The sequence below is a fragment of the Chaetodon auriga genome, chromosome 16 (assembly GCF_051107435.1).
Source record: "Chaetodon auriga isolate fChaAug3 chromosome 16, fChaAug3.hap1, whole genome shotgun sequence".
Taxonomy (NCBI): domain Eukaryota; kingdom Metazoa; phylum Chordata; class Actinopteri; order Chaetodontiformes; family Chaetodontidae; genus Chaetodon; species Chaetodon auriga.
The window spans coordinates 21304918-21377006 of record NC_135089.1 but is presented as its reverse complement, the minus strand read 5'-3'; the positions used below and the strand labels follow the sequence as shown (position 1 = coordinate 21377006).

Here is a 72089-nt window from a genome sequence, read left to right as displayed (position 1 = left end):
TCTCCCAGCTCAGCAGAATGGGACAGTAAAAAACAATCTAAAAATTTAGATAATTGTCAGAGGATGTAATCCTTCAAATGTAAAGCAGAGGAGTCGTTTCTCTTTGCTGAGCCAATACAACACTCCCATTCAAGTGAATGTTCCTCCTCCTTCTTCTCGTCCTTATTAATATATTAGTTATCTGACTGTCAGCGTGTTTTGAAAAGAGGCAGAACAGGAAGTGATCGGGCTTCCACAGACCATATTTTGAGTGAGATCTGTGTGAGAGCCACAATTATGTAACTGTGGACGTACTGCAAGATATGAGCACAGGCTGAGTTTACTTACCAAACGACTCATTCTGACTTTCTGTTTTGTAATAGAAATTCAGCACATTGACAGGACAAACGCTGCGAGCAGGGTTCGAACCTGCGCGGGGAAACCCCATTGGATTTCAAATCCAACGCCTTAACCACTCGGCCATCACAGCTGTTTGATGTTTCCTCTTACTGTTGTTTCAGCATCAGCCCTTGTTGTATTTGTTACTTGTTGTAATACCAATGCTTTATGTTATTTTCTGTATTTCATCACCTTTATCATTTGGGCAACCCAGTTTTAAAAGATGGGTCATCACTTCAATGCTTTTCTACATACTGGGTTTTAAAAAGGACCAAAGGAAGACAAAAAAGAAGTTGACTTTGGAATAATTATTTTTACATATACACCAGTGAGGACTCTGAGACCCCAAATAATGTGAAAAGAAAGCCAGTGTTAACAAGACACAAGGGTTAATTAATGACTTGATATAAAGCCTCTTCTACAGTTTTTATTAAATTATCGGTGGGCGTTTGGTTCCCACTGGGATAGCCACTAGAAAGAATGACTCACTTCAAAAGTCCTGTCATATTTGCTTGGGTTGAAATATCCAAATGAAACATTTAAGGGATTCATCGTCTGCCCACGGAGTTCTGCTTAAAGAGTGTGTGACTGTTGCTGTTCCGTGCAGACGTGGGCAGGAGCAGAGACATCCAGGGTATCCTAACAGGACCCACGCGCACACACACGCCGGGTTGTTGCTCGCTCTGTGTATCATGATACTGAACTTAATGCTCTCTCTTTACAGCCTGACTCATGGGTTTGACTATGGAAGTCACCATCTCTCTCTCTCTCTCTCTCTCTCTCTGTCTCTCTCACTTTTTCTGATCCAAATCTGTCTCTCTGTCTGTGTTAGTGTCCGTCTCTCTCCCAGTGAGTCATTCTGGCTGGCTGTCACATGCACAAACTCATGTGATAAAAATACGAGATCAGATGAGAATTTCTAAGCAGGAGTGAGATTCCAAAAATAATTAACAAAAACATCCCTTGTCAGTCTTTCTTTATTCTTTCATCGTATTTTGGAAACAGTAATAACGCTGTAGATTGTGACAATTCTGCAGAATCTGGGCCTCTCTGGCTCACATGCAATCTGTTGTCCTGAAGATCTTATTTCAGTCACCTAAACAACACTGCTGCCACTGAAGGAAATGAGACATTTGACGGAAGAAAACTGGTAATGCATCAGTTTTGTTGATCGGTGGCTTATCTTATGGGCCACATGCTAATAATGTGAGGCCATGTTCAAGATATTTGCAGCAGCTGCAACTAAATCTAAGAATGAAAAAAAATGTGTTGATTTGCCAGGCTTCAAATACATAGAAATAATGTGACTGTGACAGAGGCTGCTGAACATGGAGCATGCAGAAGAAAGTGAGGATAGATTTTGAGATTGTTTGGATGTCTGGTCATTTTCACAGCTGCATGCTAGTGGAAGCATATCCAAAGATGATGAAATGGACATAACATTAGCTCACAGTGTTACACCTGAAGGGTAGTTTGGCCGGATCAAGCAGCTGACTATCTGCTCTTTGCTTGGGTGAAAGTAGGAGTTCAAGTTAAATTGCCTGTCTGTGGGCTTTCACAGGAATGTTCAGCCAAGTTTTAGCACATTCACAGGGTTTGTATGTAACAAGGCATCTGCTGAGCTGTCAAGCTGAACCTGGTTCAACTTTAGCTAGACGGCAGCACTGCAGTGGCTCATCACAAGTGCACAAGCACACATTCTTGGTACGTAAGTTGAAATATGAACAGTTTTCATATTGCAACTAATTGCTTCACCTCACCTCACCTCTGCTGCCCCTGATAGAGAACTGTCATGGCAGCATGTCCTTGTCAGATAAACGTTTAACTATGAATATTTCAACATTCAACGTATTTCAATCTGGTTTACAGGGGGTAACATGAGGGAAGGGCTACAGCAGGCAGGTTGGAAGTCAAAAAAAGGCAGAGGGTGATGAACGACAGGCAGATGTAGGTGATTTTCATGTTGTGCTGACATAAAACCAATGGCTTCATGGAAAGCAGGAATCAATTTATGGATACATGGTTTTCATAAATTATATTTACTGAGTACGAGGCCTCTACTATATATTTTAACTGTGAATCCCAAAGCCAGACTTAATTTCTTAATCTTCAAGCCCACATTTGGAGCCAGAGCTCATTAAATGGTGTAGCTACAGTTTTAATGACCTATTTTTGGTTGTGAACCTGAGGCTGTACCATACAATATGCCCTAAAACAGAAGACCTTACAAAAACAAAAACTGCCCTTGAGGCCCCAGACTCAGTCACATGATGACAAATCAGAATTAGGCCAACAACCCAGTAATGAACAAGCTCAAGCCCTGAAGGATACATTCTCTTTATGCGTATTCTCTCAAGATATCTTTGTCTCCAATAATGTAAAGTAGCAACATCAGTCCAGGGGCAAGGCTTGTGGACAGGCAAGCCAGGCAGTTGCTTGGATCCCCCCCGACCACTAGGGGGGCCCTGGCCACTTACAACAATGACCATTTACAATAATGATTACTGTTGACCTCACTTTGAGAACCACTAATCTATTTTTTCAGTATTCATCTCAACTGTCCCGGAAATTGTGCATGTATGTGTGCAAAAACCAAATTTTTACAGCGTGCATGGGTGGGGTGGGGGCCCCAGGGATTTCTTGCTTGGAGCCCCAAGAGACCCTAGCAACGCCACTGCATCAGTCTGCAGGCAGTGTGGGCTCCGTACGTACAATGAGATTTCAGTGCTTGGTGTTACTGTGTTTCATCAAATCCACATTAAGACAAACAGAGCTGATACACATTAAAAATGCATGACTCCTAGAAAGTTTGGGATGTTTTCATTTTTGTGAATATCTGTGCTCAGCATCTTGATGTAGATTTGTATGGTGTCCGCTGCATTACACTACTTAGATGATTGCATTCAAAACTCTGGTCACATTTTAACGTATTAATATTAAAATTCTGAATTAAATTAGAATTGTTTTCTCTGCATTCCCCTCCCTCTTCACATAATCATATTCCTACAAATGAGTGGTTCCCTCATAGGCTCAGTGCTGTAGGTCCATTTAATGGCCATGCACTCTCTTGACACTAATTTTGTCCAAGATTGCTTTTCTACGAATTAAGGTAATAAGGTATTCTACATCCCTACCCTCATCCAAAAGAGAAACTCCCATCCAAACAGAAACCAGTGGAATATGCACAACTTCCTCTCTCAAAATTGTCTTCATTAACATGAGCTCATAAGGCTATCATCAGAAGTGCTTTAGAAATACAAACTTGACATCTTTCCACATCACTGTCCTATATCCCCTGGAGGACACTTCACCCTCTCAGTGTTTTTTTTTTTTTTTTTGTGAAACCAGTAAATAATGTTACAGTAATCAAGTCGGATTGAAATAGCATGAATCAGTTTTTCAGCATCTTTTTGGTCAAAAATGGCCGCACACAGCATGTTTCTAAGGTGAAAAAAAGTTTTTGTCACCTTGTTGATGTCGGATTTGAAGTTTAGCTCTGAGTCTAGTATAACACCAAGACTTGTAACCTCAGATTTAATCCAGGGAGATAATTTCCTCAGATACTAAAAAGCATTTCTCTTTCTGTTTTTGGGCCAACCAGTATGATTTCACTTCTTCACTCATTAACCTTCATGAAACTTTTCCTCATCCACTGATTTATTGCCAAAACACAGTTAGTAATGGAGTCTTGATATTGGATCATTAACAATTTAATAAGAACACTTTTGGTGGCTGAACCTTTGCCCACCAAGCTCCTCTTCTCTGGAATAACGTGCACATTCGAGAGGTGAGCTCTGTTGATGCTTTTAAATCCAGACTGAGAGCATCTTTTTCCCGTTCACTCCTGATTACACCGGCTGGGAACCCAAATCCTGACAAGTACTGTAGCTACCCCAACCCTGTTAATCCTTGTGAATGATGTCTGTTTTCTTTTCAGTTGTTATTTCTTACTTCTGTGAAGTGCCCAGAGAATCTCTGGGTGATGTGTGTGTGTGTGTGTGTGTGTGTGTGTGTGTGTGTGTGTGTGTGTGTGTGTGTGTGTGTGTGTGTGAACCTGAAGTCTGTGCAGAGAAGAGAGGTTGACTAAAAACATTTGATAAAATCTGACCTAGATGTGTCATGTTAATGAAATAATGGAAACTTTGCCCTGCTGGGGTGCCTCTTCCCTGTCTCATCACTCACACACACACACACACACACACACACACACACACATACAGTGGTGTTTCCATCACTTACCTCAACCATAACCATAACCTCCACTTACCAAACCCTGAACCTAGCCCCAACGTGAACCTGAACTTAACCCTATCCTAACGTCAACACAGGTCTCCCTCTAAAAGTTAATCATTTACATTATGGAGACCTGGTTTTGTCCCCATAAGGAAGGTGAGCCCCCACAATGTGACTGTAAACAGATTTATGTCCCAACAATGTATTATATGAAACTGTTGCTAAGCATTGGGTAAATATGGCTGTAGTACAGTGGTAGTATAATATAGTATAAAGTGTAAAGTCACATCCATGTATCAATACGGTGCTTGCAGCACGAATCTGTCCTTGATCCTGGTGGTGCAGGCCCGGATGCTGTGATGTCTGCTGGACAGCGGCAGGCATAGTGGTTTGTGGCGGGGGAGACTGGGATCTCTGATGATCCTGTTAGAGTTCCTCCTGCTCTGCATGGACAGCAGCTTTGTCCTGGTGATGTGCTGAGCAGTTTTTGCCTCTCTGTAGAGCCATGAGGTTCAGGGAAAAAATAATAAATGCTTTGTAAATTAGATTTTTTAAATTGGGTTTGAGACATTGCTCTTGTCCATAAAGAGATAAGTAATTAAATGGGGACAAATCTAAACAGATTACTAAAACTGTCCTTTTCTTGTAAATCGAATAGCAACGTCTTAAATCTCTGGGTTAGCTGTCATGATATCCAGCATTTGGAGGGAACTGGCTGATGCCCATGTTCATGAGGTCGATTAAACAAAAAAATGTCTGCAGACATACAAGAGTAATTTTTCTATTTTTGTATATTTTCTGTGTTCAAGTGAATAATGCATTAGTGTTAAATGAATACAAGCAAAGAGATGCTGCTGGGTGCTACTGTGGGCACTAACATTATGTATTTTCTATTTATTTATGTAAGCTAAATTATGTATGCTGTTGTTAAGTGAACTAAAACTTTATTTTCATTCATATTTTTCAAATAAAGTTCAGTTTTTAGATTACCCGTGGACATTCATTCAGTTGATATAGCTCTGTGTCATGTTGCTATGACCTGCCCTGCTCTCTAAATGGCAGCATCAGCCACTGAAATATTTATATTATTTCCATATTGAAATGTGTGTGTTGGTGAGGGAGCAAGGGAGACAAAAAGGGATAGAGAGTATGATTAGAACTATTACACACAAGTAGGTGAAAAATAGGTGTATATATAACTATATAGAAAAAAGTAATGATGACCATAGCCTACAATGTAAGTCTGTGTAAATTTTAAACATACAAATGTGTATTTGTTTAAAAAAGAAAGAAAGAAAGAAAGAAACTGCTAATTTATAATTAATAGGTGAGTGGATAAGAGCTGCATGATTATTATATTATTAAACTGTATGACTGATTTGTATGACAGAGCTCTATGGCAACTAGCTGCAGGGAGAAGTTGGAACAGGTTGTGTTCAGTTTGTGATGGATCTACTGTGATGTTTCCAACACGTTTACTGAGTCTGATGAATGGAGGTCAGGTCTTCTCTTTTCTTCTTGTGAATTCCATAAATGCTAACACTGAATGTATCTGCTATAGTATTGTGTGTGTATCAAAGCTTGATATATCTTGTTCCTGTGTGACATAGAGCTCTATCGTTGTCCGATAAATATTAAAAACACATCAGTAAGTCACATTGTTAAGTTGGATAACATGTTCATGCATTACCATGAACACACACACAGCAGTTTATTTTGGCTGAATTCCACATACACCATCCTGATTTCCCAGATACTCAGAACACCAAATGTAGATGAATCCACCACTGAAAATAGTCTCAAACCCGCCATTTCCTCTTCTTTAAGTAAAGTTTGATAAGGACTACTACTGGGCTTTTTTTTTTTTTTTTTTTAAATGAAACTATATATTTGTGAGGTGTTTCTAAAGATTACACCAGCTTTACCTTTTCATTCTGCTGTGTTGTTGCAGTCACTGCAAATTGCTTCACCATGAGTGTCAGCTGAACGTCAAAAATATCAGTGGAAAACAGAGAGTATGTGTGTTTGAGGGGTTGAAAAGAAACAGTGTCAAGAATGTTGATAGTCAGGAAGTCCTTCTTCAGCACATACTGCATCATGTGATGGGGTCTGAAAGATGAAAGACTCTCTCTGTCCATCTTCATATTCACCTCCCTCACTCTCATCCTCTCCCACACATTTTAGCTTTGACATCATTCTATGCTGTCAGATAACACCAAATTATTATTGTCATAAGCACACATGCACACATGCACACACACACACACACACACACACACACACACACACACACACACACACTTCAACCACTTTGCAGCAGAATTCACTGAAGCACATCAGGCAATTGCTCCCCTAAATACACCTTCCCTGTCTGAAAACTAATTAAAAAAAATCATTCATTTAGCATTTGTAGTTGACAGCATACTTTAAACAAATATACTGCAGTATAAGGTGTTTTTAGTAGAATTTAAGTTCAATTTTGAAGTGCAATTTCAAGATAACTGCTGTTAAATACTTTTTGAGTATATTTTCACAAAGTGTGCTAAACACTATTAGCATAATAATGCATTTGATATAAAGTATGGTCATTTGATTTTGTCATGACATACTGAAAAGTATATTTTTACTCATTAATCACTATATATCTATTTGCCATTCAGTGCCGCACAAACTGATACACAAAAGCATGTCCATACAAGGCCGACCTCATACAGAAACTAATTTCACACATCTGTCACAGCAACAGACAATGCTAGTGAATGAAGGTTGAAGCTACCTGCGAGGACAGTGATGGCCTGTTCTCTCTCTCAGGGAATTCAGGGATTTTAAATACTTGAGGAGGTGTTTACGCTCTATAGTTACATACAAATTGTGCATAGTTTGGTTAAACCGATTCTGATATGTCTCAGAGCCAGTCTCTTTTGGTGTGAAGGTTAAACATTTCCTGGGAGGGTGGGCTTGCGTTGGGGGATTTTGGACTGATCACATCAGTATTAAATCCTTGCTACTGTCTGCTGTTCAGAATTTCATTTGAATCACCCACACTCTTTCAATTACTCTCCCCTTAACTTTCCATTTTGGTTTCCGTCCCTGTTCTCATCCTCTCTCCCTCTGATCTCATTGTTATGACACAGAGGGGTGGATGAATGATCTGGTTTAGTTCATCTTCTCCTGGGAAAAGCTGTCATTCTTAATCTCCATCAGGCACTCAAAACCAATCCCTCTTGTTATCCTCTCACATTATGCATGCATTTATTTCCAGGCACATTCTAGACCCTATAATGTGCTTGTAAATGAATACATGCTAGGGCATTAGCAAGTGTCCAAAGTGTTAAAGCGAGCTTTGCCCAAAAATCCACCAGGCCCGTTCCATCTGTATTCTGTTTCATCCGACTGAGCTGATTGCTGCCATTCTCCACAGTACATTGTCCAGGAGGCGTGCAGCAACTTAGGGGTGATCCTGAGATTCCATGGGGCGCGACTACGTTGTGTTCTGGCCATGACACTGCCACCTGAGCTGATCGCAGCCACTCTACACAATGCTTGCATTTCAAAGCAAACAAAATCACCTCGCAGCCGAAATGCAATGCAGCCATCTCCAGTGGAATCTCAGAGTGTCACTTCACCCAAATTATAAAGAGGTCTTTTTAGGAACTTTACTCCTTAACATAACGAAGCATTGTTTTCAGAAAACTGCTTTCTACAAAAGAAATAGTTGCTATGACGACTGTCAGTGACCATATCCAGCTATGACATCTCCAGTTGCTGTCTGCCATAACTGCTGACTTTGCTAACTTGTGCTAATGAAGCAGAAAGACTGCAGCTAGCGAAAACATCCACAGAGGAGGCCCCTACAAGAGGCAGTCTGTGTCACGGACTGCCTCACAGAATATTGCTGCATCACTCCATACGGACAGCTGAGGATGCTTCCAAGGATTTTTGCTGAGGTTTTGCTCCTGCTGCCAAAGTTGGGCTGGGACAGGGCCTTTTGGCATGGTGGCCACAGTCAATAATGCCGGTCACATGGCATCTTCCTATACACAGTCATTAAAAAAGACACAACTGTAATAAATGAAATGACTGTTTCAGAGCGTTTGAGGAGCCAGCAGGAAATCAGCCAGCTCAGCCAGAGGAAGTCTTTAACGTCTCCAACTGGACCAGTCACACAAGGACTCTTATCCACGTGCTCTTTATTGGCACATGTGGCTAGTGAGCATTACATTGTAATGAAAGGCTGCTACGCTTAAATTTGGTATCCAGTTCTATTAAAGGATACGTTCACATTCACAAGTCTGTCTTAAAATATCTCACACACACTGTACCCTGTCCACACTGACTTCCTGACATGCTTTTATAAAGTGATTACTGCGTACAGGAATGTTAGCCCTGAAAAGAGAGTTACTTTGGAAGATAGCCACATAAATTGTCTAACTCAGACTAATGAAGACTCCTGCAGGCTTCAGCTGAACGTTAAGAAGCCCTTTCTATGGCTGAGCCTGAGGTTCAGTGGTTAGAACAGTCAAATGGTGTGGTGGTTCAAATCTCACTCCAATGCACTGCCTTACATTTGGAGCTGCTTTAGTTTACCCTTCTCTTCTTTTTTTCTGTCTTGACATGTGGAGAGTGATGTTAGCGCAACGGAAAACTGAGGTCACAGTCACAGGGCGAGAGAGAGAGAGAGAGAGAGAGAGAGAGAGAGAGAAAGAGAGAGATCAGTATGAATGCAGAGAAAGAGGGAGAAGGAGAGAATGGCAGGGTGTGGAGGAAAGCCATGACATCAGAAAGTGAGCTTCTCTCATGGGACACTGGCCCACTTTACTGGAACAGGAACTCATCTCTCCATCCATCCATTCATTTATGCCTTCATCTGACAGTAATGACATCAGAGAGCACAAGAAAGGAGAATAAAAAATAGAGGTCAATACAGAGAGACAACGGGAAAAACAAAGAGTGTCTGTGAGAGGGAGAGAGAGAGACAGAGAGAATTAGAGAGGTGACATCAGACTGCTCAGTCCTGATGTATCACTCACATGCTCTTACAGCCCACTGTCTCAGAACTCACTCCCACTTTGACTGTGGCCATCGTAATTATGACAAGAGCAAAGGAGGAAGGCAGGTGATGTAAGTATGACGAGCAAGAAAGTCCACATGTGGAGGAAGGTGCTGCTGCTTGTGTCTCATGTGACTCATGTTGACCTATGTTAATGTAGGTTAACGCTCTTAAGTAACGTCATGTACGTTACACTAACGTACTTACTTTAGCCCAGTGTTTCTCAATTCCGGTCCTCGGGCCCCCCTGCCCTGCATGTTTTAGATATTTCCTGCTCCAATTCAAATGAGTGGCTCGTTATCAAGCCACTGCAGAGCTTGATGACGAGCCGATCATTTGAATCAGCTGTGGTGGAGGAGGGAAACATCTAAAACATGCAGGGCAGGGGGGCCCGAGGACCGGAATTGAGAAACACTGCTTTAGCCCATGATCTTTCCCTACACCTAACCAAGTTGTTCTGGTACCTACACCTAAGAAAACTGCCATCTTTCTCATTGTTAACCACATGAAGGCAAAGGTCTGCCTTCATTGTACCTGCTTCTTGCTGGTACTCTCCAATAGTGATACACTGTATGTCTTTGTGGGAAGTCATTGGAAATCGGCCTATTCAGTCGTTTAGGTATGAGGATGTGCTGGCAGTTTCACATGAAGGCCTGGACACTATTTTTGAATTAACATTTATTTATTCATATTTTTTGTCATGACAGAAATCCTGACAAAGTGAAACCAGGTTTGCAGCTTATGCAAGCTGTTTTTCATCTTATGACAGCAGCACCTTGTATTCCTTGTAAATGCTTTTCACTGTTATAATTACAAAGCAGTCAGTTTAACAGATGAAAACATGTACATGTAATTACAGTTGTATGTCTTCACACACTGTATGGTGCACAAAAACACCAAAATATCTTGTGTCATATGACTGAAATGAATTTTAAATTTAAAATCCTATGAGAGAAATCTGAGGGAGAAATTTGTTTTTGTACTGGTGTGAATTTGTGGGAGTTGTAGTCCTGATTGTGCACTCTTCCTCCTCCTCTGTGGATATTAAAGCAGATTATTAGCTTTGATCCAAAGGAACAAAAACCTGCTTCTGGAAAACAGGATTAAATATGCATCAAGCTCATCAGCATCCTCATCCATATGGCCGTCTGCACAGGAAGCTAACAGATTATTTATTTTCCCTGGAATTTCTAATGAGTTTAGTTTATCCTGTGGGACAGCTGTGGACACAGACGTTACCCGCTGTGTTTGTGTGTGTTTGTGTGTGCGTGTGAACAAGGGGGGAGAGAAATATAGAAAAGAAGCTGCTCAGAGAAAAATAACAGCAGCACTGTTTCTTTAAAGTGACTTAAATTGAATAAGGAGCATTTCCATAAACTGGTTTGGGCCGAATAAAGTAGGTTATGCAACGCACAGTGTCGTCAGAGGGTGGTGGTATAAACTATGTTCCACATGGCTATCATAAACAAAGAAGAAGAAGAGGAATGTTGAAAACTGGAAACAACACGAGTTTCAAGCTGTCCGGAGATGAAAATAATGAAGACGAAGAGCATTATGAGAATATCCGACGACAGCAGAAACAGCTTCTCCTTCTTCTTCTTTGGGTTTTGTTGTGAAAAAAACTGATCAGTGATGTGAACTTCCATCTCCCATTAACACTTTTTCTGAAAAGGTAAAAAACACGTCGACGTTGTTGTTTGTTTGTTTTATTTTGCCATTTCCATCAAGGTTTTCAAATGTGATATTTCAAAATGAACAAAAAAAACATCTTGATGGAAACACAGCTATAGTTAAATGGTTTCCTTTGTCTTTTATCCTTTTCTTGTGTTTTATTGCTGTTATTTCTCACTTTTTTATGCTGTACCCTCCAGACAAACAGTTGTTAAAAGTCTAATTTTGAACGACATTGATGAAAGATCTGTGCCTGTTTTTTAGCATAAAATATATTCATCCAATAGTCTTGAAGATTTGCCTAACTCTGCGATGGCCATCTTCTTTGAGCTACATGCTGACATCAGCATGCTTACACTGACAATGCCTGCATGTTAGCTTGCTCAAAATTAGCACTAAACACCCCCAAGCACAACGAGTGGAGACAATGTCAGTGTTACAGGAATATAAGAGCCATTGTAACCGTTGGGCCATGTATTTTTATGTATGTTTTTTTTGTTGTTTTTTTTTGTTTTTTTCAAAAAACTCATGCTCCCCTGGGAAAGTGTGCCTCACAAGTTGAAAACTTCTGATCTGGACCAAAGTGGTGGACTGACCAACACTGCCATCCATAGAGTCTCCTGGCTAAAAATAAAAATAGACTTTTTGTCTATTTTTTAATTTACAAAATGATTTTTTTATTCTGAACTTCTGAGTTGCACTGATAATGCTATCCCTATTTTTTATTCCATATTATTTTATATTTCATTTTGTTTAAAACCAAACATCTGGAAGTAAACAGAGTGTGGGGATCTGCAGTCTCCCTTCCTTTTTGCCTGTTGTGCTGCTGTGTTTCCCTGTGCTTCTGTGTCGTGTCTGTCTCTTGTCTGTCTGTCTTGTGTCTGTGATCACTGCAGGGCCTGGCTGGCAGGTTTGGTCCGGCCTCCTCCTCTCCTGAGCACACCTGACTGCAATTATTGAATCAAGACCCATTAGCTACCACGGCATATAAGCACCGGGCTTCAAACCAGTAGTCATCAAATCATCTGCTCACCCAAGCGGTAACTTTGTGATCCACCAAAGGAACCTGTTGCTGTTCTTGCCTGCTTGTCTGTCTGCCTGCCTAACCTTTTGTTCCCTGTGCTCAGGTGCCTGCCTCGTGCTCCAGCTACCCCTCAGTCTGCATCGTGAGTTACTGAATCTGGATTCCCTCTCGGACCTGTTTCCCCTGGCCTGCTCGTCTGCTCAAGTGATTGGATCTCTCACATTTGACTGTTTTACTCTGTGTAAAGGATCATTAAATTGCTTAAACTAGTCACCATCTCCCACCTCTCTGTCTGAATCACAGCGTTTGGGTTCATTTCTTGCTGAAAAACTAATACTGAGATAGTGAAAGACGAGCACGACATGGTGTTGAATGAGTCAGCATGTGGAGGGTCTGAGGATAATACTGAAGTTCAGCATCATGATACACTCTGCATGATTCACAGTGTGTCACTGCTCTTTGTGCTTGTTAGTACTAGTGTTTTATAGAAATCACTCCTGGTGATCACTTATATACAGATAAATCAATGATTTAAAAAAAAAGCTCAATGCAAATGATAATATTGCAACAAACAAGCCCACAGCAAGTGTGTCTGTTCATCACACATGGCAGCATTAACCCATTACAGGGCCCCAAGGTTAAGATTTTCTGCTGGCTAACAGGATGAAATGTGCTTTCTTTCCAGGAGAGAGATGACAACATTGATGTTAATCGCATATTAGTGTTTTAAGTACAGAGCTGGAGTCAGGATGGGGTTAGCCTAGCTTAGCACAGCTCGAACGCAGGCTGCAAATATACAGTTGGTGAGCACATGTTGGTTTCTGTCTCTGTACACACACATTTCTCCCAGACCTGCCCACCTCAGTCCGTGCGTTTGCATGCACTTAAGCAAGCTGGTTACAGTGGAATGTCTCTGGCAAGCTGATTTCTGTCATCTAAACCAGAGACCTGGTTTCTATACTCAGGCTAGGAGACAGGAGAAGTCTGATATACTCGACTCAATTTCCCCTTGACGTTGATTTCTTGGTCATGTTTACAACGGCACTGTTGTTTGCAATTAACAACTTCCTCTCTTTCATATGAACAAGCTCATAATTGGGCAGAAAACCCCAAAGTCAACAGAGCCAGTTGATAACCAGCTTCATGATACTCATATAGGCATACCACCTGTGACCAAGCTGCAAACAGACACTGCACATGATTATTTGCCAAGAAATATCTCACTGAGCTTTAGAAGGACTGGTAGGATTTTAAGATTTCAATCATCTCATTAAGGGCAGTTCATGAGCTACAGTATATTACTGCTGCTCAAACCCAACGAGTGGGTTTTTAAAAGAAATGATGATTCAAAACTTAAAAACCTACCCTTCAGAAGAACCACTGAGTTAGTCATCAGTTTTAAGAGACAATGCAAGAAGGACTTTTTGGACTTTCCAAATGTAAACTCCCAAAATCAGAGCTCACACCTACTGTTACACCTACATTCATACAAACCTTGACACCTCCCAAACCATTCACACACACCGTCCTTGCCAGAGGCCTAAATGCGCTCACACAACAGCAGAATGAACTCACTGGTAAAGTCAGGAAGAACCTCTGCAGCTCTAACCTCATCCTGATTGAACTCATCATTTTCAGAGGCGTACGTGCAGTTTGGAGTTGGACCGCTGCCTTGAGGTTTGGTGGTGGCCTTCTAGTCCAGCAGCCACTTAAACAGCACTCTGTAATCCAGGAACCTCTGACTGAAAATACCCTCAACTTTACCAATAAAGACAACTGCAGGGAAACTAGGTACTCAAATATGGCACTTTTTCATTCTCTAATATGAAAGTAAACTGAAAATCATATGTGTTTTGGACTGTTGGCTGGACCCAGCAAGACATTGTTAGATGTTACTGTGGGAAACAGTGATGCCCATTTCTTTTCTTTTCTTTTCTTTTCTTTTTTATTATTTGACATTTAGTGAATAAAACAATCAATTAATAGAGAAAATAACAGCTACAAGAATCAGTAATGAAAATATTTTTTAGTTGCAGTCCAAGTATAATCCATAGCTACTGGCTCTGAGACTGTATTGAATGGAAAGCCAATGAACATGTTGTTCATGGTCATGCTTAGATGACAACACATGATACATCATGTTGAGACTCAAGAGAAAATAAAGATGAAAAATAATGGTAGATCTAATCCCAGGGGCAAACACATTTATGCAGATAGGTTTCTAATTAGTGTACTCTGCAACCACACAGCATCAGGCCCACTGAGAAGGAGTAGGAAGTGTGATGTCTTTGGTATGTTACCTGATACCAAAGGTGACCTGGCAGATAAAAAGAAACATATTGCATGTGTAATAAAATACTATAGTAGGAGAGGAGAGATGAAAGAACAGTAAAGGGAAGAAGAATAATGATCTTTATGAAAAGCCCGATAACAACACGTCATTTATAATTTATATGATTAATTACATGATTATGTTGCACTACCATCACCCTCGATTTCAGGACCTGACTTCCTCTCTGCACAAACAGAAGCAGCCATACATTATTGATAACACACTTAGAACAAAGCGATTAATGCTATAATTAATGTAGCCCAGGGTTGATTAAGAATTCCATTTAGATGAGTGCAGAACTGAAGTGGAGAGTTTAATTATCCCCAAAAAGAACATTTCTAAACAGTCAGTTGAATTGAAATGGATTATGTAGGCAAATGGAAAATGATTAAATCTGCACTCACAGGCATTTACTGTGCTTCTCATAAGGGATTAACCAGTGTTTGTGTGTCAAAGCAAACAAAGAGATCAGCCTGACACGTGCAACTGATCTTTGGTATGTGACAAGTTATTTACCTGAACTGAAAACAGAACCGTGAATTAAGTCCAACTGGAATGAAATTGGCTGTTTTTCCTCTGCTGCATCATAGATTTCTGCTCTGTGAATTACGGGGACTACATTCTTACGGGTTCATGATGGTGTCCACTGTTGCTGTTCATGAGTCATGTGCCAGAACTGTTTCAGCACCTGTGCTGGGTGAACGATTCTCATTCTAATGGATGGGAGACATCCAGCATCCAGCTCTCATAATGCATATTTGTGTGAGACAAAACATAAATAGAGCTAACAGAATGGTTTGTTGACATGGTGTCTCATGGCCCTGCCCATTCAGCTGTCAAACACATACACTGGCCCATCCACTTCAGAGGCTTTGAGGAAAAAAGTATTTCTAATTCATCTCCATCCAACATCCATTTTTCTTTCTTTTTCCTTTTCAGTATTAAAAAAAATGAATTTGAAAAAGAGGCAGAGATATTGGGCTGCAAAAAAAGGACTTTTTTTTTCTTTTTTTGGATGTGCGTATATTTTTGATTTGGCTTTTTATTGTTGTTATTTATTTTATGACTATAACTGTCAGTGCACTCATTGACACAAGATCATTGGTTCTCTGGCTTTTTATAAGCTCGTATTATCACAGTATATTGAGTTTCTTTGCAGCTGCCATTGTCTCTCTAATCTGCTCACCTGTTCCGCCAGCACCCTTTCACTACTCAGCCACGCCCACCTGCCCAATCACCTGAGACTCATCACCAATCAGTGCTGCTCTCCCACTCTCACCTGTTGCCAGATTGTTCTTTGTTTCCATGCAAGACTCTCCAGCATTTATGATTGGACTGATCTCTCGTTGCCGAACCAGCCTGATTTTGTCTTTGTCTGTTCTCCTGTTCACTGGTAACTACCTTAGCCTTCTGCTTCTGACCATGAGTCTTGCCCTGCATTTCCTGGATCTTGTTCAGCTATGAATGTTTGGTGTTTGCTTCACTAAACACTTATAAAGACTCTGAAATTTGATGCTGCACTTCCTGGATCTTAACCTGCCAGTGACTGTTTTGTGTTTGGTCCACCAAACATTTCAAGAAACTTTGAACTTGTGCTGCTTATTTCTGCGAAGCCTAAGATTAAAGTTGGTACAAGCGATATACCCGTGTTCTGGTGATACTGCTAAATATACCCATTACACCTACCAACCCTTGCCCCCCCACATAGTTAAAGATGAGACACACACACAATCATTCAGTTATACACAGCTGGCTGGATGCTAACTTACTTGTTTGTTTGCCTCTTCAGTAAAGATCAAGTGGGCTGCCCCACTTCTCTGTTCTAGCATCAAAGATTGCATGTTGTTCACAGATGCATCAGAACTGATTGCTTGTGTGAGCAGCTTTCAAGGAACCACAACAGGTACCATCCTGATCTGAGTTTTAAAGAGGGAACATAAAATGGCATCTGCCTCCCAGCTGTACGTGTCAGTGAGGCTGCTGTGAATTTAAATGAACTCATTACTCTCAACAACATTTACGCGGTCATGGCCCAAGGGTTCCTATACTTTTGCAGCCTGGGAGCCAAACTGTGTAAATTCGGTCTTGGCTTTTGGCCCAGGCTCATTATTTGAGAACAGGGCATCCTGGGGGATGAGCAGGGAAATGTGCCTACAATTGTGGGTTTTGGTGATGGGATTCATTTTGTTTGTCATGCTCTGGAATAAAGTCATGTTTGCAAGATAATAATGTAAAGCTTTATTGATACCTTACAGGAGATTTTCCTCACATTTGTCTACAAGGAGGTCAGGGCTCCACAACAGATCAGACTCCTGCTCGAGGACACTTCAGCACAACACCTGCAGTACTGAAAATGTGCTTCGCTACAATTGTTAAACTTATTCTAGATATATACATTACCAAGCCAAAGTGTTTTCAATGACAACCCAGAATATGTGCAGACATATGTTTTTGTGTACAATAGTAAAGCAGTTATAGATGCACCAGCATTGTATATTAGGGCAGTTTCAGAAACCTTCATCTTTGTATGTGCTCTAACTAATATTATGTCTTTTACATTCCAGTGTAATGCAGAAGAAGAAACTTCACTATCCAGCTACATGCTTGCTTCCTGAGTCAGCACATTATTCACTTTTCTGTCTTTGCCAACCACAGTGACAGCAAGTCCTCTTCTGGTTGGACTGCATACTAAAAACCATCCATCCTATACCAAATATATTCATATATAATTAAGTGAATCACCAGCAGCCAGCTCTTTATTAGTGGGTATTTGTGGCTCCAGTCAGCTCCAGTGGTACAGCTCAGCTCAGGCAGAGTCAGTCAAGACAGCATGGGCAACAAACATTTCTTCTGTCTCGTTGTCCCACCTGACAACAGCAACGTCAGCATCCCTCCTCCTCTTCACCATATTTATGTGACTGGGGAGAGCAACTGATTGGTCAATGCTACGGAATGATGTATGATTGTAAGAATAGATACAAATATGAACATATTACATAATACAAGCAAAATAATAAGTAATGTGATGTATGTATGAGGACTGGATTTAGTCATCAAAGGGTTTTAAATCAAATCCTGTGTGGATGAGGGAGACATGAAGAAATGAATCTCCTTTGAAAATGAAACCAACTGAAATCAAAACCCACACACTCTGCCGTCCAGGACTACTTTGATGCCTATTGTGTTTCTGTAAGATGGGTGGGGTTAGCTAGTTGTCCCAAATCACTTGTAAATGGATACATATAAGTATATGCTGCTGGTTCAAGATGAGTCATCAAAAACATTTTAATGTTTTACAGGAGGAAAAGAATCAGGAAGAATGAAGAATCAGACAGGGGCAGGGGACACAGGATCAGCGTCATGTGTTTTTAAAAATGGCTGCACAAGCTGCAAACTTTGTGCCCTTAGCAAAAACGAAGAGAATGCAAACTAATGATGTTTCATAGAAAAGGATAAATCAGGAGAATGACCAAATTTAGGAGCTGGATCGTTTCAAAATTCTTCTCACTGTCTCCAGTGAGTGCTGTGTGCTCACACACTCTGTTTAGGAGACAGTTTCTATGTAAGCCCAGCTAGAGTTTGTGAACAGTTGCCACAGACCATTAATCTGCCAAAGAGCCCCTAATCTTCAGTGAGAGATGACGTAGAACTTTGGCTGGACTCGATGACAGGACATCAAAGACTGAGCCCCACACAGTGTTAAAGGCTTTGTTGTGATGTGTCTTCTTGTTTTTGTGATGCTTTCAGTGTCCCTGATGCTTTCTTGTGAAATACTTTAGTGTTTCTGACGCAGAATTAGTTCATATGGCTGGATGCTGCGTTAACAGTTACGAGTTCAATCATGACTTGAAATGTAGTCAGATTGTACCGAGCTTCATTAGCAAACTCTTAAGATAATTGATTTCTGGAAATTGGTTGGGTTTGCAGTTCCTTTCAGCAGGTTGTCTGAAAAAAGAGCATTGTTATAGTTGTGGCAATGTTACAATTGTACCACTTCTCGCATGAAACCACTGAGTCTGGGTGCTCCATAACGACTGCTTTCTGATCAGTTTGAGCAATTACATGTGTCGGTTACCTCAGAGGATTCCTGGTACCCGTGAATGTGGGTTATGATATGAAGTCGATGTATTTCTACAATTATATTTCAACACCCCTGAACTTTACTACCATCTACTAGATTTTAAGATGTATGGCATTTATTCCACCTAAGTCAATGTGCTATCTCACAAAGCTGAAAAAGAATTTCTGTATGTGAACCATGACTGGGACCCACTCAAAAACTGAATGGGTTCCAAGTTTCATGGAATGCTTTTTCCATATTCCTGCTGATAACAGATGACAGAAAAACAAACCAAACAAACTGAATCGACCTCTTTAGTGAAGGTAAAAAGTTTAAATGTTTGTTTGAACACTTCTAACAACCTTTCTGTTTTCCTGACAAGCAACCTTGAGATTGTCAGAAAAGCTCTTAGGGACAGCATTGTGGTGTATGATACTGACCTTGAAATTCCTCCAGGGGCATCTCTGTGATGTCATGTATGCAACACCTTTTTTGTTCCGTCCTCCATACAGCTGCAAACTCCACTAGGTGCATTTCAGAAGTAGGGTGTTTTAACTTGCTCAAATTTAGCTGATATGGTCATTTTTCTTGAAAACTTGTGCTTCTTCCATGGGTAACATGGGTAAAAATTGTAATTTACAATTACAATTTGTCATTTGGAACACATTTTTATCCAAAGTAGCGTACATGAGATGTCCAAACATCACAAGCAAGGTTCTAGATGGTAGAGAACAAGAGCAAGTGCATTAACGCAACTCTCTGGACATAGGTGCTACGAGACAATGAAGTAATTCGTAGAGTGCATAGAGAGAAGAGAGTTTTTTTTTTGTTGTTGTTGTTTTTGTTTTTTTAGTTTGAGTTATTTCCTTTGCATATGCACAACAAACTCTTGAGATCTTGTGGGTTAGTAGTGTCGACACAGTGATCTCATTGAAATCAGTGAGCAGGCTGTGCTTTTGCACGCAGGACTTATGTCAGTCTACACATGGCCTCAGTTGTAGCCCTAATTCAACTGCATGTGCCTCAGTCATTCTTGATGTGTTTGCTGTTGAAGGCTTTGCTGGCATAGTGGACTGTAGTTTCTCTCCAGAGAAAAACAACCACTTGAACCACTCTTTAAAGAAACCACAAAAAAGTCACCCAAAAATGTGGCTTTTCATGCATTCAAGAGTATACCAGAGGAGCAACAGTGCTTTCTGTTGTCACTTTGTTTCTTTGCCTGGAGCAAATGTCCACCCATCCCTGAAAATAAACCGCTTTGGGTTTGGATACGATGGCTTCGAACAGAGTTTGCCACAACTTTGAACTTGGTCAGCGTTCAGAGCAGCACGCCTTGGAGTTTCACTTTTAAGATGAATTTAGATTTCAAGAAGCCACTTGGACTGTGTTTTTCTGTGACCTCCACCCATGTACACACAAATATACAGCCCCTCCACACAAACACACACATTCACTCTCAAACTCTTTCTGGCTCCTTCCTGTGCACAATTATGCACATGTGCTGAACACCCGCACAGGGATCGATGGGTGCCTCTCACACTTGCACGGACTGATAAGTAGGTTGAGGCCGAGGGAAATGTGTCAGCGAGTGGGTTTCTGTGTGGGCTTCATGTTGATGCTCTACATGAGATGCGGTTCTGAAGAGACTCCTCATGTCAGAGGGTACTGTGCGTGTTTGAGGTCCCATCAGAATATGCCATGTGTACATTTGAACTGAGGTCTGTATTTCCCACTCGTTGGCAAGATCAAAATCCACAATCAGATACTATAACACTGTTGGCTGTAATTTCCACTGTTTTCCAGGAGATCCTGCCGTGAAACTAATTTGCTTTTTCTTTCTTGAACCTTCTTGACTTCATTCCTATGTTGCCTGTTGGTACTTTATATATTGCTTATTAACATTTCCTACAATACTTTCACTAACAACTCCAACTAAACATATGTGGATGTGGAGCTGATTTTGGAGAAGTTGAGATAGCATCAGAATCAGAGATTCCAGCTAAGGAAAAAGCAGTTGCCCATGGAGGTCATGAAAGGTCAGTTTTGCATGGCCTTGCAATAGTTTGTGCAAGGCAGTTTACAGCATGGATTTATGTGATATTAGGGGTTTTATTTTTGTGAACCCTGCATGGCACAGATCGTAATCAAGTGCACCTTAGTCAGTGTGCCAAACACACTCTCTGTATTGTGGAGGCCAGGCTCACCTGACACCTGTAGCACACTTGGATACAGGTGGGATCAGAAAGAATGCATACATTACATAAGGGCGTGTTAGAGGCTGTCACAATCATGGCCAATTACATTCACTGCTTTCATCCCTTTTGAACACAAAACACGTGAACACATGATGGGATCCCCCCAACACGACACACTGACAGTTTGGGAATGCTGTGGAGAGTTTTGTGCCATTGTGCCCTACAGTTCAGTTCAATTCAGTTAACTATGGATGTCTATATCAAAGTTTGTACCAATCTATTTTTCTGCATTCCACCATAAGTAATAGTTTATTATTAGGTTTTATTTATATATCCTTTTATCATTTTTTTTTTTTGTTTTATGAGTAGCATAAAGGGAATACAACTTGCATTTCACTTTATAAACCTGTGCTGTAGAATGCTAAATAACCTCATACCTTGCAGATGCTTTAATATTTCACAGAATATGTGAAAACACTGACCTGCTGGTGGGAAGAGATGAAAAGTCAGAGGATCACCAAAGTTAATACAATTCATTCTGAGGGGAACATGAATGTCTGAACCAAATGTCTTCACAATCCATGCAATAGATATTGAGACATTTTAGGTCTGTGGATTGGTGTGGTGGACCAACAGATAGAAAGATATAGTATGGAAGAAAGAAATAGCGAGTGAAAACATTCAGAAAGGAAAGAGAGGGATGTATAAATAGACAAAGCTCACAGCACTTTGCTTATGTAATTTCAATGAGGCCATAGAAACGAATGGCAGACCTGTGTGCATGTCTCTACACTAATTTCTTTTCACGTATGAATGGATTCACTGAAGGATGGAGAATGAAGAGAGGAAGAGATGTGGAGGTAAATATTAGAGAGACTGACAGACAGATAAAGGACACCGAAGATGAATGAAGACCAGAAAAAAGAAACTTGTCTTTCTTTAATTTCTTATCATTATCAGGAAACAGGTCAGCCACCTCTTTCAGTTTGTTTATCGGTTGAATTTACGTGCCTACATCTGTCTCCCCATCTAACCCATTCATCTATCCGAAGATGGTAATGAGGGATGGCGAGACAGAGATAAACTCAAAGTGATGTGGGGGAAAAAAGCCAATCAAAGAACAGGGAGAGGTGGAAAGAGAGACACAGAGGCAGACAGAGAAAAAGACAAGCCATGGGTGAATGGACAACATGAAAACTCTGTATTATAAGTGATAGGGGAGACGATTAGCCAGAGACAGACATGCTGACACACATGCACACACGCATACACATACGCACGCACACACACAGAGCACGCCTGAGGTCTAACAGGCAGACTTATGTAACTGGATAAAATCGATGTGTCATCTTGTCTTCAGCATCATGGGATCTTCAAGAGCTCTTAATGCTCTGAACAAAAATTACTGCCAGTGAGCATAATTTCAATCAGATTCACCTTAAATAGGCAAATTGGTAATGAATTTTACTGCAACAGATCATTAAAGATCCTTACGTAACTGTGGGTGATTTATAAGGTTCCTGATCAATGGCTGCACAGTTTAATCTGTCTTTGTTTTGGAATAAATCACAACTTGAATTTGTATCTCAAGAGCTTTAGTAGTCAGGCCCTGAAGTGAACAGGTTAAAGTTAGAATTTTTTAATTTTATCACTTTCATTTTAACACATTTGCTATGTTTCATAAAATGTGTTATCAAAAGAATTAGTGGTTTACAGCATTATAATAGTTGGTTCTTTCTTTAATCAAGATATCCAACGGTCTTTTAAGGTCATCTTAAAAGCTTCTTAGCTTTCAATCTCTGCTGTCTGGAAAATGTCATTTGGCACTGCTGTAATTGAAAGGGCACTCCTGCAAATTACACTCACACAAGAGACAGATTTGAAAAATAATGGCCAAAATCAAGACAAAGGAGGCAGAGAAATCCCAATTGTTAGTGCCATGTATGGGTCAAACTCCCAAAAAAAAACTGGATCCTGCATTTCTTGTAATGCAACTGATGGCATCATTTTGTTTGACCTTCCTCCCTGATAAATGCTTAGCCTTAAAGGTCCAGTATGTAGGTTTTACTGGCAACTACTTGTGAGCTTGCAGATTGCAACCAACTCAACATCTCTCGCCTCACCTTACCCTACACTGGCAACTAAAAATCAGAAAGGTACTCTCTAAAGTCATAGTCTTGGACTGTCCATTCTGGGCTACTGTAGAAACATGACACACTTTAAGTCATGGTGCTTGTCAAAGGTTACTAAAAACAAACAAGTTCACATCCAGCTGATGGCCTGTCATCTTTGATTCAATGTCAGCTTCAAACAGACTGCAGCCTTTGACACAATATTCTGCACCAGACACAAAAAAGAGGAGTCTGAGCCATGGACTGATCATAGGACAATGGATGACAAATTCAAAGAAAAATCAGTCTTTTAAATTAACAATGGATCAATTTTCCCTAAGTGTAACATGAAACAAGCAAATTGTAGTGATGAACCTCAAATTCTGCTCTCATCAACCTGGTTTCCAACAACAGGCAGTTGTTTTCAGTGAAAAAGTGAAAACTGTGCACTACCTGCTCAGCAACAAACAATAAACAGACAGTTAGAGACCAGCAGGTGAACATATATAAACATATATGTGTACAAACATATCCATGTTGTACTGCCAGCTGCAGAGGTGGCATCTATCCCCCTCTACAGCTGGTGGACACCAAAACAGTTTCACTAACAAAGACCACGCCACAGATATACAAATTTACAACTGTTCATATGTGTTGGGATGAAGCAGAGCGGGGATGATGAAGGATGCCCTTGTATGTGGAGATGAAAGGAGGGATGTAAAAATGAGGATCGAGGGGTTAAGGGATGAAGGAGTGAACGTCGAGGGGTGGAGGGATGAAGGGATGAGGTTAAAAAGGATGAAAGTGGAAGGGGAAGGAATGAGGGAACAAAGGAATGGATGGTAGACTCTTGGATGAACGGGGTGGTATATTAGATTGGTGTTGGCTGCTGGTTTGGTGAGAGGAAACTGAGGAAAGTAGAAACTCAGGGTGGGGCAGTTGTCTTTTCTGATGTTCTTGGGTTTCAGTTAAGTCCCAAAGGATCTTCCAGATGACAGCTGCGCATGGGCGTTTCTAATGTCTCTCAGATTGTTTCGGATATACACAAGGTATGAAGGTGAAGACCAATGGCCAAGAATTTTTTGTGGTTGGGAATTCCCTGCTGGGAAGCAGTAGAGGCGGCACCGATGCGAAATGAGTGACCTGAGTACAGTTAAGGTAGATTCGGCGGAAGTGATGGTGAAACCAGAAGCGTGTGGTTACGTGGCCCGTTTCTGAGATGAACAAAGGATCTTGGGGCATAGCTCAATTGGCTAGTCTTAAGCTTACATAATCACAGATGGGTTCATAACGACTTAGAAATGAATTTAAGAAGTGGATGGGTTGAGGCAGACCGGACTGGTTGGTCTTACTGCGTTTGAGGTGGAAGACGAGAGAGTCGGATAAGAGGATGGAAATGGGATGTCTGCGTGCCAGGATGGTCAGTAGTCTAGATTAGTGGCAGTGAATTCGGAACACCGTAGGAAGCCGAAGAAGGGGAGTAAGAACATAGATTCCAGTACCTTGCCTGAATGGGGACAGATAACCTGAGTGCAGGATAACTATGCAGTGGGCAAGAAGGTCGGAGGTGAGAGGCAAACATTTAGGGTTAGAGAGAGGTTCGGTCTTGCGGAGACCTTTGATGGACATGCAAATGTGGGAGTGGGATAAGGTGGGGCAAGGTACTCTCATTGATAATTTAATAAGGAAGTTTATACTGCTGATACAAGCCTGTATGATGGAAGATTTAATCTTAAGGATCGAGTGAGCGAATGTGATGAAGCTAGAGAAGGTTAGAATGTCGAGAGATGGGAAAGGAAGGCTGAAAGAGGCATGGAAAGCTTTAAAGCAGTTCCATCCAGTCAGATAGAGGAGAGCATTTGGGAGGGGACGCTGTTGAGAATGGCATCTTGCAAAGCAATCCATACATTTTCTAGCTCTGGCTTAAATGAATGTGGTGGCTGAAAACGGTGGGACTGGAGTCAGAAGAGGGTCGGAGGCTTGAGCCAATTACCTGAATTTCTGGAAAGAGAAACAAGAGAGCGAGTCAGTGATTGAGTTTTTGTGGCCTGGTATGTGGGATATATGGATGATGAACTGGTTTTGGGGTTAAATTAAGGTGAGCTTCCGTACAAATTGCATGATGTCTAGACAGTGTGATTGCGCTTTGTTAATGACGTTGGCAACAGCACTGTTGTCTGTGTGGAATGCAGTTATCTTTTTGACCATTCGTGCCCCCACAGAATGACGACTATGGCGACCCGATCCAGTTCGCATATGCTGGAGGAAGGGGAGAGAGTTGCAAATTCGCTAGGCCATTCGGCTGAGAACCACTTTCCGCCATAGTAGCCACCGAATGTGATGCGAGGGGTGGCATCTGTGAACAGGTGCATGTTTTCCTGCTTGGTGACATGATTGTCATAGAGGAAGGAGATACTGTTCCAGGACAAAAGGAATTGGTGCCATAGTTTTAGCTCCATGCTTACATGTTTTGTCGAGCGTGACGTAATTGTGGAGGGATGAGAAGAAGAGAATGATCGGCCTTAGGGGGATGATGCAAGTGACATAATAGAGGTGTCCTAGAAGTGAAAGGAGTTGGTGTTTGGTGCACCTGTGGGACAGGAGGAAATTGGAAATGAGTCAGGTGATTTGCTGGATTTCTTCAGTGGGTTCAGTGATACTTGGCATGAGGGTGTTGAGGGTGATACCAAGAAAGTCTAAGGATGTGCTGGGATCTTCTGTTTTGTCTGGGGAGATGGGAACTCCGAGTTTATGAAATGAGGTAGTGAGAGTGGTAAAAGCATTTGCTGGGGAAGATGGTGGTGAGACAGTAAGAAAGTTATCTAAGAGATGTATGATGTACAGGGCTTTGTGATTCTGCTAGGGAATCAAATATTTTGGGGCTGCTTTTGCATCTGAATGTTAGACGCACTGCAAAGTAGTATGCGCCCTTCCAGTGAACACCGAAAAGGGGCCAGAAGTCGGGTGAATGGGAAGGACTTTGAAGGCACTGGTGATGTCTACTTTGGACAACGAGGCTCCTTGGCCTGCGAGACATATGAGGGAGATTGCATGATCGATTGTGGAATGGTGCATGAAGAAGTCTGGGCTAGGGATTAGGCTGTTGATGCTTGGGACGGATGAGCAGTAGGGGGGATGATAGGTCTATGATGAGTCTCTTTTTTCCTCAATATTTTTTTGGCAGTTACGCTGATCGGACTGATTCTGAATGAGGAGAGGGGTGGACTGGAAAAGGGGCCTATCATGAAAGCTCTTTGACTTCTGAGGCTAGGAGTTTATTCACTGTGTCTGGCTCTGATATGGTTGATTGCAAGTTGTTATATATATGTATGTGGAATCTGGCACAATCTGCAAACCCGGGTGGAAACTGTAGGTCAATCCTTGTATTAGGTAATTGGCAGTCAGGCTGAATCTTTAGGGCGGTGGCTAAGACATGGATGTTAATGGGAGTGTTGAGGTACTTACACAGGCTATGCTTGGCTGGGCAGGTGCGCCACATGAGTGGCAATCCAGGGAGGAACGAGCGGTGAAAACGTGTCAATATAACTCTGGGTCTGGAGTTCCCCAGTAGTTTCCTTGGTTGTATTGTTGCAGGCGATCGGCTGCTTGGGATACAAAAAGTGTGTGATACATGTAGAAACTATTACCACCGAATTGCTGGGCTAGATCTAGGATTAAGGACAAGTAGTTGTCCAGCTCTGACCTACAGTCAGTGAAAGCGGAATAGATTGTGTCACAATATAGAGAAAAAGAGAATGCAAATTTGGCTATTGTGAGTTCTTTGGAACAGGAGGGGGTCTAGAACGTTTTGTATTACCCTCAGCATATGCGGATTACATGTGGATGGATGAATCAGTAAAGTGAGGTCGACATAGTTACCAGGGAGGATCTGTATCCTGATTGTGGGTGACTCGGGTGATGGTCAGGCTGATGTGACTGGGCATACTGGAGGTAGAGCGGAGGCTAGGGAGAAACCGTTAGGTGGAGGGAAATAAGTGGGGAGAGCACTAGGATCTGCCAATTGCGGAGCTGTGGCAGGAAAAGGTGGCTAAATAGATGATGAGAAACACTGAAAACATGGGGGTGATGGGGGAAGGGAGGGGGGAAAGAGAAACTGGAGAAAATAAAAGGTTTTGGCTAATAATAGCATTGTTAGTCGCTGGATGGAGCACCAGAGCTGGTGGGAAATACAGTGTGAGGAGCTGTTGTGACTGATGAAAATGTAATAGGAAAGGTTGAGATGAGACAGGGGAAGAAGAAAGGATGTTGGGGTGAAGGGATGCATGTGCTCGGGTTGATTGTGAAGTTTTGATGGCAAAGGGGAGAGGATGAGAGAGCTCAGAAATGAAGTGAGCTTAAGTATGGTTTGATACGACCTGACCCTGTGGAAGGGCTGATGAGGACGGATGAGTTTCTTTAGTGTATGTGCGCTACATCGTGATGTCATCGGCGTTGGCTTCAGCATGGTTCTGGGAACCCAGAAGCACTTGGGACACACGGGAAGGAGATGTTGCTTGCTGAGACTTGTTGAACAGTTTTCCTTTCCTGTCAGAGTTGTGGAAGTGGATGTTTCGCTGCCTGAGAATGTGTTTAAGACTAGCTACAAGTGAATGTGTTTGACGCTGGGGAGTGGTCGGAGTGTTGTTTAGGTATATGCGTATGATGGAGGCTTCGCCTGTCACTCGAGTGCTTGGACCTCGAGCAGGTGGGAGAGAGGTGTCTGTTGGGAACGGTGTTTTTCAGAGGGCGGAGAGGAGGTCGTCCCCTGGAGCTACGTGGGAATTGTCAGGGGTTGAGAGCTGCAATCATCAGGGGAAGTGGAATTCTGAGCACATCTGGATTTGCTGGTGGCGTTGGATTTGAGGAGATGCAGATGATTCGGGGACTTCAGTAGTTGGTTCATCGTTGAACAGGTCGCTGTCCGAAGGATTGAGGAAGAGTTCCTGGTCCATGAACTGAGGTAGTGATTTATGTTAGAGTTTAGCGTGAGTCATGCAGAGAATGAGTTGAAGGAGAAATGAATGAATCTGGAGCGCTTAAATACTTTGGTATGAATTAGGGTGTGTTTGAGTTGTGGTCTTGTTCCTGAACTTAGTTATTAAACTTCATTAAAAAGGAGAATAGAGATCTGATTCGTCAGGTGGACACAATCATGACTCCAAATGCATACCAATACAATACAAATGAATAAACATTGTTGTTCCATATTGTTCAACTGCCCCTATATTTTTTGCAAAAACTGAAAATACATTTGTGCTTTTAAAGTTGATTTAAAGAAAACGTAGCTGATGACAATCTTGCTGCTCTCATATTATAGGTGCTGAGTTTGTGCCAAATATAAGCATAGTATAGCATTTTGCGATCAATGTTTTTGATAAGAGAAATATATAAAAATGTCAAGGCATTGAAAATCACCACTAACATGACTGACAGGCCTCAGTCTTTTTGAGAAGTGATTTGACTTGTGTAAAATGTAACTTAAAGACAGTAAATGTAGAATTTCAAAACCGTATGGATTATATCAAAACTCTGAAAAAAAAAAAGAAAGAAAGAAAGAAAGAAAGCCAAAAGCTGTGCTGCTGTGTGCTGATTTTGATGGCAATTGCTTAAAATTTCGTAGCATTCACTTGGGGGTGTACGCCCCTATGTAGTTAGCTCCAATAGCTAACCCAGAGGGCTAATTTCTGTGTCTACTCACTGACACACATCTGAAATTGTCTGAGCAAGTTTATGTTGCATGAATGCACTTGCGCTGTGCTGTTTTGCAGGATTCCTGAAATCCCAGCTCTCTTGAATGCAGGTAGGGAGTGCAAATTTAGCACGTCTCATAGCTCAGAATGGAAACAATTCTGAAAATAAGACCCAGGTTGAAAAGTACCAGACATTCTGACTTGTTCCTGAAGTTATGACTTATTATTCTAATTATTCTGATAAGATTGAAAATTGTTTTTTCAAATTAGTGTAGCATGACTTGAATTTCTAGTCTCAAACAGTGTCATTTCATCAATATCAGGGTGAGTCTTCTTCAGTTTTTGCTTCTCTGAAATATATTTAAACTGCCAATAATTTTACCAGGGAATTTGAGGTGGGGGCCAAGGTTACAAATATATACTCAATACAGCATTTGATGTGTACTTGATAGTTTCTAATTTCCTGCTGACTCCAATGACTTTCTCTGACTCTACTCATTTGTCAGTTATGTAAGGACATACATAACATCTGTCGTGGCCCTCCCCCCTCACACACACACACACACACACACACACACACACACACACACACACACATATGCACACACACACACACACACACACACACACACACACACACACACACGCATACACACACACAAGAACACCCTGTGGCCCAGTGGGCTCAGTGATGCATACTGAGGAGACAGCATGGACCAGCTTTGTCTGGGAGGGCTTTGGATATCGCCTCCTACAGAGACAAGAGAGAACACCTTCTCTTTCTGTGGTCCACGGGAAGTTATCCAAAAGTGAGAGTAAAGGAGAAAGAGTGGATGAGAGGTTGAAGATGGTGAAATGCCTTTTTAGATTTAGAGTGACAACATAACTACATGTTTGAACAGTGCTAATTATGTCCTATTGATGAGTTCTTCTGATCTGTCCATAAATTTGAAATGTATGACAGGATTTTTGCTGTTCATAGAAAATACTTTGTTTTTTGCACTGCTTTGGCAGTAGGCCTGCTATATCTACATAAATACCCTTATTTGGACTGTTTTCTTTTACTACCTCAGTCTGTACCTCACTGGCCTCCATCCTGGGACCACAGATGAAGATTAGCTTTGAGCTATGTCTGGTGCAATAAAATACATGGGAAAAATCACATATGGAAAGAAACAAATGAGCAAATAAGGTCAGACTGCAATCCACAGCAAAGTAACTATCTATCTATAAGAGGAACATAGCATCAAAACTGTATCTAACACATCTAACACAGCTGCTAGTCTGCTAATACTCCATAACTAATTTGTTACACACAATAAAAAAAAAACATTTTTGACATTGACCTGACTGCCAGCTTTTATCTTTAACAGTAATAGTTATATAGTGCATTGAAGTCTATTGATGTCCATTCTGTACCATTGTATTTATAACACAGAACTGGTATACAGTACAAACTTTCATTCACATTTGACAAGAGGTTTTTGTTTGTTTGTTTTTTTTTAACTATTTTAACTTCCTTGTTAGACTTAAGGCTCATACATCAAATAATTTATGCACAGAAATAACACAGATTTCTTGTGTTAAGCGATTACCAATTAAATACTCCTGTTATCTGAAGTTTTGAGTACAGACACAGTCTAATGCCAAGGTCAGACCAAATGTTATCAATCAACCCAGTATCACACAAGAGCTTGTAAGAGATCCACTGCTCACAGTGTCGGGTTCATGTTTTGCCTCACCTAGCTGTGAAATGAACACATTCTCATTCCATGGTCCATTAGTCATAAAAAATATGCAATGTCTGGTTAGACTTTTGCAGGAACACATTTCAGGTGACAGTAGCAGCTTGGTTAGCCTTTGGCACCAAAACTACTTGTTCAGGTTTATGAAAAGATTGCAGTTGGGTTTAAAATAACTACTTCCTTGAAAGAAACACCGGTTTCACACTGGAATTGAACCCTTGACTCCTTTGTGTAGTTCTTGATCCACCACCCTACCCCGACCTCCACCTCCAGTGGACTTTGTTGCCCTTTATACTACATTTGGCCTCAGCTTACACCATTGTCGCACCCTGCTGGTACTGCACCTTCACACACTATTATTCAGACCTAGGTGAGGCAAAACATGACTGACAGGCTATCCTCTAATTAAGTTTTGCCTCACCTGGGTCTATTGCAGGCTTTGGCATGAGACTGGGCTGTGGCGTCAGACAGGTGTTGCTCGTTTTAACCCATGTAGTATGTTGCAGTCAAAGACAACCAATACATGCATCTGGGTTAATGATAGTTCCAGGTTCACCTTCATTCATACAATCTTGTTTACATACAAAGACATTAGTTTTTGGTGCAGTCAGGTGGAGCAGTCACCAACCACTTCTCTGTGTCACCTCTGTAAGCTATGATTCGTCATATCCAGCTGCTATATCTCTCAGGTGAGCCAAAGCAAAAAATTATGGCACCTCATCTGATAGAGTGATTAGATTATATGCTGTCTAATCCTGGCATAACTAGAACCTCTGGTAAGATTTTGGTACAAACCCAGTAACATTCATCATTCATCTTCTATATCCCTTTCGGGGTTGCAGGGGCTGGAGCCTATCCCAGCTGTCAATGGGCAAGAGACAGGGTACACCCTGGTCGCCAGTCGATTGCAGGGCAACATATACAGACAGACAACCATTCATGCTCACACTCACACCTAAGGGCAATTTGGAGTCACCAATTAACCTAATGAGCATGTTTTGGTCTGTGGGAGGAAGCCGGAGGAACTCACACGTGCACGGGAAGAACATGCAAACTTCACACAGAAAGGCCCTCGCCCGACCCGGGGATCGAACCGGCAACCTTCTTGCTGTGAGGCACGCGCACTACCTGCTGTGCCACCATGCCTCCCCAAACCCAGTAACGTGCACAACAAAATCTGTCATAAAAACTGTTAGTAGAATTTTTCGTGTGACCGACATCCCTCAGTGATTATGCTGATGACTGTTACTAAGGAGATAATCAATAATCTGTTATGGGATGTGTTTTATAAATAGCCTTTCCAACTGCCATCAATAGCTGGCATGCGCTAATTTTCTGCATAATCAATAAGTCATCAGCCAATCAACTTTGAGCAGCAAATCAATGACATCAGCAGGGATCAATACTGAAGTCTGAGTTACTGAGGGGTCGACACATGACTGATCTATAGTCATCAGCAAGACTGCTATGATGTCACACACATGTGCAGGCACACAGAATCTCACACACACACACACACACACACACACACACACACACACAGTTGTGTTTTCAACACTGCTGGGGACACTACATAGACTTACATTCATTTCCTGGAGACTAACCATGACCATAACCACTACTTGGCTAACCCTAACCCTTAAAACTATAGTATGTAAGATCGAAGAGAGCAGACTTAGCCTGAAAATTTTAACCAACACAAGGTCCACATCACTCCCCCTCCCTCTCCGCTGCACACATGCCCTGCCCTGAGAAATACAATGTGTGGCGGGAGTGCGTGACAAAAGACCGAAAGCGTGACTGTCACGCTCAATCGTGAGAACCCTGCATATGTGCTTACTGTAACAATCACCATATTAGCTTTATGGTTATTTGTTGTCTTAGCCGTATATGCTGTTGATGGCAGCGGCGGTTTGGGCAGTTTCTCCTTTGCGGGTGGCTGTTGCTCCGCCATAGCTTTCACTAGCCTCCTGACGCCGCTCACAGAGCTGTTTGATTGAGCAGCAGCCGGTAGCATGAGTGGAGGGAGGGGGCGGTTCACAGCGTGTGTGAATAGTGATTGACAGATGTCAGACACTCCCTCAGATGCTCCTCTGGCTCTGATTGGTTGTTTTGTGTTGGGCACGGTGGATTCTTACAAATCGCAGTAGGAGCAGTAGGAGGGACCAATGGAGCTGTTTTTTTATACAGATTACATGTTTCATGGACTGCTGTCTGGGCATAGGGCATTGTATAAAAATTACCTTCATACAAGTTACCTACTGCAGCTTTAACCTAACTTTAACCTAAACCTAACCTTACCCCAACCTCAACCCAAGTCATCACCCTAAAATTTAATGATTTACATTATGGGGACTTGTGTTTTGTCCCAATAAGAGCGGCGACTCCCCACAATGTGACTGTGTACAGACACAGTTGGTATTTATAATCTTCGAGTCAAACTGCATTTCCCAAGACGTTAGTCAATGTAGTCCACAAAACACTGGCTATCAACGCATTTTCTGTCCCTTTACAACATTTAATATTTGGGAGGACCCATGGTCTGTTTTTCACAAGTGCATTTTGTACGAAGATATTAATTTGTGCCTCTATAAATTCATGCCAAGAACATCACAAAATGATGTTTAACAAAATTTGGATGATCAGAAAAATAACATGATGGAATTAAAATTTGAATGAGAGAGCAGGAAAGAGCCACTAATGTTAGCTTAAACTCAATAAAATAGGTGGAGGAATACTACACTGTGGATGTCAGACCAAACAGGGCTTGTTGTGACATGACCAAACCAATTTGACTGGAACTAGAATTTGGATTTTTTTGTTGTTGAATTTTGAGATCTGAATTTGTAATGCCCAAAAGTATATAATGGAAATAAAATCTTTGGCATTTGAAATTTCAAAGACGGAAATTTACACATCACAGAATATAAATAAACAGACCCAGAGAGAGCTGCTGTTATAATATTTAGGACCATAAAAAGTCATAAATATCTACTCTCATTGTGTGTACTTTGGGTCATATTGTACAGATAAACTATCTGTTAACAATCACAGTTATCACACTGTGATCTGTCTACTGTGTATGGATCAGGCTTATGATAACCAAGAAGAATTCATGGACAATTCCAGAAACCACTTAAAATATTGTGGACATATATAGACCTCTAGTGGTGGATTAATACTATTACAGCCAAATCAGGCAGGAACATTATTGTTCCCATATAGCCACATGAACCTTAAAGTCATACACATAGAACCACTATTGTATGTAAAGACAATTCATTCTGCTACAGTGATTAAGTAGTGGACAAATAAAACATGGTCTAGTTCAAGATACATTGTTTTCTTTCATACAGTGTCAGATTGAGCCTGTGGATTCATTACTGACCTTGAAAACAACAGCTTGCAAAGAAAGAAAGAAAGATCAGTTAATCAGCTAATCTCATTTGGGTGGACAGAATAACATTAGTAGTGAATTTGTAAAAATAATTAAAGTATTCTCCATTTTCCATTCATGTTTAGTCACTGTTAGGTCTTGCAATTGCAAGTGATGACTGCTGAAAACAAAAGACAAAACTGTTTATCAGCTTGCAAGCATAAGAAAAGTACTGTTGTTTAAAAGCATTTCATGTTTTGTATTTCTGACTGGGAAGTAAATGTTACTTCAGAATTTCCAGAGTAAAATTACAAAGAATTTATGTGTGGAAATTGTTACCAAGCTTGTTTTGAGTAAATGTTACTCAAATAATGCATAAATAAATAAATAAATAAATAAATAATAGGTCCAGCCAGTTAAAAGCCTTGAAAAATACCTTGAAAATTGTTACCAAGGTTTTTCTGGGTAAACCTTACTCCACTTTTTTTTTTTTTTTTTTTTCCAGCATGTGTGCTTGTCCTGTGTTAGCTGCCCCTCAATTTGACAAACCTTTTAAACTTCATGGCACAGGATAAAAGGAGTCAAAGTTTTCTTTGTTCAGTATTATTTCGTCTCTGGTCATCATACTTGTGTTTGATGAGGTGGGCTCTATTTTTGCAACCGTAGAGGTGGTGATAATGTCATGGCAGATGTTCTGTTTCATGCCATCTGAGTTTATATAATGTTACTGATAAAGTTTTCTCTGTGTTCACTCTCCTTTACGTTGTCCTCTTTAAGTTTCCCTTAAAAATGCTCTTTAGTAGTGATGTGAACGAAACGGCTCTTAGAGCAGGCTCTTTTTTTTTTTTTTCTCAACTGTTTTTCTGTTCAAGCCACACGTGATTGGTCAACTACACAGTAGTGGACGAAGTACGCAACCCCAGTACTTGAGTCTAAGTACTGAAACTAATGGTCAAATATTACTCCACTACAAGTCAAAGTAGCTCAGTCAAAACATTACACGAGTAAAAGTACAAAAGTAATTGCTTTTAAAAATACTCAAGTATTCAAAAGTACATGCTTTAAAAAGTACAAATAAAAGTATATTTTCATACATCAATGCATTGCTGTAATGTTTGCACTTTTGCTGGCTTGTAGAACCACTAAGCTACACAAAGCCTAATGAAACACTTATAAAAACATAGTAATGAATCGCATCATCAAAAAAGGACAGCCATTGTCACTCATTTTTTTTATTATTTATTTAACACCTTTATTAAACAACATTTTGTTGTTTGCTGTGCATCACAATATGACAGCATGCATGAGAACTGAATGGGGAGTAAATGCAAGAATGTGCTGTTCTCTCCTGTTATCTCAGTTACAGTAGTCAGCAGTTATGAAACAACAAAGACAAACTCATTTTCAGCAGGAACATTTGAGGGAGGATATTTCTCAGATGCTCAGAGAAATGAAAACTGTATATTATTATTGTATTGTATTGTATTGTATTGTTGATTATTGTAGCCCTTGTTGATTGACAGTAAATGCACTGGACTCCAACGTGCTCTCCTGTTCTGCTGCTGCCATTACCGTGTTTCATTTTTTGAAACAGGGAGCGTGATGGAAGACAGAAGTCCTTATATTGCTAGCTGTGTGTGCGTGATGACATACTTCCGCTTTTACGTAGATCCCAGTTGAGAGCAGGTACTGTGATTTGTTCCCTTCTTTGAAGGGATTGTGACCAATTGCATTTTAGGGAAGAATAAGACACAAACAACAACAACAACAGCTAAACTAAAAGTAACGAGTACTTCCCAGCCTTCTTAAAAATGTAGTGGAGTAGAAAGTAAAATATTTGTCTTTGAAATGTAATCGAGTGAAAGTAAAAAAAATAACAAAAAAAAAAAAATGTAATACTCAAGTAAAGTACAAATTCTTAAGTACAGTACTCGAGTAAATTTACTCCGTTACGGCTTTAAGAGAGCCGAGCCGTAAGAACCGGTTCTCTTAAAAGAACCGGAATTCCCATCACTGCTCTGTAGGTACCAGGTTGTGGAGATCTGAAATGGGTGACATTTTGGGAAGTTATCTTAAGTGTGTCCTTCAGTATATTCATCTGACTCAATGTGTTGTAATGAGATGTCATATATATACATTTCTTCCTGCTAGTTTATTAAAAATGTTTGTACATATTGTCTTGTTTTATAACGTGTTACTGTGTAATATTTATCTTTATTTGGGATGCTAACTTGTGAATGCAATTGGCTCCACCCATCAAATCAGCACAGATTGGGTCAAGCTTCCACAAATTGGAACCTTCTGTGTGGACATAAAAGTGAGGTGAGCGCAAAAGAAGCTAGCTGCCATGCTAGTGACCTTGTGAGGCTTCATTTAGCACAGCAATGAATCGTCTTAAAAAGGATAAGTCTACATTTTGGGAAATACTTTCATTTCCTTTAGAGTAAGCCTAATGTGCTGTACAAAGCTAAAACACTAGAAAATGAGTGGCAGTCACACTTGTGAACTGCTCATCACTTGTCCAGCTGACTTACATGGCTGCAGGATTGAAGCAATGTACGGAGAAGGCTATCATAGAGCCCAAATGACCGTGTGGTTAAATGAATAAAAACAATGTGAAAACCAGTTTAGGTAAGTGATGACATATGTTGCTATCTTTGGATTTCCTTGGAAAATGAAGCTTTGTTGTTTTGTTTGAAATTTCAGCATGAAGACAGAAATCTAAAAAGCATGGCCATATTCACATGTGAGTTTGATATTTCAACTGAATGTAGTTTTTCTGCTTTTGAAAGAAGGGATATTACTGCACTATTCATGGAGGTCTACTTGAAAATGTTAGGGTGAGTAAATATCTCTTCCACTGAACCCAGTAACCCATACATTAGAAGGCATTCTGACAACTTTTAGGCATTGTGCAGATAGACAAGATACCCTGTATTCAACAGTACAAGGTCCCATATATTTGTGATCAGTAGAGTCTTGTTTATGCAGTGTTAAATGAAAAATGAGAGTCCGTGTATCATATTTCTTTTTCTTTTATTTCCACTTCTTTGATTATTGATGTCTTTTGTTTTGTTTCAGTTTGACAATTTTGATTTAGATTTATTTTTTGTTTGTTTATTAGTTTGTGTTGTTTTTTATTCTATTTTATTGTAGTTTTTTTTATCGTTGTCGTAATGATTAATTATTATGATTATTATGATTATGATTATGACTGATTATGATTATGATTGTGGTTATTGTTGTTGTTATTATTATTGTTATTATTGTTGTTGTTGTTGTTGTCGTCGTTGTTATCATTATTATTGTCATTATTATTATTGCCTGTTAATCTGAGGAAACCAGAGCACCCGGAGTAAACTCTGACACACACAGGCACACACATGCGCACACATACACACAGAGAACATGTTAACTCTGTGCAGAAAGGTCTGCTCTGAACCAGAACCTCTCTGTGATGCAAAAGGCCATGCAGCCAAGTCAGGTGCGGATAGAGAATTTCAGAGATTGGTCATTTAAGACTTCCTGTCCCAGGTTTGTGCAGTGGCCACTCTGGGCAATGATTTACCCAGATCCTGAGGACATTAGAGGGAACCCTCCACACCAGCACGAGGGCGTCGTCCTGCATATGTTTTCTTTGGGAAGATTGGTGGGAGGTGGGTGGGCTGCAGATTGTTTCTGACTGAATACTGCTTGGTGGACCCAGTTTGAGCAGTGCCCACTCTGTGCAATGACATACCCATGTCTTGTGAAGAGCTGTGGGAGCCCTCAGCACCAGCAGTGAAAATATGCGGTCGAGGAACTAATCCTTTTGCAGAAACAACATCTTCAGATTTCAGCTTGGCTGCTCTGGAAAGTGGTGGCAAATGGACAGGTTCGTTCTCCTTCACTTGTTTAATGTGATGGTCTGCCCCAGCATGGTAGTTGAACTGTCCCTGTCTTAGCTTCATCCCTTCATTCAGACTTTGTTCTCCAGCAGTTTTCTGTGTCTCATTCCTTTTATTGTTGAGAGTTTCACGCCGCAATCTGAGCTCTTTCCTCCTATCATCCTTCTTTTTGAGTGAGGACGATCGATACTGTTTCAGTAAGTCCCTGTACTCCTCGATGAAGAACTTGATCTCTTTCAGTTGTTTCCCTGTGTCAATCACATACATGTCTTCCTCGTTTGCCACCAATCCTTTACTATGAAGAGTCATAGCTATTTTATCATAGAGGCTTCGGATCGCAAACTTAACGTCTCCAACCACTGCATCTTTCATTGTTACTGTTTCCTGAAGGATGTCCCACTGCTTTTTCAATATCTGATGATCAGCTTCTGCCAAAACTAACTCTCCCCTGAGATTGGAAAGCTGGTTGTCATTGTTAACATACAGCAGTTCAAGCTCTTCCTCTAATGACTGCAGGTCTTTTCTCAGCTTGTAAGGTTGTGCCTCAAGGTCACTCCTACAGTGCTGTTCTTTAATTTGGAGAAGAATCTCTATATGATCTTTGAATTCCTGCAGATCTTTGTATTTAGCTCTATTTGCATTGTACGCCTCAACCATAAAGTCCCGATACACAGCATGTCTCTGAATCTGATGCTGTTGCTCCTGTGTAAACGCCTTCAGTTGAGCACACTTAAGCTCCATTGTTTCGATCTCTGCCTCCTTTCGAATACGCTCTTTCTTCATCATCTCTGCTTTCCGAGCAGTTTGAGTACCTCTTTTGTCAATCAAATATGTCTCCATGCCAAAATCTTTCATTTCCTCAACCGTCTTGTGCAACCCATCTATGCGCTGTTGCAAACTCTCCAATGTCTGTTTGCACTCCTCCATGTTTGCTTTAAGCTCTTCGTCCATACGTTTCTTCCTCCTGAATTCAAGGTAGGCATCAACTGGCTCTGGTGCCCGACTGTTCACCGTCTGAAATAGCTTTGGGGTCCGACCGCTCAATTGAGCAGCCACGGCACAGAGTTGTCTTTCAAGATCCTGCATCTGTTCTGCAATATCTGTGCTACCTGCACCTTTCTGGTTTGGTATAACGTTTTGTTTTCTTTCCATCGTGTGAAACTGATTCATGTTGCTCTCTATTATATACCAGTTAGTCGTAGAAAAAAATAACTTGTCGTGATATAGCTAGTTATGATTGTGTTATGTTGGGTTTGTATGAGACTGTTCACTGAAGTATCTTTTGAGATCAAAGGCTTCTGATGACGTCATCGCTGTCCTTTGATGCCTGTATACACACGAAAAAAGGCATTATTTGGAACCCTTTTTAGGCTCCGCCCCCCTTGGTTACTGTTGCTATGCATGTGAAGCCTGTTGTGATTTGAAATGAGATATTTTGTACAAAACTAAAAGTGCTGCGGGCGAAGTATAGACCGTTTTACTATTGGTAAACAATGAGACGTGAACCGATGTGCGCACGCACCTTGGCAGCAGTAAAACAAAATGGCGGTATTGCTGTTTCCCAGGGATCGGGTAAAATTAACTTTAAGTGACGGAGAAAGACTCAGAGATCTATATTCGACTCGGGACAGGGGATGTCTCTCCACACACCAGATACAGCGCTACCTTCTCACACATCCGCCCTTTCGTTGTCTAAAGCACCGCTGTAAAGACGAGCACAAATCGCTCCACCGGCTACCAGCCGCAGAGGACAGAAGAGTGGCGTGAGTTGAATTCATTTTTGAAGTCAACGTCCCCGCTACAGTTGGCAAAAACCTGTGTGTGTGTGTGTGTGTGTGTGTGTGTGTGTGTGTGTGTGTGTGTGTGTGTGTGTGTGTTAACCACTTCAAGGATGACTGTTTCTCCAACCTCGGTCACTTCGAGGCAGGATTAGCCGGGAGGCGTCACTTCCAGCTTTGCGTGGAATGCCTGCAGACGAAGGACATGTAAGCATACGAGTAATGAGTTGTGTGTTTCTTTTGTTGAGTAGCGCGAACTCTTGCGTGTTGTAGCGTGCGTTTTGCCATAAAGCACAAACTAACGCTAGCTGCTAGCTTCTGGGTAGCAATCAGCATGGTCTCCACAAGCGAACCCGGCGACGGACTCGGTCAAGCGATACGTACACAGACGCTCCGCTGAGTCTAAGCTTCGGGAATTTGTAAAAATAATGCATTTGGAAATGTTTTCTAAACTGCAATATGTTAGCACAGCCCAGGGCAAAATGAGTGTATCTTTGTGACTGCTACATCACAGTATAATCTGCACTTTTTTACGCTGTATGTAGCTGTTGGCACAGCTATTCATGCAAGATAAAGTTGATTTCACTTCTCTTTTTTTGTATAGGCCAGTGCATTATTACAGTTACCTGCTGTTGATCAAGTGTAGCAGTGAGCTGTTGCAGCCTTCAGTGCTTGAATTTATACTGTAACAGTGCTGTCATGTTTTACTCCTAAGTATGCCCTGTTATCATAACAATATGCTTTTGTTCCAGCTGTCCAGGCTACAGTGTCCTGCAAGGACTACTGTTGTAATGCTGATAGAGGACAAGCCACCACATCATCAGGAGATCCTCTTTCCAAACTGAGCTTTCCAAAGTCCTTGAAGGGAGAATGCAGAGCCAAACCAGTGAAGACTGAGGCCACATTCGTAAGTGTTAACTTTTTTCCCACTCAAAAAATAAACATTTATATTGTACGTGATACAAAGTACTGCAACTCCGTACTTTCAACACAATAAATAAACCAAAAAACACACCTAAATACCTGAGAAACTACAATATTCAAAGTGCAAGATGTCACTTTATTAAAATTTGTTGAATAATCTAGTAAATGTTACTAGTGATTCACTTTTTTGGGTGTGTGTGTTTTGTGTGTCTGTATCACACAAGGTATATTGATGATTTGATGGACATGATCATGGAGAAGACCTTGGTCGACCTATCATCATACAGGGCTGAGATTCTGAAGATAAACATCCTGCCGGACGTGTCTTCACAATATGAGCATCCAGTCAAAGAGGAGGTCATCACCGGCTACGTATCTTCCCTGGGTGTCAGGAAACTCCCAACTGAGAAAACTGAACATTATGTTAGTCAACAGGTTCTATAATGTCAACATCTGAATTCACATTTTTCTAATTTGGATTCAGTGAATCCTTCACTTGTACTGTATTTCCATCTACAAATATTCATGACTGCAGTCAATACACTTTTATTGTATATCTGTAAAATATTTCATGTGAATAAATGTGTAATATACAGTATTTGCTTTGGAAAAACTTGGCTATATGTTCAAGAAAAAAATAATAATTTGTGGCAATGGCTGACTATATTTAGTTTATTATGGTGTATGAACAGTGAAATTAAGTAGGTTATTATAGATGAAACTCACTGCTCTATCCCCCATAGCTGTAAAGGACGGTAATCAGCCCTGTAAGTGTTGTATGCGTTCTGCAGTGAGAACACATTTAGGCAAACAGGTTCTCCACCTGGATGGTCGATAATGCATGGAGGCCTTTCATCCAGCTGCTGCAGCTGTCTTGTAACCTATTATGCACAACATGAGGTGAGTATCTTTTATCTGCAAACATAAACTGCTATCATAAACGTAGGTAAAGATAATGTGACCTGTAACACCTCCTGGCAGCATATGTTCCCAGGCTCTGACTGCATTGTTGCACAATTGCCACATGTGGACTGATACAAACAAATACAAAAAATGACAGTTCATGTATGTATAAAGCTAAAGAAATAAGAAACCTTGCATACCAGTATTTGCAGATTTGATTGTGTGTGCGCTCGCTAGCTACTTAGCTTGAAGTGAATGGCCAGTAGTGCTGGTCAGCAGCGTCGTCTGTGTGCGCTCTGCCCATTCATGTGTAAATGACGAGTGCTGAAACTAACTGCAGTTTGACTGGTCAATGTCTCAGCAACCCCAGAGACAGTATATCACATGAAGAGCGCTCCCCCCACTCTAGAAACCCCCTCCTCTTTATGTAAACAACCAGGACCTTCGGACTCTGCTTTTATATGATACCAGGCTTGTGTGGTTTTCGTGATGTGGTGAAATCAGCACACGCACTAAATTGGACATATGCTATTTTCGTGTTTTTGTTACTTATTGACCATCTGAACTGCATGCATCTCACGCTGCCCCCTGTGCAGGGGGCGCTCGTATTGAAGAGAAAAAAAATTGACATTTTTGACTAACCATTCAGAAGCATCCTGCTGAATTCTCTGAGTCTGAGGTTTTGCAGGAGCCTCCCCTTCCCTTCAGGATCCGATTCAGGTTCAAACACCGAACTGAAGAACTCGGTCTGGTCATTGCTGTCGGGTCTGGTACTTTCACAGGGGTAGAGCTACATGAGTCTACACTATCCCGTTAACATGGTAACAGTTTATGGGTGGGACATCAGCATTAGCAGCAGCTCATTTGCATGTAAAGCTAAAGACACCAGAAACAGCACATTCTGAAAGGGACTGAAACAGAGGGAAATGGAGGGAGGCGAGAATCTTTTCCTAAAAGCTATTTCCAGCAAACAGCTTCAAAAACATGTTTTATAGAAATCATAGACTTCTGTAACTTATTGAAAAAGCTTCATAATACGGGACCTTTAAGCTAATCAGTCAGAGTAAAGGTGCATTTTTTACAAGGGCTGTCTGATATTGCAGGCTAGGGTCATGTTGCAGCCATGCAGCAGCATTGCTCATCAAAATAGAGCTAAATGTTAGATGGGGGATAACAGAGTAGAAGTTCTGTACGTCAGGGGCCTGCGCATGGAAGATGTCGAGGAGAGAGGTCAAGCTCCACTGAAATAGAGATCCTCCTTCACAAGCCCTAAAGGCTAGGGCAGCTTTAGGCAGGAGCCAAAGTCAGGGAGTACAGCATCGGAGCCAGAAGCACGTAGCAGTATTAGTGTAGATTTGCTATGTAAGAAATGTGAAGAGATGTGCAGTTTTGGAGTTTCTGCACTATGGAGTTACTTAACATAATTACGTTAAAATTACGACAAAATTACAAAATTACTGCTCTCTAATTCCTGGAAGATTCTCTATATGACACGTGAATTCATGCAAATCTTTGAAGTTACCTCTTTTTGTATTGTATGCCTCCTCCATAAAGTCCCGGTACACAGCATGTCTCTGAATCTGACGCTGTTGCTCCTGTTTAACCTCCATCCGCTGAGCATACTTCTCCTCCAGCCTTTTGATCTCTGCCTCCTTTCAAAGAGGCAGGGCTGTGGATATTCTTAAACAGCCTCTGAAGAATGTAATCAAGAAAGAATGAGGAATATAATACAACTTGCAATTGCACACTCTCCTACAGCTCCAATACAGTTAGCTAGCCAGCGGTTTGCTCCAGAACACAGCACACTGGGATCTGTCATTTTCACCTTCTCCAGCCATCTTAGAAAATTGCTGTGCTAGCTAGATAGCTCACAAAATGGCAAATTCTGGTGAAAGGTTTGGAGTTTTCATGCCTGACTTACAATGTTTTCTTGCACATTGGATCACAGTAGAGGGCACTTTTTTTGAACATGGGACACCAGAGGCAATTACCCTCCCTGAGTCCACCAGTGAACATATTCTCCACTTCATTAATCCAAAACTCGATCTTTATTCATTTTCCATACGGAAACAACTAAGAATTATATCCAGCACATCCTTCCTAAAACCTCCAGAAACCTAAAACACATTGCAATCTTACATTACACAGCTGTCCTTTCACACACACATCATAATCAGTTACATTTTGCTGTATTGTTACTGTTTTACATTAAGAATACTGTAAACACTACTTATGTGCTGATGCATGGTTAACAAGCAGCACTCTGATTTGCTTTCACAGCAGAATCGAAAGACGTATTTCTTAAGAAATCTGCAGTTCTTTTCTAAATTTGGAACTGGTTTTGATTCAGAACTGCTTCTGGAAATCCCAAACCCTCTGATCTTGGAGCACATGCCAAACGAAATCTGTAGTGCCCCTTCAGAGTAATCAGTGCAGTTTAAAAACTGCAGAATAAAATGATGAGATAGATCTTTAATGGAAACCTGATCAACAGCCTCCACCGAGGGGCCAGTTCCCCTGTAGAACAGTGTTCATTTCATCAATGAAAACTGTGATGAAAAATATCTGTTCACCTCTTTTCCACGATGAAAACAAGACAAAGAGAAAAATGATTTTAGTTCAACCCTCATGCGTCTATACAGCTCCTGTTCATTAAAACAGTTTCCTTTGCAACCCCCAAATTGTGTCTTGTTTAGAAGATTTATTTTGCTCTACTGTTAAGAAGAAGCATCGTTCAATCAGGTTCACACCCTCCGTCTGTCCCAGCAAGTTTGTCTGTCGTGAGTATTGTGAATTTGGATACATTATCTGTCTGTCTGCTCTCTGCACATTCTTCTGGACTCTTCTGTTGCGCTATCCAAACATTAATGAAATCAGTTCTTCCTCCTGTCTCTGTGTCTGAGTTGAGCATTTGGGTCCAGTTTCTCCTAAGTAAAACTTATAATTTAATTCAATCATTATTTCAGGTAAATTAATTCAAGTAAAATTAATTAATTCAAGTAAAACAGAATTAAAGCAGAGATGACAATAACACAGCTGAAACCAACTATTAAAATATTCAGAAATATAAAAGGTAAGCTAAAGTAAGATCAAGTAATGTTGACGTTGCTGTCTTTTTTTGTGGCTATCAGGAGGAATACGTGGCCTAAATTCCAGGATTATTGTCTGCAATCAGCTAGCCATGACTTCCACTAGATGGTCGCTGTTATCCAGCGTTTTAGCTTCTCATGAACAGCATGAATCAGCCTCTGAACGATTTGCTGCTGTGGGTGGAATACTAATAAAACTTAACAGTACCTTTTCCATTAGCCTCACAATGGAGAGAACACCTGTAACTATGGTAACTGTACATAACAAAGACGGCAACATCTGAAGCCTCAAGATACATAGAATGCTTAGAAAGACCGGCGATAACCACACTAAATGTCATTAGTTTTTGGTGACAAAAATCAAAGGACTAAAACTCAGAATTTCATCATAAGACTAAAACTAAATGAAAATCGGGTGCCAAAATGAACACTGCTGCAGACTGTTCCCTCGATTTGAATAAGACACCTCTGCACTGGTAGCAACACACTGTATCTGTGCTGTAGTGCACGTGTTGAGCTCCATTTCAAAGTCAAGTTCTTCTCTACATTTATCATTAACCTATTTAGAGCACTGACATCATGATGTGTCAGCATGTTCCACTGTGCCTGTGCGTCTTGGTGATGAGGCAGATGTGACATTGGACTGTTTATACATCCACACAAATACAACTCAAAAGTATTCGCTGCAGTAGACAGGGCAGGGCTGCGTCATTCAGCAGCGAACGCTCTTCAACTGAAGCAGCAGGAGATGTGGAGACTGATCACTGGTAACACAGTTTGAATACATTTCTTAGTGGAACTAATTACTCAGGGTCCCCATATGAGCAGAGCCCTCAAAAAGCATGTTTTTATCTGTAACTTGACAGTTTTTACCTTCCAGATAAAGTGGCGTCTGTTAGGATTTAGCCTATAATTTTTTCTGGACTCAAAAGTGCAGGCCGAAGTCAGGATAACCAGAAAAAGTAATTTATTTGTGCGATGATAATAAACAAAAGCGCAATCTCAAGGAGCGGAGGAAAAAATAACAAAAGAACACAACTGGACAGGTTGAGACAAAGCGAACTCTGGATGTGACTGGTTGGCACTGAAAGAAAAAGAGCACACATAAGTAGCAATCCGAAACAAAAATCCAACATCAAAGTTCTTTAGCACACATGAGGAACGATCGGCAAAAATAGTGTTGGTGATACTCACACAGGAAAAATACTCAATAGTCAAAAGAGAGATCAGGACAAACTGGCAACTAGTGGAGCCGAGAGCCGACCTTAAATACTCCTGACCTAATCAGCCAGATGTGCCACAGGTGCAGGAAAAGGGGAAAAGGAAAGCACTAACAGCGAATTTCAGCAACATTACAGTAATGTTAATCAGCTTCTTGGTTGAATATATTTATTGGTTGGTCCGTAGCTTTTCACAATGAGGTCACAAAAAGTGAAACAAAACGTGCACATTCTGTAGATACACACAAAGAAAACACAGGACACTAAAATGAACCCACCATATACAGTATATCGTTCATGAGTTCATCATTCTGTCAAGTTTGGTAACTTGCTTCCATATTTTTTGCAGTGTGCAGATGACCTTTAGCACCACTGATTACTGTATGGCACTTCTTCCATGGCCAGCCGATGTCATTACCAGTTGGTGCTTCACTTTTTTTTTCATGGTAAAAGCAATACAATATTGTGCCTGCAGGATACAAAGAGTGACTGAACTCAGAGCTTCCACACATGACATCCCCTCGTCTGAGCCACGTTGCACATGTGCCTGGAATCTTGACATTTATTTATGTCTGAAATGATCTGAATTTCCAAATAACTAAAGCCATGTGGTGAAGTATGGAAGTTTTTACATTTGGGTAGGTTATCTCTTTCAGACTAGCTAAGACATAGAACATATAGAACATTTTGCATAGTTCACATTGTAAAGGAATCCATTAAGATCTAATAACTTCATGAATGCAGGAAATAATACTGATGAATTATTTAGGTTTCACTCTGCTTCTGATTGGCAGAGAAACACAAACTATGTACAATCAAACCCATTTTCTACTGTAAATACAGTTTTTACAGTTTCTTTGCAATGTAGGCATTTCCTGAAAACAACTGCGTACCAACACAAAGATAATGTGGACTGTAATGTGGTTCAGGTATCACAGTGTCAGTGTTCCTTTATGAATGTGTCTTTTCAATGTAAGACTGAAAGTCTTCATCTATTCTCTCACCCCTCCCCTTCTCGTTGTATGGTGGTGGGGGTACACACACATACACACACACACACACACACGGCAGCTTCCACTGCTGATGTCAGACTCCAGTCATGTCGACCCTCCTCAGCACCATCAGCACCATCATCTTCATGGCTTTTCGACAGAGACGTAAGTGACCCTCGTTTGTGTCCTCTGTCCAACTTCCCGTTCTGTGTCTGCTGGACTCTGTCTGGATTTACGGTTTTCTCCTTTAAAAGCCTCATTTACCGGTGAAAACAGGGTTTCGGGATTTGGTGGCGGGTCAGGCTCGGATGTTTTGGTTGCGCCGAGGTGGATGCGGAGAAAAAGCTCAGCTGTGACGCTGTAATAAATATTATAAGGATACCGCACAGATATCAGATACATGGAGGTTACGGAGAGAATGTGGCAGAGGGAAGATGTCTCCGGTAAGGTTGACGGAAACTCTTCCGTCCCTCAGATGCGCTATGCGGCGCTCTGGGGATGTTCATGGAAGGCTGGGCTGGTTATACTGTGGCTTGTCTTTCTGGTCATTTATTCCTGACTGTAACAGACAAACGGGGACATTTTTATTGAGTGGCGAGCTTCATCAGAGCAATTGCAGAGCGTGGATGACCGTGTGGCGTTCAGGTGCTGTATGGAAATGTAGAAATCTGTGGAAACGATGTGGTTTTGCGGACTTGGGATGAGACGAAACGCAGCTACATTTCAAACTCCCTTTCATACACATACATTGTGTAGGATTGGAGATAGCCTGCATTTCAGTAACCCCAGTTTGTGCTTCTCATGTATGAGCATACATTCTGGTCACAAAACGAATCATTTCTGCAAAAGGGAGCCAAATTAACCACTTTGAAAAACCTTGAATGTTGTTAAGATTACATATTGCACTTTCAGAATCCTCAAAGAATCTAACCAGCTGAATGACAAAATATTCCTTCTGCTGAATGATCCAAAAGTTACACAATATCCAATTTCCTATCCAGCTCATTGGCAGGCTCCCATCTTTGTTTCGATTCAGAAAGAGATGCAACTTGGGAAACAGATAAAAATATATATATATGTATATTTCTAAGCACATAGGGGACAAAACATTTTGTCATTCTGATGGTTAAAGTCATGGACGAGCAGTTCTTAAACCGGGCTTGCACCTTTATGAAACACCCCCCAGAGTTCCCTCCTGGAGCCAGACCAGGGAGTGGTCTGGTCAGTACCCTGTGGTTGGGGGAGCCCTGCAGCATGAGCGGACATCACCTGAAAACAGGATCTTTGGGATGCGCACAAGCTGCAGGGTGAATTGGCGCCTGGAGGGTTGAGTGATGACTTCCTGTAGTTGGTTCACACTGGCCTTTGTTCTACCGAACGTCTGAACAACTTTCTTTTTCTTTTTCTTTTTCTTTTTTTTTGGCCGATACCAAGTCTGGAAATTAGGTATGTTAGAATGAAGCTGCTAAGCTGAAATATTTTGTATCATAATTTTGTAATCTTTCATCTTAAGCAAATAAATGGTCCCTCTGTAGGCTACTAAGAATTGCTTGCGTCCCTGCATGGAGACACATGTCTTCTTAACCATAAGACACTCCAGGACAATGGCCACCAGTGTAGTAGCCAATTTCTAAATGAAATATGCACCAAATTGCACAGTGCCAGACTGACTCAGATATGATGATTAATTAAAAGAGCATTAGCTTGGACACATGGACCGACCTCAAATCTGCTGTCTTTATCCCCATCTGCTTTGTTCCTCCATCAGTGACCTGGTCTGCCTCCTCTCTGTCCACATCAGTGTTTAGTGTGATTAAGTGGGAGTCAGAGAGATGACTTTGTGCAGTGACCTCCTCACCATACTGCTCATGCATTGGTGAACAGGCTGCATTAGCATGCGCACAAACGCACGCACGCACACACACACACACACACACACACACACACACACACACACACACACACACACACACAGGTCAATTAATGGGCTGTATGTTCTTCACTGGCTTTTCAGACATTCTCTGACAGTGGTGGGAGCACCAATCGATTCAGCTGACTGAGCCAGTTCACAAAGTGTGTGTCTGTGTGAACGCTGTGTTGAATGAGGTCAAACTGTTTTATTTAAAACCATTGAAGAGTTAATCTTAGTGTTACCTCATGTGTCACAAATAGCAGCATGTTGGAGCTGACCAGTTCATCTGACTGATGATTGAATTTGCGTTTAATGTCCTTCTTATCTAGAATGCTTCTATAAGGACAATGTCTTGCTTTTAAATTTAGCATTTACGGTGAGTAAACAAAAGACATCCAAATTAGATATATTTGAGCTGTTGGAATGCATAGTTTAGTCTTATAACTTTGAATGTTTTTGCCTCATGAGAGGTGAAAGCATCAACAAGGTGCAGTAGTCACGTTGCAGGACTCACCATGTTAAGTAAGGCAAATGAACTGCCACTCGCAAGGTTCTTTTTTTCCATGAGTAAGTCCCATTTAGTGGTTCTTGAGACATGGGGTTTGAGCAGTTCCCAGTGGGTGCTGGTGAAGGGGTGCACTTCATCAGTTTATCAAACAACCAAAGCAAGCCTCACCAGTCGTCTTCCACAACCTGAAAATAAGTGCTGCCTGTTTTGGTTGTTTGATGAACTGATCAAGTGCACCCCATCACCAGAGTACAAAGCAAACTGATAGGTGTGCGTGTAGAGTCTGTGTAGCTCCTGCCTCTAAGCATCCTTGTGATGCAGCTACTGTCACAGATAAGGTCGTGTGGATGCTGGAGGCAGGCATTCAGTTACGCACAGCGGCTTTGGAGTGTGTACATTCCCATTATCAGTGGCACCTCGTCCAGGTGCTGGTTAAAAGTTAAAAAGTTACTGTCAAAGGGCTGGTCTATACCGTAATGTGAGAAACACTTAACATACAACACACACACTTGCAGTAACCAGATCTATCTATACTTACATCTTTCCAGCATGAATCTGTTTGTTGCTTGAGTCTGAGAGTTTTAGCATCCTCAGTTATGCTGGAGGGACTGTTTAAGGGTAAGACAACAAACTGTTTCCCAACATGTAAGACAGCTGTTTAGTAAATCTCATTAGCATCCAGTTTAGCTCAAGAAGTTCTGCTATGCAGTCCAAATCCGTCTGGTCCTGACTAGGGCAGTCACTGCTTATTTAATCCAAACTGCCATAACAACTTGTGGAAAAATTAAATATTCCATCTTGAACGATATGTTCACATTTAAAATTCACTGTGTCTACGCACATGCTTTGCACTTATGTGGGGGGCACTTGCAAGCTGTCAGTTAATTCCTGGATAAATGTGAGGCTGTGTGCTGACTTTGCACCTGCCTTACAGTAAAGTTAGCTTGTCATTGAGGCAGCAGAGGCAAATGAGCAAAACAACACCAAATCTACAGCCTGCTTGCATGGGTTGCATTTAAAATAGTCCAAACAAATAACATCTTAGTTGCAATTAAAACTTGACTTTATAAAAAATCCTGTGTCATAAAGTGTCAGATTCAGGCCATTTACATTTTTTTTACATAAAGCTTAAGCTCTGATTGAATTTGTTTTTCGTTTTAAAGTAGTAAGAATAAGTACTTTGTAACTGTGCATTTGGAAAAGTGCTTTATAGATAAAGCTTTACTTACATAACAGAACTGTTACCAATAGCTAGGAGTCACATTGGTTACTATAAAGAATTTAGCTGAATTAGCTTACTAGCCTGTTAGTTGGTTGATGAACTATACGTCCCAGTTGATTGGCCCTCAATTCAAGTGACACTCATGTGCAGAAGGTGTTAGTAGAGGGTTTTTGATGGAACTGCAAACTTTAGGTGCAGAAAATATCCTCATTCTTTAAGTGCTTTTGAGTTTGTTTGTTTTATTTTTTAAATCACATGAGTGGAATTGATATTAAAAACCTCAGCTATCAGTTTTCCCGATATCTCTCAAATGTCACTTAACACAGCTGAACTTTAGGCTTTTTGGCTTTCTCTTATCCCCCATATTCATCTGCATTACTCTGTGTTTTAAAGAGACTAACTGAAACTCACTTTGCCTCACCTGCCATTTTGTCCTCGCTACACTTTCCTCTCCATCTGAAGAACTAAAACTAGCTGGAGGTGGGTGGTCTGCTCAATCACTCTCTGGTACAGCGGCTGGATGAAGTCCAAAAAGGGCCAAGATGAGCAGTGAGCTTTGTTTTAGATGTATCTGGCTGTAACAGCACCGCTGTTTGTTGCAGAAGGTAGAGGGAGATAAAGGGGTTTGGAGAGCAGGTTTTAGGTTGGTATTTGCGTGTACATGTGTGGGAGGTGAGGCCAGAGGAAGACCTACAACAATACAGTGTGTGCTGAAGACCTGACTACGTTTAGTAGAGTAAGGCAAAAAACAACTAAATTCTCAGACTGATGTAGTTTCTATCCATCTTTATGAAGCATTTAATCAGCTTTCTTAACTTAAGAAATTATTCCTACCATCACCAGTATTTAGGAGAGTTTCATAGGTGTCCCAACTAGAGCTCAACCTACTTTATACAGAATTTTTCTGACCAGTTTTCCTGTGAACAAATAGTAAACTTGCTCTCAGTTGGAGAAACTAACTGATGTATCTGTGATAAGCATACTGTACAACAGTCAATAAAATTGTCCATGCAAATGTAGAAGTTGAAGGTCAGACAAAGACATGGGCATTTTCTGGGAGGATATACTGTCTACCATTTTGAACATAGGTTTATTCAAAGGTATGGGTTTTGACTGACAGTGAATACTTCTTATGACTGACATTTGGGTTTGTCGTCAGCATGCACAGAACCTTTTATTTGAACTGTCACAGTCAAAGGCTTTTTGTGGAGTTTTTGGCCATGAGGAGTGCAATGGAGTTGGTCTTTATTTTTATGTGTCACACAGTGTGTTGTGTGCCTGATGTGTGTTCTTCTGGGCTCACGTTGGGTCTTCTTGTTATTTTTGAATAAGCTTGCAAAACCACAACCTAAAAAGGTGTTTATTAACCTAATAATGCTGTCCCACAATTCCCTGTGGCAGCAACATTTAATATGACGCACTGTTTGGCCACTCACAACAACAAACGATCAACATGTAATATTACACATCTGCAGACTGTATGAGCCATAATACATCAAGTCAGCATTTCAAAGGGCTTTGTTCTTAAGCTAATATATGCATAGACTTACAATCAGATCGTAATCAGCATATTAACCATAACACAGAAGTCTGTCTTTCAAGAAAACTTGATAAATGAGATGTTTTTAATTCAAATGGTAAATGGACTGCCTTTATGTAGTGCTTTTCTAGTCTACTTTGACCACTCACACACCAGCGATACAGCATCAGCAGCAATTCAGGGTTCAGTATCTTGCCCAAAGACACTTTGATGTGATGACTGGAGGAGCTGGGGATTGAACCACCTACCTTCTGAGTGGTGGACGACCCGCTTTACCTCCTGAACCAACCTGAAGGCATGTACAGTAGTGGATTTGTAAGCCTAACACTTTATACCCATCTCACATATATTTAATTGTTATTTTCATATCATCATACTAGTTTGAGAACATTACACACTCCAGCAAACAGCAAATTGAAGACCTGCTTACTGTATGTCAAAGCAACCAAAGCAACTACAGTCAACAACACGGAACTAATGCATGAGAACTGCAAGGAGATGAAGAGGGAGAGACAGCGCGTGGACGCAGGCTAGAGATGTGACCCACAACCACTTCATCATAGTTTACAGTGGTACAGTGCAGTGAGGATACAGACGAGTACATATAACAAGGATCTATCTGTGTGTCACTGTAAACAGAGACTCCAGTCTACAGTGTAGTTCATACACTTTACTGATAAACCACAGAACTGTAGAGTGACATTAGGCCTCAGGACCATACTTCTTTTACCAATATATGGTTTCTGTAATGGCTGGTTTTTGGGAATGCTGCAGCCTCCTCAGCACCCCGACTTTCTGCCTCCATACTTCCTTTCTGATTTCAATTCCAGCCTTGGTGATGAAGTAACATTTTTCAGCAGGTTGTCCATGTCAGGCTGCATGAAACAACACATCAGAGCACACAGGGCCAAATACCTACCATGCACTTTTAGTAGCCCATATTGGGAACACACCACGGCAGACCTATGTCAGTAACATCTGATGTAAACCCAAAATTAACCTTTCCTTTGCCACAAACTCAGCTTTAACATTTGATGGTGACAAAATACAGAAATGAACATAATAAGCACAAAGCATTGTTATTACACCAAATAAGGAAATGTTTAAAAGTTACTTGTGTTTGGCTAAATTAGACCAGAAGGGTCTAACTCTCTGTTTGAGCTCTTACATAACACTTAAAATAACTGAAATTCAAACAGACTAATTTGGAGTTTGAGATTTATAGCACTGCTTCAAGTTTCCTGTCAGCACCAATCGTAGATATAGAGTGTAAGAAAAATGTAACCATGGTTACAGCAGTACAACAGAAGTAATTAGATTAGATTAGATTCAACTTTATTGTCATTGTCAGAGTGCAACACAGAGACAATGAAATGCAGTATAGCATCTAACCAGAAGTGCAAATAGTTCAGCAGGGTAACAGCTCTGGGTAAAAAGCTGTTCCTGTGCCTGCTGGTGTGGGAATGGAGGCTCCTGAACCTCCTACCAGACGGTAGGTAGGAGGGCAAACAGTCCATGGTTGGGGTGGGAGCTGTCACTGCTGATGCTGCGTGCCCTTCTTAGACACTGCTTGTGCTGGAGGTCCTCGATGCCAGCTAGCTGGGCACCAGTGATGTACTGGGTGGTTTTCACCCCCCGTTGCAGGGCCTTCTGCTCGGAGACTGTGCAGCTGCCGTACCAAAAGAGGGAGTAGAGGAGAGGGCTCAGCACACAGCCCTGTGGGACGCCAGTGTTCAGGGTCAGGGTGGCGGAGGTGTGGTTGTCTAACCTCACAGACTGGGGTCTGTTGGTCAGAAAGTCCAGGGTCCAGTTGCAGAGGGAGGTGCTGATGCCGAGGTCACTAAGTTTGTTGACCAGCTTGGAGGGGAAGGAATACATCATTTTCTTTAGCAGACTTCCAAACAGACATGTCATCATTTCAAAATCATGTCAGTAAGCAGTTCTCATAAAAACAGGACCATTTTTTTGATAAAAAAAAACAATGTTAATGTCTAATCTAAAGTTTGCACTTTAGCGTTAGCTGACATTAGCAGTACATTCACTCAAATATCCCATCCACTGTCTTTAAGACCTGACACGACTGAATGCTACTGGCACAGTCCAAACCCGAACCACAGCCAAGCTTCACAAAATGACCTGAAAACACGCTGACGTCACGTTTGTCTTCATGACATGACTACAGTAGTAGGACAGAAAGTTCTCTTCCAAACCTTGTTTTCTTTATCCTCACTCCTTCCTGTTCTTTCTCTCCCTGTTCTTCCACTCCCTCTCTCTCTGTCACACTCTGTCCTCGTCACTTATTCTAATTCCTTCTCATCTTGTCTCTTTGTGCCTCTGTCACCCTCATTTGAAGTCTTCTTCTGCTTTTGTTTCTCTCCACTTTCTGAGTTCTCACTGTGTAAGCGTGCACCAAGCCCACACACACACACCCACACACACACACACACACACACACACGCACATTCATTTTCTGGAGAGTCACCCTAACCCTAACCCTTACCTAAACAAAGTCTTCAGAATTCTAAAATTTTATGATTTAAGTTGTTGGGTTTGGCATTTTGGTCCCCACAGTTGTTAAACCCTACGCCAAGAGTGGGCTCCTGGTTTTGGGACCTACAAGTACCAAACAGCAAGACTACACACACACACACACACACACACACACACACACACACACACACACGCATTGAATTAGCCTTCAGCTGTGCTCACAGATATGGTGCCATGTCCTCAAAGAATCTCTCTCTCTCTCTCTCTCTCTCTCTCCTTTTTCTTATCTTTGCTTGCTTGCTTTTCTCTTGCTTGCCTCTTTTTTTCACTTTCTATGGTCTCCTTTTCTGTTAATGGTGGTAGAAACTTCAGTACTGTGTCAGTGTTCACGTGCAGCTTATATCTTCAACAGGAAAACTTGAGTTCAACTAGATAATAATGCGGACCTCACTAGAGGTCCGCATTATGAACGACAATCTGAACATTACTGATGTACTGTGTGAGGCATCCAGTCCAAGGCCATTAGCCAATTGGTGTGCCCTATGATTGAGACCCATATGATGTGCTGACAATCAGTGTGAGGTATTCAAAGAGCCCATTCGGTACCTAGAGGCTGAGTACTTTATTCCTTTGAGAGCTACTATGACTAAACACATTGAGAAACATGTTGAGGACAAGAGAAGAGCTAAAAGTCAAGCTAGCCAGCACAGATAAGCTAGCTCTGACCACTGACTGATGGACAGCTATCACAAATGAAAGCCACATCACAACTACCTGTCACTTCATCGGAGCCGCCTGGGAGCAGGTTTCTGTTATCTGGTAATTGGTAAGTGCTGCAGCACTGGAGCAGGTGTCGGCTGGACCACTGACTGGGAATCAGGAACAGGTGTTGGCTGGGCCACCAAATTAGGGTGATTAGCAGGTAGGAGGTCAGTGCCAAGTCAACTCAGGAGCTGGAAGGTGGTTTGTGGGCTGGATGCTAGCAGGCCAATGTGCAGACTGGAGGCTAGTGGACTGGATGTTAGCTGGCTGAAAACTAGCAGGCTCAGCTAGCTGCCTTAGAAATTGGGACAGGCAGGGGGCTAACAGACTTCATGCTAAGCCCAGCATCGGAGAAATTGGAGGACTCCAGCATGGCCAGCATGGTCTTTTTAAGAATATCAGTCCCAAATAACAATTCAGCCATGCCTGACGCTTCCAAAAACCAGGGTTTAGAGCCGACTGGCATTCAAGAGATGTTATGCCCTCAGTTCATACACAATGTCCTCAGTGCTGTTTCGATACAAAAACAGAGTTTATCCATAGCAGATCTCACTTGTTGATGTCCACTGGCTCCAGTTCTGGTCAGTTCATACTGTTATGTTTAACTAAGATACTAAATAATAATAATACAACATATCAAACATTGAAACTGAGAAATTTCTGATGTCCTCATTTAGAATGTGATGCCAGCAACACGTTTCAAAAAAGTTGGGACAAGCTCATGTTTGCCACTCTGTTGCATCACCTCTTCTTTTAACAACACTCTGTAAGTGTTTGGGAACTGAGGAGACCAACTGCTGTCATTTAGAAAGTGGAATGCTTTCTCATTCTTGCTTGATGTATGATTTCAGCTGCTCAACAGTTCATTGTCTCCTTTGTTGTATTTTACGTTTCATAATGAGCCAAACATTTTCAGTGGGTGACAAGTCAGGACTGCAGACAGGCCAGTTTAGCATCTGGACTCTTTCACTACAGAGCCATGCTGTTGGAATATGTTCAGACTGTGGTTTGGCCTCCCCTGAAAAAGACGTCGTCTTCCTGGAAGCATATGTTACTCCAGAACCTGTATACATCATAGTCAGCATTAATGGTGTCTTCAGAAATGTGCAGGTTAGCAATGCCATGTGGACTAATGCACCCCCATACCATGATCCATGATTTCCAAAAAGAATGTTGACTCATCAGATCACAGGACAGTTTTCCACTTTGCCTCAGTTCATCTCCAATGAGCTCTGGACCAGAGAAGGCAGCAGCATTTTTGGATATGGTTTATATATACATTTCCTCTTTGCATGGTAGAGTTTCAGCTTGCATCTGTGGCTGCAGCGATGAACTGAGTTCACAGACGATGGTTTCTGGAAGGGCTCCTGAGCCCATGTAGTGATGTCCACTACAGAATCCTGTCTGTTTTCAAGGCAGTATTTATTTTAGAGGTGGTCTGCACTTTTGACTCTAGCCTAGATGAAGCCTTTATGACCAAGATCATTAAGTACCAACCACTTCTAAATACCATCTCAGGGCTGGGCTATAGGTGGAGACTAACTTGTTTTCATACCGAGCAGCCTAGGAGGTACTTTACTCACAGGTTAGTTGTAAGAGGGCTTCAGCAATTTGGGATACCCAAAAAAGGGACTACATAATTTTGAAATTTGTACTGTACTGTCTCTGCTATCATTGGTAATGATCATATATGGCTGCTGCTACTTAAACCCCAGAGAACTGCTTGTCCTTGTACTGTTCCCTTCGATGTGGACATAAATAAATAGTTAAAGTGTGTGTGTGTGTGTGTGTGTGTGTGTGTGTGTGTGTGTGTGTGTGTGTGTTGGGGGTGGGGGGTGGTGAGCCTAAAGGCAGCTGCAGAGGAAGAGAGGTCAAAGCATCTCTCTGCAGATAACTCCCACTCTCACAGCCCACAGACTCTGTCTCTCTCACACACACACTCACACATTCAGCCCACACACTGCTTGTGCCTATTGTCTATCTAGCTCTTCCTCAACATCTCCCTCTCAGTTTTCAACACAATTCACTCAGCTCTATTGGCTTTTTCTGCAGGAGCACACACACGCATGCACACACAGTATCAGCCAAGGGCAGATCAGAGCAGGGCCATATGTCTTCATCACATGGTTGTTTCATTTATTAATGGACTAACAGTCCGCGTTACCCACAACCCCCTGCAGTCAAACACAAAACCCACTGGACTGCCTCATCATAGTGTGTGCAGTTATGCCATCCACCATGAATAGCAGTATTGGTAATACAACCATCAGTGTTTCAATTCACTTTCTGTATTTGTTATTTATTTATAATTTTATAATTTATGTCCTTATATATTCATTTATTTTTTAAAGAAAGTCAACAACAAAAAAGAGAAATGCAGCTGCATGCAGTGATTTGTGGTTCAATCACTTTTGCATGCAATATAAGAACACAGCTCAGCCAGTCAAACTTCAAGTGGCGAGCAGCAACAAGCAGCTTTCAGGCTTCACTGAGGTGAGCAAAGTCACTTCAGCTCTTTAAATTCTGTTTAAACCAGGAGTGAGACCAGTTACACACTAGTTTCATCATCTCAACATGTGCAGCATTTCAGTAATTACGCACTCAAAGTCCATTTGTCCCTTCCTTTGTCGGATATGAGCAAAACTCAGTGTGGATGTTCAGGAGTCAGCCTAGGAAGTCAGTGAGTTTAAGCTACTTTTTTCTGGAATATTGTTTCAGATCTCATCTCTGTATGTACAGTGGAGTCAAAAGCCTCAGGATAAACACCAATCCTCTGCTCCTCGTGTACATGTCTTCACCTTGATTTGGCACACCAGGGAAAATGTGCATGTACTTGTGTCAACACGAATCTCTTCATTATATACAATTGCACTCCCTCTCAAATTCACTTGGTATTCAGTCTGAACGCAGTTTAAGAGGTTTTGTGATTCTGCACAACAATGTCATGTGACCTGAGATGGCACCAGTCATTTTTTACACAGCCACAAGAGGCATGCTGTCAGGGAAAAATATAGATGTCGTTTTTCGGCTCTCGTTCTTCTGCCCAAGACAGTCTTAACTCAGAAGAACACTGACTGCTTCATGACATGATTGTTAAACATTGTATACTGTAGCACAGGGATGCGTGCCTGTGTGTCTCTATTTGCTGAAAATGAAGAGGTGTGGCTGTTCTGAAGCGTGTGTAAGATGTTTATGTGTGAAATGTTGATGCACTTCAGAGCTGCACGCTCCACCCTGCTCTCATAGACCTGCTGCTCAAATCTCCTTTATACCTGTGACTTCGCCATGTACAGGTGAGCCTGGGATTACTGCCATCTTGTTTAGACAGGTTTGTTTGAAATCCTAACTCCGTGTGGGAAAAATGATCATTCTTTGTAACCTAAAATTACAGAAACATGGGTGTTTCTTCAGCTACTACAATACAGTTTTCTTCTCTTCACCGAGTGGCCTTTTCCTGGATCTCCCTCTCTCTGGTGAACCTGCTGTGGCTCTGTGTCCAATGGGCTGCAGGTGAGCCACTCTGATTGGCTATGTGATTGTCATCAATCTCTGCCATGGTCCTTGCCCTCACTGCAGCCAAGCAGAATCCCTCGTTCTCTGCTGCCATGCAGTAAAAAACAAGAATATATACAACAGTATTTCCTGAATGTGTATGCACGTCTCTCTGCAAATCGAAGGAGGTGGGTCGATTCCTGACTGTGACACTTTGAGTGCTGAAATCTCTGGTTGCTGGTGGTCATTGGGCACTGGAATGAGGGGAGTCCCACTTTTATGCTACACTGAGGTCAGGCCGTAACACCCACGCACCAGTATTTCTGTGTTGTAGTGACTGTGGTGGCCAAATTTGTTTGTTTTATGCATGGAGGTCTCCCATCAGTCAAAGATTTGTTTTGCTTATTGTTCCTTCACTGTGATGTTAGAGCTTCATTGTGCAGAATGATGTATGTGCACAGTGTTTTTCACATTCATCTGCTCAAGGGGAGAAGTTTCTCTGTGCCAACCTTTAGTCTCATCTTATGTAAGTGTGATGAGTAAACCTGAAATCTCCAGGTCACACGCATTGAGGATGGACTTTTCAGTTTTGTTGTGTCATAGATTCTGTTTTATTTTATTTTATTCTTTTTCAATGAGGGAGAATTTTTTATCAGATAATTTATGGAAAAACCATATCAGGCAAATTATTATTCATTACCAATATCACACAGTTGTTTATTCCTCAGATTCTTGGCTCTTCAAAGGGTAAGGCTGGTGTTATTCTACAGTATGTTTTTCTTGCCAACAAATCCAGTCTGTCAGGACCCACATGTCATCACACCTGTCGACCATATTGGAGGTCCGCAGCTCTAGAGAAGTCTTGGCTGAACTTTTCTGCTGGCAAGTGAATTAGCATCACAGGGATGCCCCACAAAACACTGAATCATTAATCCTAATTGATCACATCGTTTGCAGGTGTAATTTTGAAATGAGATTCCTCCTTCTCTTTTTTTGAGATGAGTTTTGAGCTGTAACGATGGAAACCGCCAGTGAGAGGCAGGGGACGGGGAAGAGAGGATGCATATTACAGCAGCAGATGGAAAGCACCAAACCTTTGGCTGGCAGGCTCAGTGGGCTCCTGGCTGAAGTTTGAAAAAACACACACACACTCTGACTGTCACCTCTGCCAGGACATGGGGCTCGGCAGATTTATTGCCATTAGTGCCCCTGCTGTGTGAGGTGGAGAGTGCAAAGTGACTTACTGAGCTGACATGGCTAGCCTTTCTGTGTGTCTGCTGAACATCCAGTCTGTTTTCTCCTCCGCACTCCTTTTTCCCAGAAACTAACTGCAAATCTCTCTTTACCTCTCCTACAGCTAACTGATGATGGATCTATTCCGCAGAGGAGAGCTGGGGCTGCTGGGAGGGGGAGAGGGGCTGAGAGATGATGTGGGCGTTTCTGGGATCAGCTGGTCGGCCAACCGGCTGCCGGAGGACATGTACCCAGCATCGGGATTGGCCCTGGCTGCCGCCTATCATGACATAAAGACGCGGCTTGCCAGTCTGGAGAGGGAGAACAGCAGCATCAAGAGGAAGCTCAAACACTACGAGGTCAAGGTGGAGAGCAGCACACACACAGTACACACAAATGAACCCACACAAAATAGAATAACATAGACACTGTTAAGGTGTGAATGTGTTATTTTCTGGAGAGTCAATCTCTTCTCCTGTCCTCCAGTTTCCTATGATCAGTGAATTTGGAGAGGAGAGAATCGTGTGCTGTTCCTGTGAGCCCATCATCAAGGACACCAGTGTCATCCAATCAGAGACCACCAACCTCCAGCAGAGGATCAACTCTCTCACTCAGGAGGTACACTGCAATATTATCAGCGTTGTTCTTATCAAAATATTTGCAGAAGTGTGGGAACATGGAAATATTGCCGAGTGGAGAGGCAACATTCTCAAGCAGTCACGTCACGGCATCAAGCCGACAGTTTAGCCACATTATTGAAGACGCTTTTTTTAGAGATCGAACCAAAACCACGAGCACTGCTGCAAGGTTGCTAATGATCTCTCACTGCACAGGAAAACTGAGTGTGTAAGTGAGGCAGGTCAGAGTTGAATCAGGAAGTTGGTCTGTAAACTGTAATAGATGTTTATAACGGGCAGTTTGGAAAATCATTTTACTGTTCAACTGAACCTTCCATTTCTCTCCCCATACAGTTTCTTCTACTACTACTATTAATAGTTGACCTGTTTTACACTCCTGTCTCATGTGTCTGTGAGATGGTTATGGAACGCCAAAAAAAATGTAAATGCGCTGTAAAAGCATTAGAGATGGATCAAAAAGTGATTGCAGGAGATTTGAGATAGATTTGAGCCAGATGTTGGAATGGGGTGAATGCATGCAAAAATGAATAAAATCAGTATGCAGTCAGAGGAAATAAGAGTGTGTCCCTGTGATAAAGGCAGCTGAAGCACTGAAAATCACACAGATCAGCTGTTTCAGAGAACAGCAGCCCAGGAGGCGGAGAGCTCTGCTGGTTATTATTTCTGACAGACTTGTCATTTTATGATGTTTGTTTCTGTGTCTTTTGCTGTCTTTTAATATACCTTTAAAAAGGAAGTGTTGTATTATGAGTCACAGCTGAACTGACAGTCACCACAGTCACACTATCAATCACCAGTGAAGAGTGACACTTGTGGTTCAGTGTAGTATATACTATAAGGAGATGCATGTATGTGGTAAGTGAAAGTGTCTTCATTCAGATCTTTTCTGGGGAGGAGAAGCTTGAAATGAGAAGTAAATGCGGCTTATAATGATATAACTTTTGCAGATTTCAGTAATTAACTTAACAATAGAAATGATGGACAGAACAAAACTAATATAAAATCCTTGAGATTTCTCTTTCTGTGTTTCAGCTGCAGAAGAGTAAGGAGAGAGAGGAGAGGCTGGAGGAAGTCATTCAGGCTTATGAGAAGATCCACCTGGAGAAAAGCAATGTCCAGAGAGACCTGGATAAGATGGTACACATTCACACACACACACACACGCACGCACACACACATACACAACAATGTTAAGCAGCAATGTGGGTTTCCATTTCACATGTGTATTTGTGTGTGTGTGTGTGTGTGTGTGTGTGTGTGTGTGTGTGTGTGTGTGTGTGTGTGTGTGTCAGACGACTCTCGCAGAGCAGCATGTGGAGCGGATCCACGGTTTGGAGTCGGCTCTCAGACAGAGAGAAACATCCCTTCAGAAGCTCAGCGCTCAACTCCGCAAAGACAAACATCAGTCTCACCTGCACACCAGCCTGGATGTACCCAGAGGTGGGTTCTGTTTGGATCATGGTCGTGTTAAGAGTCTTAAGAGGGGAAATACATTCATAAAGGTACTAGTAACAGAACGCAGTACCACTCACTGTTCTTACCACATGACTCAGTTTAAGTTAGGAGTTACAAATACAACATATACGATTGACTGTTTGCTCTCTTCCCCTTCATTTACTGTTGCTACACATGCCAAGCTTTCCTCTCTTGCACAGCACATACGCAGTTTACCGTGATGGCAGTGGCAGAGTAATCACCAAAATTCATGATATTTTTTTAAACAATTTGATTTGAGCTGAGAAAAAGCAGCTTGTCACATCGAGCTGTCGATCATTAATAGTGTCAGCTGAAATGACAACCATCCTTCCAGATTCCAGAGCTAGCTGATAACAGTAGACTCATAAGTTGGTTGAAAATGCCGTCCGACTTGAGTTGTGGACTCTGTCTTAAATATGCATGTAATGGATACATACTTTATATCACGGGAAAAGACTGCGGGTTTTGGTCCTGAACAAAAAGTCAGCATCCTCACCAGGTGATCCATGTAGAAATCACAGAAATAAAGAAATAGTTTTGTTCCTATAGTGCAGCGTAGAGTTAGTTAGTTCTAGTACTAGTAGTAGGACAAATGTGAGATGAGACACTTATTATAACTTAATGCTGTTTAGCGGCTTTGCTATTGATGCTTGGATGAGCAAGAAAGAAGTTAGCTTTTATTTACTTGATAGATAGATAGATAGATAGATAGATAGATTTAAAAAAAAAAAAAGATTAATGAAATAAAAAGTGCAAACAAAGCCAAAAAACTAAGGTCAATCCATGTGACCTGAAGTAAGATATATTAATATATTTTCCCAATTGTTTAATATATTTGTCTCATCTGTCATCTGAGTTTTGCTCGCAAGAGGCTACTTTACTTTCACTGATTTCAGTAGACCAGTTCTGAAAGAACGAGCTCATGCATTGGTTTCCAAAAGTCTTGGATCAGTGTGCACTCCCACACAGCATAATTGGTTGTATTTTCAAAAAATATGTTTCACTTTTAAACTTAAAGGAGTATAAACTGCCCCAAATCAAATGGTATAATATGCTCTTAGCCTTGGAAATAACACTGGGTTAGGTTACAAGTGTACTTAGCTGAACTTGTGAGGTGACCGTATTTGTAGATGCCCAAGCCAGAACCTCTAATTGGACCACACATTCATGCAATCACAGTGTTTAATTCTCTAAGCAGTTGGGCTGCTAATAGATGCACAGCTGGCATCCAGTTCTGAGGTAGCTGCTGGTGGTGTAAACGGTGACCAAGGCTCTGGTAGTGGTGGAGGAGAGGAGACGGTGGGAGAGATGGCATGGTGGTGGCTGCTGTGGTGGCCAGCTTGGTGATAATGTCGATGCTAACAGTTAGTTCCTGGTTCGTTACTGGAAGCTATAGAACTCTTAGCAGTGGCTGATTTTTGCAGTGTGGCTGCACCTGCTCACCGACCATCCTCATCCTCCACTAACTGTGGTGAATATTCGGCCAATTCTCCACTGAATGTTGAAAAGACATTTTAGTATTTTACAGATATTTGTTGGGATTCGGGGCACCCTGCTTGAAACCAGGACAATCCCAGTCAAACCAGGGCATCTACTCCCTGTACAATAATGTATGTAGCCTCCATTAGAACTGACAAACATGCAGTCAATTCCTCACCAATTGGCTTTATATTTCTGGTTGTGGAGGGGAAAAAAAATGGAGAGCACCATCCAAACTCTTTAAACACTACAACTATGACAACTACAGGTGCTAAAACACATCTGCACGTAATAAATATTCAGCCAAGTAAGCATTCAGCTAAACATGGCTAAAAGGACAAAAATACTGATTTAGGAACTGAAGTTTATTCTGCCATTCATATCATTGTAGAGCAATGACTTGTAAGAAAAACTAGAGTAAACATGAAACAAACTGAAAGTGTTGTGGGTCTGGTGCTGTCAGAGGGCCGCGGGCCAACACTCCAGAGCTCACGCAGTCTGGACGCCCTGTCAGACCTGAAGCTGCAGCGACTGGAGGCTGAACTGGAGGGGGCACGGCACCAGGCCGAGGGAGCCTGTCAGAGGGAGCAGGAGCTGAGGGCCGAGCTTCAGAGGCTGCAGCAGGAGGTAGCCCAGCTCCAGGAGGCACAGAGACAGGTAGAGCACATGATTAAAAAACCTCAGAGCCATTATCTCCACTGCACGCCTCCAGATTTATATAATATATAATGTATAATGTATAATGTATTCATATGCATAAATAAAAATGTGTTAGACAAGCACTACAGCCCTAACCACAGCTCTGCGTCTGTCTCTGTGTCAGTCACAGGATTTGTCCCCACACTGTGAGCACTGTGATGTCGAGTGGATAAAGAAAGCTGGGGACGAACAGTGAGTCTCATTTCACAGAGGAGAATATTTTGATATCAATCTGCAGTAAGTCTCAGCTTATGTGCATATATTTACTCAGTCAGTCTCTTTGTGTTGCAGGGTGAACCTAGCATTAGCCTACACTGAGCTAACAGAGGAGCTGGGGCGTGTCCGCAGTCTGGCTATGAAACAGAGTGACCTTCTGCGACACGTGTCACAGGAGCCTGGTAGGTCACCTGAGTGGCTTCTTGGTTTAAGGGCTACAGAGATGGATATTCATGAATATTAGATCTTTTAAAGCAGACAGTAGTCAAATTGTTGGAGAGACTGTCCTTCAGATACGATGAAAGTCGGATGAGGGCTCACTAGACTGTTAGTGTACACACGCTAAATCTGAGGTGTCACAGCCTCTGGAACCATAACAGCTCCATCTACAACCGTGATCTTGCAGTTTGAAAGATCCTGTTAATGAATTCAGAATCAGTTAATATAGCCTGCACTTCCTAACCCTGTATGGCCAACTGCATTATCACTTGGCAAAACCGAACATGCACACAGTGAAGCTGGCACACAGTCACACACTACAGAGTCAGTGTAGCAGCTGAAAATGTGTTTCAGCCAGAAATCTTTTCATCATTGCTCTTTCTCTCTTCCTCCAGCCTCTCGTCCTCCTCCTCCTCCTCAGCGTCTCTCCCCCACCTCCCCCCAACGCCCTTCACTGTCCCCTGACAGGCTTCTCCCCACCACCTCTCCGCCCCGCTCCCCAAGTGACGGCCCTGCTTCCTACTCCCATCAGCCAACCAGCAGCCGTCTACGTGCAAAGTTTCAGGGTCGCCGTAGTTACTCGGAGGTGAGTCTGGATTTTTGCTGTAACTTCGCTGGAAAATTACACTTGCAATTTTTCATATGTTGTGCAATTTTGTAGTGCAACTATGTATTTACTGCATAGACATGTCCTTTAATGTCCCCTTTTCCCAGGTATCTGACCCGTCCGCCATCCAGAGACACCCAGCTCGCCTGATGAGGGATCCAGTATCCACCCTACCCAAGCCCAGGTCTCTCCTGGGGGAGATGCAGGGTTACAGCCACAGCACAGCTCAGCTCCGTACCTCCTTGGTGGGCCTGGTCAGACCAGCCTCAGCTCACGGAGCTGGAGGGGAGAGAGGAGGGGGAGGGGGAGGAGAGAGAGGTGGGGGCAGCAGTCTGAGCAGCAGTCCTCATCACTGTGCCCTGGACCTCGGCTTCCCTTTGGCTGCTGAGGTGAGAGTTAGAGATTTTACCTACTTTTATTAGGTCAGTGAGCTTCCTCATTCAGTCTTATACGCCCTCATATTTTTATAGAAAATAAGTGTTTCTAGTAAGTGACTGTTATTAGATAATGCGATTTCATAGTTAAGTAGGTGATTCACAGAAAAAGCAAATACCTTCATTATATGAATGTGGTGAGAAAATCTCATTTGAAAAAATGGACTTGTGTTCAATAATTAGCAAATATTAGCATGCTGACTAAGACTGTGAACATGGTTAACATTACCTGCGAAACATCAGCATGTTAGGACTCTGGATAATTAAAAAATACCAAATAATGAAAGTTGTTATTGTTATTATTATTATTATTATTAGTAGTAGTAGTAGTACCAGTATTATTATTATTATTATTAGTAGTAGTAGTAGTAGTACCAGTATTATTATTATTAGTAGTAGTAGTAGTAGTAGTAGTAGCATTAGTATTATTGGTATTATTATTATTACAACCCTGATTTCCAGAAAGTAACACAACCCTACATGCAGAAACACACTGCATTTTGACCACAGTTCCAGCAACAAGCAGCAGTGCCAAATCAGCTGTGCAGCTGAGGCTGTGCAGAAAGAGTCTGTGTGTTTATTTCAGTGGAAGTCTATGGTGGTTGATGCTTTGACTTGTCGTCTATAATATGTTTTAGCTGCAAATTCCCATGCATGTAAGTTAACAGCACTCCTACTTGTAGTTACTTGATACTTTGCCACAGATACTCCAATTACCAAAAAAAAAAAACCTCAATAGTTGCTTGTAATTAAAGACACCACCTTTCGCAGCTATCCATTAACATATCAAACCTACATGTCATACTTAACAAAAGGTAGAAATGTTTATGAAAGTGTTATATTAGAAAGAAGCTGTATTCTAGTAATCACCATGCTCTCCCCTGCCCTTCCTCTCATCCAGGTACATCACTTCTGTCGCCTTGATGACCCACCTGAGCCCACCCCGCTGGTGACACCACCACAGTCCTCTGATGATGAAGAGGTGATGCAGATAATAATGATGTGTTTGGATTTTCTCGTGGCTTTCACGTGGGGTTATTTATTTTAAAGACGTGTGTGTTGTGTAAATTCACAGGATGTGTGTACGTATTTATCACCGGCTGCCAGCCCACCTCGGACACTTGGCGCAATTGGGATTGGCTCATCATCTCCGAGGGAACAGCCCCTACACCCTTCGTTCCCATCTCCTAGGAAACAGCCCCACCATCCCTCTTTCTCGGCCCCTGAGGGCCCTGCCACCCTCTCCTGCCATCTGCCTCCCTACATGAACACTGAGCATGCTCAGTCATGGCCGTCCATTAACGTGAGTAGAAAACAATGATGAGAATTACATAAAGCGACCAATTTTTTGCTGTAATTTTAGGTTCAGGATCTGACGCATGTGTCTTCCTCTGTCTTCAGCTGTGGATGGAGTCAGAGGAGAGTGCTGTTCGTAGCTGTCCTCTGTGTCAGCTGACCTTCCCAACTGGTTACCCTGACGATGCCCTGATCAAACACATCGACTCCCACTTGGAGAACAGCAAGATCTGACATGTTTTATCAAATACGCTCCACCCATTTTCACCTGAGATGGACCTAACCAGCAACCTTCCAGTTCCAGAACAAGTTTGTCCTTCTACCCTCCAGGCTTCAGTGTTTATTATTTCATTTCCAGGTCCTTGATCTCCTTTTGTTCACTCAGCATATACTCTCTCTCATATCACCAATTCTGATGGTTTATCTCTTTTCACAACCACATTGTTCTTTTGTACATAGACCTGAGTGGTAAAGAAATAGCAGATGTAGAGAAGACGATAGTGCTGCATGTCTTGAATATACTGACGCAGGGACAGGAGCTGCTGAAGCTCCACTGGTAACGTCACATACTGTGCTGATCTGAGAGCAGCCCTGGAGATAGAAGATGTGCTGGTAACATCCAACACATGCAATGAGTCACCGATTGTTTTCATGTCGCAACATGCATCAGACTGCCTGGATTAAGCAGCTCTCATCTCAAAATTGCTATTTTCAAGAGATTTCTGGACCTGCAATTAACTAACATGAAGTAAAATGATTCAGAGGTTAAAAATGTGTTAAATAATCACAAAATGAACACGCAGGCTGTAGAACAATTCATGCTTAAAGGATAGCATAAAGGATGTGTTCAAAGGACCAAAGCAAACTATGTCTAAAGTCAAGAGTGTGAGATGCTCCCAAGGAAAAAATGTGACTGAATGGAAGAATAACAACAATAGCAAACAAGCACCTACTGCCATCTCCTGCTGTGGTCATGAAAGTGCCTTGGTTAAACCACAACCTTTCTTTTAACAGGCAGAGATCTATGGAGGCCTGTTTCCGCCACTTCAGCAAAAATCTTTTGTTATCTCAATTATGATTTGGCATTTCATATTTATGGTAACATTGCAGATAATGAGATATCGAATAGCTATGAATTATTAGCCATATTGTTTTCATTAATGTTTTTTCCCCTCATGATAATGAGATTTATGATTACTAATAAAGTAATCTCATCTCTCATTTATCTCATAATTCTGATTTTGTATGTTGTAATGAGATTTACGATTACTAATTGTGTGAAAAATGACCTAATTTCTTTTGTCATCTTATAATTAGGATTTTGTTTCTCATAATTATTTGAAAGTTTCTCTAATTCTGAGACAGTATTTCATGATTAGTATTAGTCCAGATTTTCTTCATTTAGTTTTAGTTTTCCGACTTAATTATGAGACATATTTAAATTTGTGCATTTCTCACAGTTAGATATAAAATATGAAATCTTATGACTAAAATTGTGACATACTGTGTCATAGTTATGAGGGGGGAAATCTGGACCACTGGTTAATACTTGTGTGATACCATTACATCATTATCAAGATTTTGTCAGTTTCACTCTTATAATTATGGTAATAATTAATGGGCGTAGTAGGGGGTAGTAGTTTTAATAGGGGGTTTAAGTATAAGAAACATAGATTTGTAATTTACCATCTATCTCATCGCAATATGATTTAGTATTAGGACCTTGAATCTTTGCATGATTCATCTTGTCAATGGATGTTCGCGGCTCACGTTCCATCCGACCGAAGTTTGTCTGTTTGTGTGGATCTCCATCACTTGTCATCCCCTTGCAATGGTAGGAAATAGCCAACATCTAGTCATCCAAAAACACTCTGTCTGACGCACTTTAGAAAGCATGTGGCTCCTTCCTGCATGCCCTATGTCCTCTGCATCCCATGTAATCTTTTCACAGCATTCAGGGTTTCTTGGCCACTCATCTTTTGGTCGTGGAGAAAGTCTGTGTGTTGGCTACCTCCAACTGTAGCTCCTATCTCAGCAGTTTATCCATTTTCACAGTGATTGTTGATGAAGTCAGCCTGGTCTTCCCCATCATGAATGTGCAGTCAGCTTGGTTTCTCTCATTCCGCAGCAGTAGGTCCTCACTTTCTTCCAACTCAGATACTGAAGGACTTTCTTGCAAGAACTCCCCATAGTGATCTTAAACTGAAAGGTGTTTGACTTCACACACCAGTGCCCTGCAAGGGCTCTCTGCATTGTTTTGTTTGAGATCCAGGTTCTTTACCTCATAGGCCAATTCATTATCTGAAATTGATTTGAGGACACTGATGCTGTAGCTGACCCATTTTGTGTGGCAGAAACCTCCCTTGAGGCACATTTCTCTTAGATCCTGACACAGCACAGTGGCTCTGGCACCACAGACATGTGACAGTCATCCACATAAAAACTCTCAAGCATTGTGCATTCCGAGATCCAGCATTCATTAAGCAGTCCAACTTCTGGATTGATTTCTGGAGTGCACTTTTGCATTTTTTGCCATATCGTTGAGTCCTAATTATAAGCACATACATAAGACATTGTAATGCAGTTATAAGGTTTTACAAAACTCTAGAAACCTTTAGAATTATGCATGATGACTTCTCACAAGGTTTGTAAATGGTGCATTGTACGTTCAGTATTCATAAAGCTTTATACCCCCATGCTAAACAGACAAGTGTGTGTGAATGGTTAAGGCTCTTAATGAACAGGTGGCCTGGCCACGTAGTATGAATGTGTGTGTGAATGGGCGAATGCAGACTGTTTTAGAAGGACTGTGAGTGGTCGTCAGTTACCATTTACCATTCTACAACAGTATTTGAAAGAAGAATCTGAGTCCTGGGTTACACAGCACATCATAAACTAATGCTAACGTAATGTTAGCCGATTATAAAGACACATAGAGGACTGCTCTAACGTTTCTTAACAGATTATAGAAATTAGCTGTCCTTGCTGGCTGCAAGAAAAGTGTGAGCCAAAATACCCCACAACGATTATTAAAGCCATGTCATTTTATTTTCCAAGCATCCAACATCGCCATAGAGACCAGGTTATGCCAAGGCGATAATAGGGATAGTTTTACTATCACAAACTATAATATAACCCTAATATATGGCCAAAAATAAAGCTAGCTGTACTTCTGTGTAATCACTAACACATTACACACAGTAATATTGTAAAGTAACTTGTTACTTTCATTTGAAAGCAATATGTCATATCACATTTTGAAAGTCACTTGCCCAACACTGGTGGCCCCATTGCTCAAGATGCCTTTGAGCAATCCTGATTAAACTCACTGGACACATCCTCTGCATTCACACTGAGGTTCATTCAAATCTAAGATGTGGCTTTGGAAATGTCATGCATGCACATATCATGCATCTAATTACCCACTTATTCATGTCGAAATGTGAACCATCTGCAATAAACACCGGAGATTTAAAGAAAACATGTTCAAACTTTACTAGAAGTCGGAAAGAAAATCAAATAACCTAAGTACTGTGATACTTAAGTGCAGGACAGTTTTCAAGTCCAATTTCGTAATATAAGAAGGATATTAAAATCTTACATGTGTGCTGTGTGCAGTTTGCAGGGGTTCTATTCAAAATGCAGCAGTTCACTTCATAAAGCATGTCTGTCACTTTTCTAAACAGTTTAGCAGAGATGCTGCTGAAATAAAACCCACACTGACTGACGTTTGTGGAAATGTGACTCATGGTCCGTAGAAGTGTATGATTCCGCTGTTTCCCATGATCTAGTGTTGAAAAAGCAAACAAAAATTGCAATATATCTTAATATTGAAACAGAAAACTTTAGAATCACAATACATATCGAATCAGCACCCAAGTGTCACGATGGTATCAAATCAGGAGATAAGCATCTCATCCCAGCCCTAAACTTTCTGCTCCGTAAGAACAAGCAATATAATTGATTGTGAAGTTTGTGCTTGCAGAATTGCATAGGGTGGAGTATTTGGCTTGGTGGAGGTCAGTGCTCATTATTTATAATACAGTATTCTATTTCAGAAACTTTGAATTTTGTATAATCTGTTATGATATGTTTGAGCAGTTCTCTGTGTCTTTATAAATGTCAAACGTTGTGATAGTTTAAAATGTGCTGTGTAAGACAGGATTCGTCTTTTAAACAGAGTCGACTTTGGCATGGAGGTCGAAATCTCTATGAAGTCTTATAGCTGTATTACAGTGTCTTATGAATGTGCTCAGGATTATTTTTTCCATAATGATCAATATGGATGTCTATCACAGTATATAGTTTGATAATGACTGAGGAGGTTTCATTAGTTAAAATTGAAAATATAGTTTATTAGCATAAAGAACTGACTTTGCAAACAGGCTTTAATTGCCATAACAAAACAAACTATCTTGCCTTGTAATTTGTTAAAGTAATGCTGTGGTCGCAGGGATGGTGCATGTTCAGGTGATGGAAAAGTTTGGTGTCTTAATCTGCACTTTGTTGCTTTTTCCAAACCGCTTCCATATAACCTGACATCTTTTGACCTTTTATGTCAATTTCCTCAGCTTTGAAGGATAACATAAGTTCACTGTCAGCACTTTAGCATATCATTATCAACATAAATTTTATCATGATCATCATGATCATGTATTGGGATCATTTTATCACCCAGTCCTACTTATTACTACCGACACAACCTTCACAGAAAGTGTTGCCTTTATTTCCAGCTCAGACATTGCACTGCTGACTGCAAGGCTGAGGATTCTCTGTATCGTCAGCAGCTTGTTTGCTCCTGTTTGTCTTTTCATGTGCAGGAGTGTGGGATGCATTAAAGAACACGCCTGGCACCTTGTTCATATGTCCATGCCTTAAACAGTTGAAGCACAGTTTTTACATGAGTCCATGCTGTGTTGTCCTTGACAGAACATGCATGGGGTTGTCATACCACTGTCTTGGGGACTCCTCTGCATGCTTTGCTTACTGTCTTTAACCCTAAGTTCATGTGCTTTGTGTTTTTGTGGTCAATGTTTTCTTGCTTCTCCTTTTTTCTTGTGCCTTGAACTCTGCATGTGCTTCTGTAGCTGATTTAACTGATGGGCTATCCGTTCTGTCTCCAAAAATTGGATGCATAGTGATTTTGTCTTGTTTGTGGATGAAGCCAGCAAGGTTTTAAAAACTGGCTTTTCTGTCCTGCTGTCCATG

General features: G+C 41.4%; 1 protein-coding gene, 1 long non-coding RNA gene, 1 other non-coding gene and 1 pseudogene across 4 annotated transcripts; 2 read left to right on the top strand and 2 right to left on the bottom strand.

Moving 5' to 3' along the window:
- Positions 1–387: 387 nt before the first annotated feature.
- On the bottom strand, positions 388–469 carry trnas-uga (transfer RNA serine (anticodon UGA)). The gene has a single exon. It is a non-coding gene; the product is annotated as a tRNA-Ser (tRNA).
- Positions 470–25673: 25204 nt separating this feature from the next.
- Positions 25674–29839, bottom strand: LOC143333906 (uncharacterized; annotated as a pseudogene).
- A 9425-nt stretch (positions 29840–39264) lies between these two features.
- On the top strand, positions 39265–41067 carry LOC143334481 (uncharacterized). Its single transcript, XR_013078335.1, has 3 exons — positions 39265–39737; positions 40283–40437; positions 40679–41067. It is a non-coding gene; the product is annotated as an uncharacterized LOC143334481 (long non-coding RNA).
- Positions 41068–46713: 5646 nt separating this feature from the next.
- LOC143334103 (TANK-binding kinase 1-binding protein 1-like) lies at positions 46714–68102 on the top strand. 2 transcript variants are annotated; one of them, XM_076752639.1, is made up of 13 exons: positions 46714–46823; positions 59942–60176; positions 60304–60435; positions 61488–61592; positions 61748–61895; positions 63874–64067; positions 64234–64301; positions 64401–64507; positions 64940–65130; positions 65259–65540; positions 66487–66567; positions 66661–66888; positions 66987–68102. In XM_076752639.1, the coding sequence occupies exons 2-13, from the start codon at positions 59949–59951 to the stop codon at positions 67113–67115; spliced, it is 1893 nt and encodes a 630-aa protein (XP_076608754.1). In that variant the 5' UTR covers positions 46714–46823; positions 59942–59948; the 3' UTR covers positions 67116–68102. The 2 variants fall into 2 exon arrangements, with proteins under 2 accessions (XP_076608754.1, XP_076608753.1); XM_076752638.1 differs by having other exon boundaries at positions 59942–60182.
- The last annotated feature ends 3987 nt before the right edge of the window (positions 68103–72089 follow it).

Coding starts and splice junctions, on each gene's coding strand:
- LOC143334103 (XM_076752638.1), top strand. CDS start 59,949: ATGATGGATCTATTCCGCAGAGGAGAGCTGGGGCTGCTGGGAGGGGGA. Junction 64,508..64,939: donor ACACGTGTCACAGGAGCCTG/GTAGGTCACCTG, acceptor CTCTTCCTCCAG/CCTCTCGTCCTCCTCCTCCT. Junction 66,889..66,986: donor AGTCATGGCCGTCCATTAAC/GTGAGTAGAAAA, acceptor CTCTGTCTTCAG/CTGTGGATGGAGTCAGAGGA.